The sequence below is a fragment of the Lutjanus erythropterus genome, chromosome 5 (genome assembly GCF_056507025.1).
Source record: "Lutjanus erythropterus isolate fLutEry1 chromosome 5, fLutEry1.hap2, whole genome shotgun sequence".
In the NCBI taxonomy this organism is placed as follows: Eukaryota; Metazoa; Chordata; class Actinopteri; order Lutjaniformes; family Lutjanidae; genus Lutjanus; species Lutjanus erythropterus.
Window position 1 is genome coordinate 3,215,294 of NC_139321.1, and position 71,789 is coordinate 3,287,082.

A 71,789-nucleotide genomic window follows, 5' to 3' on the forward strand; every position below is an offset into this window, starting at 1 on the left:
TGGAGCCAGAACCCAAACCCAACAGGAAGCCATTTTGAATTATTGTGCAGTTATTATGCTGTTTTATGTCATTTCCAGATGTTGATTTTAATGAACTCCTCCTACAGAATTAATTGGATTGATTTAAAAATTGCTGTGTCCAATCTCAAGACCTTCAAGATGAAATGTTATAAAAACGATCTTTTTGTTGAATGGTGTGGTTGTGGCGTTCAATTTTGCCATAAAACAGGAAGTTGCTGTAACTTAAGTGTGAACGGTTCAATCTGCCTTGAACTTGACACGTTTGATAAAAGTCCCAGTCTGAGCACATCTAAAGGACATTAGCGCCACCGACTGGCAGCAGGAAAAGACGTTTTATACTGTGATGATGTCTTTTACAGGACTAAAGGTGCTTGTTAATGGTTTTAAATCATGTAAGTTGCTTTTGAAGGTTGTGTTTTATCCCCCATTCTCATCTCAGTGTGCACTAACAACATCTGGAGCAGTAAAGGAACGCCACTCTTGGTGGCCCACCTGACTGGCACCAACGCCAGAACCACGAAACTGTACTTTGGGAGCAGAGAGAAACCAGAATCGCACCAGACACATCTTTTCCAAACCCTCAGTGTCCATGGTCAGCTGGTAGAACAGGTCCAGTCATTTAAATACCTCAGAACGAAGACAGACACATATCTGTCCTTTTCCCACCACACTGACTCACAGCAGCATTGGTTGGTTAGCCACGCCCTTTAAACAGCAGCCCCTGCGGCACATTTCACCAACATGCATGAAAATTGGTACGCACACGTTTCATGTCCAGATGCACAAAACATTCTCTGGGGCCCTTTCCCTAAACCCAACAGGAAGTTGGCCCTTTTGAATTTCATGGTAAATTTTGGTGTTTTCCACACATTGTATTTTACTCCTCCTACAGAAATAATCCCATTGACCTCAAAATTGGTGTGTACCATCTAGACAAGTTCGTAATAAAATGTCATTAAAAGATGTGGTCAGTGTTGAACAGCGTGGTCATGGACTGGTGAGTTTTGACGTCTCATATCTCACATGAAATTGCTATAACTTTGGATTTAATGATGCAATCTGCACCAAGAGTCCAGGCCTGAACACAACTACATGCCAATTGGGAGTCATAGTAGCACCACCTGGTGGAGACAGGAAGTGTCATTGAATTCTGTCCCACCATGTCCAAGGCACATGAAAATTCAGCAGCTTGTTGACTGGTCAGCATCTGGCAACATGGTCACGATCACAGCACGCCCTGATGGGCTCATGGGTCCGTGGGCCCGTACGACACTGCTTGCAGCTTTAATTATTATTGGAACTGAGTGTTCAGGGGTTCACCTAACTGTAAGTTTAATCAGAAAATAATAAACAGGACGAGACGTAGTACAATGTCCAACAGCTGCAGCTTTTTTATTTTTCTCTCACACGTGTGCACAACAGCAACACTCTGCTTTACTGCAGCCTTATGGAAACCCTGAAGGGACAAACTACCTCAGATACAAAAACAGGTATTAATCACATAGTAGTCTGTTACATTATTTTATATGGTGCATGTTCCTTATAAGCAAAGGGAAGGTAGTTTGGGGGCGCTCCATGGAAGAAAGGTTGGGAATCACTGCTCTGAAGTCTGCTGATCAACACCAACACAAACAAAACCTGACGGTGCTCCATGATGAGGTCATTGCATTCATAGAAGGGTTGTCGTAGGCAACTGGACTTGGTTGGGTTCTTGAAGATGTTTCGCCTTATCCAAGAGGCTTCTTCAAGGCTTCTTTGTGTTTTTACCCATCAACTGTATGACCAATAATCAAACATTTCCATCATGTGACTTGTGTTTAGGATGTCTGGACCGGGTCTTTCTAAACACGAACCGGACCAGTTTGAAAATAGACACAGTGCATCATCCAAGGTTTGATCCCTGTCAGAAATAAATGTTTTGGTGCATGTCATCAGTATTTTGAACATGATCTTAGAATTTCCTCACCTGTGAGTCTTCACCTCTCAGCATCATCTCCCATCATGCCTCTGTGCTGTTGTTGACAGAGCATTAGGATATGATTTCAGGCTACTTCATTTGTTTTTATTTATTTTTTTATTTTTTCCCTCCCTGCGCTGCTGTAAACATAAATCAGAGCGAGCCGAGCCCAGAGCTCATATAAATGTCAGGATAGACAGCGGAGCTCATAAACCTCTAATTTGATCTTTATTCATCTGGGACAAGGCGTGAATAAAAGCTCACCTAGTAAATCATCATTTTCTGCTTTCTGTCAACACAGCTGAGCGACGAGAGAGAGGCACATCCATCCATCTGTCTCTGCAGGCCCCGCCTGCTGCTGCTCATTAACAAGCTCCACCTCTGATTGGCCAGTTCAGCCTCCAAACTCGTTAAGTATATAGGTCCAAGACTAATTCTTCTCATTAATTATGATTACTGACTTTTATGATACACTTTGAAAATGATTTACAGTGCTAATAATTAAATGATGGGATTACAAAAGTTATTAAATGTGCCAATTAATGATTGTATTTAATTATTCTGTCTTTAATGGAACATAAATGTTGACAGGAAAAACACATTACCGCAGCTTTCTCCTCCTCCTCCTCCTCCTCCGTTCTTTGTCTCCTCTTTTGTTCTCATCTTTCTCTTCTCTTCATCTCCTCCTCTGCCTTCTTCCCTCCTCTTCTCTGTCAGCTCTCTTCTTCTCTGAGGGGTTAACAGCTGCTGCTGATGGAGCAGGGTTCACTGCTCTGACTGATGGAGCTCCACTGACATCTACTGGTGAAAAGACAGAACTGCAGCAGAGCAGGAGATGAAGAGTCTCAGCGCAGGAAACACTCCAGTAGTCACACAGCAGGTACAGAAATGTTGTTGTATTATATAAAGAGAGACTCTACTGCAGCAGAAAGGAGAAAAAAATGTGCAGAATGACCCTTTTCACCTGGACAGGAGCGGCAGGGGAGAAGGGAGGGGAGAAATCAGGGACACCTGTGAGCAGGAAGAGAGTGAAAACTCAAAGGCAACATGGAGGAAGACAGTGAGGTGTGACAGAAAAGAAAAGAAAAGAAAAGAAAAGAAAAGAAAAGAAAAGAAAAGAAAAGAAAAGAAAAGAAAATTGACTTATGTTAAAGTAGCAAGTTTCCAAGAATTTGACTGGAACAGTCAGTGTTTTTTCAGGACAGTAAAGCACGGTTCTGCTGGAATGTGGCCCCTTTGGGTGAAAACAAGCGTCATAAAAGCAGCCTGTCAGCGGCAAACTCCTCCTCACAGGTCAGTTCATGATGTTACTGAGTAAATGACACGTGTGCCGATTGTTTCTGTAGAACAACGTGAATCAGAAAAGAGTCTCATTGATGGTGGAACTGAAGTCTTTACTGTGAAAAAATACGTTCTTACCATAAAACAGATGCTTTTCGAATGGAGTTTGGTTTCTAACAGACAGAAAGTAGTTCCAGTAGATTCTGCTGCAGAAAGAAAGTAGTTCCTGCACGAAACTGCTCGCAACAAGGCGTTTGGATTATCGTGAGTGATCAGGTCACGATTTCTGGAAAATGACACTGGTTTTGGATTTTCCATATTAATTAGGGGAAATTTAATTTTCAGGACTCTGAATTTGGAATTTGGTTTCTGTTAATTGTTTTAGAGAGTTGGAAGTTTTGTGCATTTTAATTATTAACCCTTGCTGACTGGATTGTTGTTTTGTTCGAATGTAATTAATGAATCAGAACTGTTGTTTTGTGATCTTGTGTATTTGTTTGTGTCATTGTGTTATCAGCCACCCGGCTCATCTAACCTGACTGTGAATTTCAGTCATTTTAAAGTGGCAGGTTAGGATCTTGTTTATTAAATATTATTCTGTCCTTCAGTGTAAACCTATATACTAGATTACAGGTGAATAGGATGAAGATTTAACTAATAGATATCACTATGAAACCTCCCCAGTTAATAACTTATATTAAAATTATTACAGGTTTTCTGAAATTTTGTATCTAAATATACTAATGAGACACTATCTAATTAAAAAATACATTAATTTGCGCACGCTTCCAGAACAGAATCTGGAATAATGGATAAAATCAGGTCTTTTTTTCACTCCATAAATCAGAAAATCCTTTCAACACACATTTAAAACCCTTTTCCTTCAGTGAAAAACCTTAAGATTATAGAGAGGAATAAAAGTGGAAGTGCTGGAGTATGTGAGTGTAGACCTCTGTCTCAGAGAATTGGAAAATTTATATGTTTTTAGACAAATAAGACATGGGGTTGCTGTAAGCTGATTACTTGTAGCCTTTTTTTTTTTGGTATTGCATATTTTCTGACATGATATGTTTAAATATGCATATGAGACGGTGTCAACTTTAAATTCATTTGCATACATTTCCAGAACAGAAATCATAATGTCAGGTTTAGATATGTATTTTTATCACTTCTTAAATCATAAAACATGACAAAATCAGCAGCCACGTCAATGCCATTTATTAGAAATAAAATGTGATATATATATATATATATGTGTGTGTGTGTGTGTGTGTGTATATATATATTCACATGTATATATAATTATAGGTTTTCTGTTTAAACATACCAATGAGGCATCAGCTTATCAAAAATGCATTAATTTGCATAAATTTCCAGAACAGAAATCTGAACGTCGGTTAAATCAAGTTTGGAAATCTCTTTTTATCACTCCATAAATCAGAAAATTCTGTCAACAGACATTTATAAAACAATAAATGCCATGTTTTTGGGGCTAAAATGTGATTTTTAAAAAATCAAGCTGTGAATAATAAATGATCAAACCAATCTGTGAAAAGCTTCAGAATATAGATCAGAATAAAGCTGGAGAGTTCTGTGAATGTTAGAGCTGCTGGGTTGGAGATTTCTGTCTCATAGTTTTTTAAATTTATACATTTTTAGACAGAAAGTAAGACACAAAGTAAATACAGGGTAAAAAATAATTAACTGATAAATTTCACCATGAATCTCGCCCAGTTGATTACTAACATTAAGATGGTCATTTTTTTGTATTACAAGTTTTCTGAACTTTAATGTTTAAATATGCCAGTGAGGCATTTGTTTCATTTTGTTGACATGTTAGAGTCAGTGGTTTTTGTATATTTGTTTTTATCCATCAGTCAGAAAATCCTGTCAACAGCCAATAAATATCAATTCTTCCACGGTTTTTGGAATGAAGTGTGATATACTACAGGTTAATATGGTAAAAATGTGAACTAATAATCTAATAATTTTAGTTAAATATGAAAATGAAGGATTAACTAATGCTAACTTTTGTGCATCTTGGATGTTTTGCAAAAAGGACTCCCACACACACACCGTCTAATTTGCAGTGTAAAATTTATTTCGGTACAAGGTCTTCATCAGGCAAACAGTTTGAGTGTATGATGGTATTTTTGTCCTTTTTTTTGCACGTGGGAAATGTGATTATTTGCAGACAAACAACCCCTAACTATTTAAAAAAGACTTTCCACAGATTGTTGTGAGCAGTTTCATGTAGAAACTACTTTCCTTCTGTTAAAAAGACACTGGTGTTAAATTTTTCACATGCATTTTTTTTTTTTTTTTTTGTGCTTAGAGCACCACAAGAGTGTCATCTAGTTTCATTATATCAGAGAGAAGGCAGACGTCTCTACAGCTGATATTCTCTAAAACTCTGCAACTCACACCAAAAAAATCTAGATGAATAAACAGCACAACAGCTCAGGGACAAATATGTACCATTCAAAATATGTCTGTACAGTAGACCTTTAACTCAGCTTTTCATTCATTTCTGGATTAAATTGTTATTTTTAAAGATCAGGTTCTTATTTAAAGGTATAATCAGTAGGATTTTATCAGCTGCTGTTTGTGAACACAGCAGAAGGTTAGCTGATAGTTGAGGAGGACGTTCTGGGTTGGTAAAATGTCCCAGGCTCAGCAAATAATGAGAAAATAAGAAGGTACAGGAGGAAGGAGGGGTTGTCTGCTGATGCAGGCACCACCACACACATCTGGGGGATCGTGGTTGAAGATTGAGAGGGATTATTTTTAATTATTTCCAGTCTGTGCTTTTTTTCTTGTAAATTGTGCACAGTTTGACTTTAAGCAGTAGCAGTGTAATTGAAATCATTATAATTTTCCTGCATTTTTGCCATTTCATCACCAGTTTTCACTTTTGATATCCAGTGAACATCAATACTAAGCTAGATATTTTTTTTATTATTATTTTAACAGTTAACTTTAGAAAACTATACTTTCTCATCTACATATACCTAATCTGCTTCTGGCCAAAATAGTCTTGAAACTGGTTAAATTTATTTTTTGCGCAGCCAGGATTTTAAAGTTTCTCACTTAAAACTGGATGATATTCAGTTTGAAGACTTATTTTTGCCGTCTTTTCAACAAGATAAAATGTGATTACAAGATCAGTATGTCAGTAAACCCAAGTTTGTTTAACCATTCTGATCATTTCTTCAGCTGTGGGAATTTTATTTTCTGGCTTTCAACTGAGAAATTCAGCTGTAGTTTCTTAGTGAGGCTTCAAAGCGACAACAAGCTTTTATTTAGGACTAGTCAGGTATTAGATGTCTTATAAATGCAAAACTGCGTGTTTTTTAAATATTTAGTATGTCTTATCAACTTGCAAAATCTACTGGTGGAAGGAGGAAATGCATTTATTTAATTTATTCAGTCTGAGCAGAAGCTGGGATAACATGTATCCCCACTGGGGATAAAAAAAATAAATGCCCAAAGGCAGAGAGGGGGAAATCCCCCACCCAGCACTTTTTACCCAGCCTATAATAAATAAATCTTACAGGATAAATGCACAGTGAAGACCTGAACACAAGCTGCGTTCAGAGTCGTCCTGCAGCAGAAAAGTACACAGTTAAAACAACCAGAAGAGCTGACAGAACAATGGCCAAGTGTCACAGAGAAGAAAACACTGACTGCTTAAAAAAAAAAAAAAAAAAAAAAAGCTTATTAAGTATGTATGATTGTTAAGAAAAAACATAATACAGACAGAGAATTGTATAAAAAGTTCCCCAAAAATATCATAAAAACTCATCTCTGATGCAATTCTGACCTTGTTTGAGGAAATCAAACTTTTTTGGCGTCATGCACGACTGAGCAGCTTTGATTGAGTGGAGGCCCGCCTCCAACGCCGTTCCCTGTTCTCCTTCATACATCCACAGCCGGAACCCTAACGGAAAAAACTGTGCGTTTAAAGGAAGACAAATTATTTACAGAACCAATTAACTTCAGCATATCAAAGGACACACAACTGGACTTTTTCTGATCCAGATTTCATCATCTGTCGCTCAGTCCTGTCATCTTTTTTTTGCTTTTACAGTATAAAAATGTGACAAATAAAAATATGTAAAAATTTAAATCACAGTGTGTCTATTTTGACTTGTATTAAAGTTTCCGTGCGGGCTGACGGCTGTGGACACAGTGTGCAGATGAAACTGCAGTTATGAACGGAGGTCGGTGCTCAACAAAGTGGCACAATTTAATTTGTGTGGCAGGAACTGCACGACTGCGATAGACTCAGTAATGAAACCTCTCAGCTTTAAGTTCTGTCTACTTTATATTCACAAAGAGAAACGAGCGAGGCAGCCATTGTGGAGACATGCAAATACACTGATCTCTTTAATACGGGCTTCACCCAATTGGACGCTGACTTTGACAAGCAGAACAAATGCCCTGCGAGCACAAACACGCGCAGGTCAGGAGGAGCGGCGCTGATGGCCGAGGCAGAATTCAACTTTCTTTATCCTCTTTTCAACGCCGGCAGTCACATTCTGCCTGTTCGCTTACTGTTAAATTAGTCATCTGAGATTAGAGACGGCTTAAGGAAGAAAAGTTTCCCTTCAAAAGTTGATAAAGCTCTGCAACTTTATGTATACTGAACATATGCAAAAACAAAATGTGGCAAAGGCCTTTTGTCTTTGTTGGAAAGTGGCACGAGTTTCTGCACTTTTAACAACATAAAATATATCCAGTTACTTTGTTTTTGCTATTAATTTACCATGAATTAATTTCAGTTTGAACATGTCCGGATTATTATCGATTTCAGCCATCTGTCAAAACTCTACCTGATCTGTGCATGGCTGTAAATGTCTGGAAATATGTGGGAGTTTAAACACATAAATAGTTGTTGAAATTGTACAATTACACACAAACCACACGTTGTCTTTTTAAGACTGATTCTGTTATTTATCTTAGACTCAGCATCTTTAAATTTACCATTCTTACACTGCACCTTTTCATTGAGTTTTTTTTCCGATTCCTCTTTTCTAACCTAAAAACAAAACGATGCTAGATTAGTACAAGTATTTGAATCTGTTTACAATAAAAATCAACTGGTTTTAAGTATTTTCTGGAATCAGGCTTAATTTTTCTTGACTGTAGCGCAACAATCTGCATAATCTTTTCTACAATAAGATAAAATAATCCTTTATTTGTCCCACAGTAGAGGCCCTTCTAGGGACAAAGTGTTTGAAATCAGCGTTCACTATAAACACTATGATTACTTGTATTGGATGGCTGTTTTTCAGCTTGTCCATAAATAAAATAAATAAATAGAGAAAGGTGCTTTGTTACAGCAGCAAAAGGGGATAGTAAAATAGAGAAGCCTCAATAAATATAAGTGAACAAACAACATAACAAAATGAAATATAAAAAGTAGGAAATAATATTGTTGGAGCCACAATAATAATTTTGAATTTGTTTTGTTTCATCTTAAAATAATTAAGAGGTGACCATTTGTAAATAGATGCAGTTTTGTTGTTTGAACACTGGGTGGAGCTCCGGGACAGGAGTACACAGGTAACACAGGTGAGGTGCAGGTGATGAGCAGCAGGTGACGAGCAGCAGGTGATGAGCAGCAGGTGTTTGACGGCGGGGAAACAGTTTCTTGATTGTCTTCGTGTGGCAGAAGCTTTTGCAGCGTGTTGAAACAGAAACTGATGAATGGAAACTTACCTGAGATGAATTATGGACACAAGTGTATTTCATTAGTTTGAAGACATTTTCATTTTGAAAATAGATTAAACTTAATAATGATGTAAATATTATCCTGTTTGAATGCATTTCAGATTATAATTTAATTGTAAATTTACACATAAAGTCTATCATCATTCATTTAAATTGGCTGATCACATGCAGGTTTATGTCTCTGTCCAGGGGAACATCCTGTTATCATGCCTGTCAGTGTAACATCAACTATTGTGGCACTTATTCTGACCTTTATCTCTGAGTCTTCCTCTCAACCTCTTCCTCCGATCACTTGGCTTTCTGTGGTGAGACTAGAATCTATTGTCATATCACATCATTTCTTCTTGATTTCAGTGATAGTCTGACCCTCAGGTAACGTGGCATTAACAGCACTCATTTACCCCATTTCTTGGCTTTAGCAGTTTGTCAGCTGTTTACACAGTTTTTACACATTTATCTGAAGTTGCAACTGTACAAGAAAAGGTAAGGAAGTTAAAAATGCAAAAATATTCTTGCATGAGGCCAAATAAATTACATCAAAACTCGGTCATGGAAACTTTAACATCAGTTCTTGTCCAGTGCAGATGAGAGTTGTTACATAAATATCAAATGACATGATATTCAGATTTCCAGTAGATATTTATTTCTTACAAGCAAGAAGCATCATCAGCATTTCACAGATATGACTGAGGAGACGCAGACAGAACTTTCAAATTAAAACATTAACTGTAGCCAGTGGTGGACAGTAATGAAGTACATTTACTTGAGTACTGTACTTAAGTACATTTTTTGAGTATCTGTACTTTACTTGAGTATTTGTTTTTTTTGGAAACTTCTGACTTTCACTCCACTACATTTCAAAGACAAATATTGTACTTTTGACTCCACTACATTTCTAGGAAGGTTGTTGTTACTTTCCAAAAAAGCACATCTTTGAAGTCAGCTGTCGGTGTTTTTTCTTTTCTAAAATGTAATTGGTCACAGGCTGTGTTACTCACAGAAAGAAACCAATCACAGTAGCTCCTCTCAAATGGGACTGATGTAAAAGTGGATATACGTCCAGGCGCTCTCTGTAACAAGCACAAGCAAACTCTCCCTCTTTTATTCAGACAAAAAGCAGTAATGGTGACGGCAGGAGAAAGACACATTTAAATCTCAAGATGTAATTATAATTATTCATTATTAGCTTTTAAAGTTGGATTGTTTTTATCTTGGTGAAAAACTATAATTCATGTATATACTGCCTCTGAAGACAGAAAGAAATCTGAAACAGACTTGAACGCCTTACAGTTGGCGTCAATCTAATTTTATGCAGTGATATTAATACAATTACATCAGAAAATGATAATAGCTCTCCTTTTTGTTTTTGATTGTATTTCTATGTTGAAGTTTTTATAGATGTTTCTATAAACTTTGAGTAGCAGAATGGGTCTACAAGCAAATCAGTGCATCATTAGGTGGTTTCAGAGAGTTACAAGCTTCTGTAAATGCATCGTGAAAACAATACAGCGTGTATTGATATTAGAAAATGTACTTTGTAATTTGTACTTTTGAATACTTAATTATTTTTAAAAACATGTACTTTTGAATACTTAAGTATTTTTAAAAGCAAGAACTCTAGTACTTTAACACAAGTAAAATTTTGACTGAGCAACTTTCACTTGTAGTTTAGTAATATTTGACCAGGAGTATCTATACTTTGACTCAAGTCCTGGGGTTGAGTACTTTGTCCACCACTGACTGTAGCCAACAACAGGATGTACAAAGGTGGCAAACAACTTTTCTTAACTTGTTCAAAACATTTCTTCACACATAAGCAGTATCAACCCCCCACCAGGATAAACTCTATTATAATGAGTTTACTTGCATTTAGCTTCCCATGATTTAGCATTATCATATCATGCTGGATATATAAGACACATCTATTCATAGCGTAGTCATAACTAAAAAAAACGCACGATTATAAAAATTTCTTTTTTTTATCTGATTTAAATTGATTACATGTTTTTTCTTCTCACAATATGATTTCCAAACAGCAGAACCTGACTTTATTGCCAACTCTTTCATTCTGTCCCTCTGATTCATTGACTCTTCCAGCTCTTCATCCAGCCAAGGAGCTTTCCAAGATTTAGGCTTAATGGACGAATGTTCATGAATCACCTTTAACAACAATTTAATGAATAACTGAGTTGCCTTTTCTACGTCATGTATTTCACACACTCTATTCCAGTCCACCTTCTTTATGTCCTTGATTAAATCACTCTCATCAAAGGATCTGACATATTTCTGATGAGGAACTCTTGGTTCAACTCTGAATTTCATACGAACTGTCACCAAATTATGGTCACTGAAACCAACACAAACTGATTCAGCCCCTGAACACCGTTCTTTAACGTTAGTAAAGATGAGGTCAATACAGGTTTCTGATCTCCTTCCTGCATGGTAATACACTCGAGTTGGCTCATTCACCAGCTGAGATAATCCACACTTATGAGTAACTGTCCTCAGTTTGTTTTTCAATGATTTTTCTGAAAGCCAGTCTATGTTAAAGTCACCTAAACAACAGATTTTTTTCTTCTCACCAGAAGCTTTCTTCAATATTGAAAATATTTCCTCTAAATGCTCCTCATTGCTTTTGGGTGGTCTGTAACAACATCCTAAGAGAAGAGATCTGGTACGAGGTGAACGAATCTTCAGCCAAAGCATCTCGATAGATGGGCTCATGAGGTCATTGCTTTTCTTAACTGGGATATAATTTTTAATATAAATTGCAACACCCCCACCTTTTTTTCCAGGTCTATCTTTTCTATAAACACAATAATCCATGACTTCAATTTCGATGTCATCCACTGATTCATCCAAATGTGTTTCTGAAATGGCGACTATGTCCAAATTCTTTTCATGAAGCAATTTAGAGACATCATCAACTTTGTTTCTAAGGCTACATACGTTTAGATGTCCAATAAGTAACCCTTCCATGATAGCTGATTCTTATCAATATCAAAAACCAAGGTGACAAACTTGATTCTTCAAAATGTTGTCCACAAACAGCAGATAATGTCGCTGTAGGTTCACACTGGACAGACGTCAGTCTCTCTCACTCTGTGGAACGTTGTGTTACCTGTAAACAACCAACTGTTAAGTTAAAAGCAAAAAACATAAATGTTAATGCAAAAGAGTAACAAAATTGTTTCTCTGAAATCTCCCTTGGTCTTTAGCCTTGGCACAATCTTGAAGGTCACCCCTCCGGTCAGATGTCAGGTTAAACCGTCAGAGTTTGAGTCACTGTCAGCAGCTGGATTCTTCCTTACGGTCCCTGTTTAGAGAGAAAATGTCCCATCACTTAATCAGCTGTCAACAACACAAATTCTCACTTTTTCCGCTTTACATTTTTCCTAGTCAGTAGTCCACCAGTTTGGTAACTGTTGTACAGGGTTGGAAAAAATGTCTAATAATTCAAATCATTAATGGGGCAGCCATATGAACTTTGTCAAGAAAAAACAAGGAAGGGAGGGAAGCACCAACTGAAGGGGACTCAGAATATCAAATATATTTACTTTAAGAACAGTGAGATTCACTGTGATGATCCAGGCTACATAGGAGGAGTTAATATGAAATATCTAAATGTAAGATGAAAGGATAAATGGGCATGGAAAGGTAGTTGTCATTGTTTGATTATGTTGCGTAGTCACAGTCTGAAATGTCTCTGGAAGTGGGACTGAACATTGGTCCATGTACAGTATGAATATAGAGCTGTGTCTTAAAAATGCAGCACAGTCATTAAACGATTTTGTATGGAACATAAACATCATAGACATCTGAAAAGTGACTGATGACATGACTTTTTATAAGATATCAAAAGCGAAAAGGGTTGAAAACCATTGGTTTCATATGCTGTGTAACCATTTTGAAACTTTTTGGGATAAAATTCAAAATAGTGGAACATTTTGTAGCAGCTTTACTGCTTGAAACACTAAAAACTAACTGGTGTGCTTTGACACCCTAAAGCACACTGTGAAAAACTAATCATAAATGCATAATACATGTAAAATACAGAGTACAGAGGTCATAAACTGTTTATTAAATAGTGGACAGAGCTGACAAAAGCAGCCAATGTAGAGGGGCCTTAAACCTGTATTTGTTCTAATGTCCAGCAGGGGGCGACTCCAGAGAAGTCCAATTATATGTAAGCTTATGAGAAAATGAGCCAACTTCTCACTGGATTTATTACCTCAGAAAAACAGTTTCCTAATGAATTTATGGTCTCAGTCACTAGTTTCAAGTCTTTTTCAATACTGCATGATGCTCATTTAGGAAATTATGGTCCCATTTAGAGTAGACAATAAAACAGGGTATTCTTGACAGTGTGTCTACCTTGTGAATGATCCTCCCAAACTTGTCCAAATGTGGTCACTTCCAATCCAATCCAATCCAATCCAACTTTATTTGTAAAGCACTTTTAAAACAACCACAGTGGACCAAAGTGCTGTACAGAAATAAAATACAAGAATAGATTAAAAGACATAAAACAGCTATACAGTTTAAAACAATAAAAATAAAACAATAAACAGATAAAAACTTCTCAAGATGTGGAATGTTGTAATGCCTACAGACAACCAATTGTGAAGTTAAAAACACAAAACATTGCTGCAAAAGACTAGCACAATGCTTTCTCTGAAATGTACTAGTTAGCTTTGGAATGATCTCTCCAGTCAGACGTGAGGTTAGATAATGTTAGAATCAATGTCACAGTCAGGAGCACTTAATAAAACGTTTTAAGGGCGTTTCAGCAACTTAAGTCCCAGCACTGAAACTTTCCATTTCTGATACAATTTGTCATATGATGCTCGATAAATATATGCACAATCTTATTCAACATATTTATATAAAAAATAATTACTAAATAATGTGATTTCAAAAGCATTTATGAAACAGGCTCATGTCCCATAACCACAGTCTCAAGATGACAGAACAGAACATCGATTTCCACTGTTGGAAAATGCCACACCTGCAGCTAAACCTGCCATACTACAAGTTTCTGTATTGAGTTGCCTTATTGGCACGAGCTGGGTGACGCTGCCAGCATCTTCCAGAAGTTTCAAACTCCACCCATTCTATTGTCTAACTTATTACACAGTGATTAGATGACAAATTCAAGGTTCAAGAACATCAACTAGGAAACAAGGTTACAAGGTAAACTAAAATTTACAATTACATCATATAATGGAGCTTTAGGATGGCCTACAAGATGGCTGAACAGAATATCACTATTATATCACTGCTGGAAATTTGCATTATGCATATTTGCATTTGCATTGCAAATCTGCCATTCAAATTTCTGCATTATGTTGCCTTGGCACGAGCTGGGTGACACTGCCAGTATTTTTTGGAAGTTCCAAACCCCACCCATTCTGTTGAAAGTTAAAATGACATCATATAGTTAAATATATTAGAATATCAATAGAATTTTAGTCACTATTACACACATTTCAAACTAATTTCAGAGTGATCAGACAATGAATTACAGTTAATGTAGGTGAACCCAGTAATTCCCCCCCAGACTAAAAAAAAATGTTCACTACAATCTGGACTTGAAAATCTACAATAGAATGATGGGGAGCAGAGCAGAGGACTTTACAGGATCCTGATGGGATAAGAGCCTTAATGTTACTGGCTGTTAAAAATCATAAAAAGCAGATTAAAGGTGAGTTTTTTATTAATGCTAGCTAACTTGGGTATTCATTAAGTTGGTTAATCTTTGATCATATTCGTCTGAAGTTAATAAGTCCGAACCTTTTAAAATGATGTTACAAGCATTAAATTACAGTCCAACCCCCCCCCCCCCCCCAAAAAAAAAAAAAAAATGGTACTAATAAACCACAACACGGTTTGACTTACCTTAATTAACTGTTTCCAAAGGTTTGGTGAAACACCGCTGTTGGCCTGTTCTGCTCTTTCTTCCTCGGACCGTCTGAGCAGTTCTAGCAAAATACAGACTCACTTTGGCTTAACAAGACAGGTCACGTCAGAGGGTGGATCTTTAGGATGGCCTATTAGATGGCTGAACAGATTAGCACTATTATATCACTGCTGGAAATTTGCACAGCTGCAGTTAAACCTGCCATACAAGTTTCTGTATTGTGTTGCCTTGGCACGAGCTGGGTGAAAAAGTCAATCAAAGTTGTCATATGATGTTTGATAAATCTATGCACAGTGTTGTTCAACATCTTGATATAAACAGTAATTACTAAATCATGTGACAATAATAAAAGGATTAAAACAGGCTCATGTACAACCATGGTGTTAATGTTCAGATATGTAAAATTAGTTAATTCACTTACAACATGACATTATTTCATTTAGTGGGTGGTTGGTAACTGGCATGAACAGGTGATAACCCGAAGAGGAAATGTCTTTGCTGAAAAAAGGTGAATGATAGCATGCACGCAGTTCCACCAAGTGTACGTCAATTATATATTTTCAAATTCAACCACAAAATAAGACAGAAAAAGTAAAATATTCATGTTTGTTTTCAGCCAGGAAAAATACAGGAAACACAAATGTGATTTTAAAAAATTAGATAATGTGCTGAACATCATTTTAAAACTATATGTGTTTAAGCACTGCTGCAGGAAGCTTGCAGCACACAGCAAAAATAGAACTCTAGAGACAAATCCAGCGACCACTTTGTGTGGTCTGCCATCTTGCGGCGCCACCATTGCTGCAGTGGCACGTCGTGTCTGTCACTCTCGGTGTCTGCTGGTTGGGTCGAGACTCATGCAAGATTTTTCATGGTTTCGGTCAAAATGTTTGCTCTTATGAGGTCTTGTGGATCTGATATTCCCTTCTAGACACCTTGTCTGCGTTTACTTGCTTAATAGTAAAACAGCAGCCCTCAGTAACTGATGGTGATGATGATGATGATGATGATATTCATGTTCTTCAAATGTTACATAGTAATTAGACGTTCGTTGTGACAATAACCAGAAATGGATAACAGAGAAGAGAAAAACAGACCAACTCCAACACCTTTAAGGGATGAAGTACTGTGTAATATATATTTTAAAAAACATATGAATTCACTTTTTTCAGTCAAGATTTTCAGGAACAAAGCTCGTTTCTGTTAATATTTTTGATCCACTATGACACATCAGTGTGTGTATTTTGCATTTCGTTTTTTCTTTTGATACGACTGTCAGAGCAGCAGAACTGCACAGCTTCTTCACAACTTTCTAGACCTTGTTGCCAAACGTAGTGTTTCATAAAAAGTAATCGTAAAAGTTTAAAATTGTAAACTTCTCATGTTGTTCACCTGCAGTACTTCGCCAGATTAGTCGATATTTGGTATGGGTTGGGGATCAGGGCGAGGGGCTTCTGTCTGACGGGGTCGCAGCCCCGACTAGAGGCGGGCAGCTGCATAGCACCTTAGAGGCAACAGTTAGCTGGAATTATACATGAATAAAATATTGTTAACTGACTGGTGTTTATGGTGCCGTCTAGCAAGGGCGTCCATGTTTAATCATGTAGTCAACTAATCGTGCACATCCCTACTCCCTACTGACTTCGGCAGTAGTTTGATCTGATTGGTTGAATTAGTCTGTGTAGATGTGACGTACAGATGTGTAACAAACCATGTGGCATGTCAGGTTACCCGTGGAGCACACCAGAAGAAGAGTGACTTCACTTCTCTGTTTTAGTCACAGTTACACACATTTCTAACTTCTTACACAGTGATCAGACGATGAATTACAGTTAATGTAAACTCCACCAGGAAGCCAACAGACCGTCTGAGGTCAAACACATTGGATGTAATCAAGCTAACGTAGGCTAATGTTAACTTTAACTTTAACCCGCTGTTTCCTCTCAGCCTCAGAAACATTCTGGGTAAGTCTGTGATGTTATGTCTTTATGCTATTTTATAACATGTATAATGTGTTTTGAAGAGAAACTCCAATTTTCCTTTACATGGACTTTAAAAAAAAAGCCACACCTGTAATTATGACACTGAACAAAAAAGAGCTAATTTATTAATTGTATTATCATTTTATCACAATATTTATGTAAAATATTAGAATTGTTTACATGTATTAGTACAAACATTTTAATTACTTATTTACTTACGTAATTAATTAATTGCACACATATTTGCTTTTCAAATAAATCTGTTATCATTCCGAGTCCATCCCTACGAACTACAACTCCCAGCAGCCTTTCTGACTCCGCGCAGACTCAGTGGCCGTTGGAAGCTGGTGTCACTCAGGAAGAAGATGAAGTCGTGTGTGTTGTCAGTGTTACTCCTGAACACTTTTTCCAACTTCGTTTCATCTTTGTACTTTCACGTCGGAGAGACCGAGAAGAAATGTTTCATCGAGGACATCCCGGAGGACACGAGGGTTTTCGGTCAGTTCAGGACGAAACGACGCTTCCTGTTAGCACCGTAACTTTAGACAACTGAGTTAACTTTAGCTAACAAGCTAATAACAGAGTTGAAAGGGTGATTCATCATGAAACCAGAAATACAACAGTTTGATTTCACGTCTACAGACTACAGACAGTATTTATAATATACAGTATAACACCGTGTACTGTGTTTGAAAAGCGCATACCAAATGCTGTTGGTAGACAGCAAAGAAGTACATTTACTTAAGTACAGTACTTGAGTACAATTTTGAGGTACTTGTACTTTATTTGAGTATAGAGCTTTAACTAATGATAATCTATAAAATAATCAGAAGAAAAATGGTGATCAGTGTTTCCCAAAGTCCAAGATGTCTTGTTTTGCCCTCAACCCAAAGATATTCAGTTTACTGTCATAGAAATCTACAGAAACCTGAAAATATTCACACTTAAGAAGCTGGAACTAGAGAAGTTTTTTAAAATCTTTTTTTTCCCCATAAAAGAATACTTGTACTGATTAATCAATTATCAGAATAGTTGCCAATTAATTTAATGATTGATTTACTTTGTAAAGTATTTACATTTTATGCTCCATTTCTACTACTTCATTACAATTCAGAGGGAAATAATGTATTGTTTAAAAGCTGTTAAACTTATTTATTATCTTTACTTTGCTGATTTTTATTAGAAAAATAAATAAAATTGAATAGTCATGAAAGTGAAAAAATATTAATATGTAATATTTTTATAGCACTTTTTAGAAGGGAAACATTTTTTGCACTGAGGGATACAAGTGAGGGTTTTTTGTAAGCACACTGTTTATTGAGTTTTTCTCATTTAAAAATGTGCTTTTATGTTAGAAAAATGGCTTTTAAAGGGTTAAAATTATTATTTTTTTAATTCAAATTTAACAGTCATGATCAGGAATGAAGTTGCTTAAAATATCTGACTCAGTGAAAGTGCCGTTAAAGTGATGTGTTTGGCACGTCTCACTCTTCATCTCTCTGCAGGTCACTATCAGGTTCAGCTTTATGACAAACAGAGGGGCGACTACCTGCCGGCCAATCAGGACCTCCAGATATCTGTGGAAGTAAAAGATCCTGAAGACAAGGTTTGTGTTTGGTTTGAATAGTATAAAACATTCAGTTAAACCGTTCCATCAGGATAGAGCTGGGCTTTTTTTGTTGTTGTTGTTGCTTTTTTTTTAATTAATTTTATTTTTGTTTTGGTTCGTCCTTTACGTCCTGAGTTTTTAGAAAATGGCCTCCAGAGTGAATAAATCTGAAAACATTCAGCCACGTTCCCACCGCTGTAGGCTGCGATTTGCAGTTTTATTGCTTGCCAACAGAAATGAAAAAGAAGAGATTTAGGCTGTAAATTGAAAAACCATCAGCGTCAGTCTGTTACATCATCAGGATTCTGCTGCTGTGTGTCTCCGTCTGCTGTCCTCTCAGTGTCTCTCTGCTCCTTTCAGGTGATTCTGTCTTGGCTATTCGGCTCAGAGAAAACGTTCAAATTCACATTATACAGAGCAGGAAAACACCAGATCTGCCTACAGTTGAACTCCTCACAGCGCCCCCTGTCTGCTGGAGGCCTTTTGGTGAGAAGACGTGTTTCTGCTCTAACTGGCTGCAACACATCTCTATTTTTCTGCAGTTATTTATTAAATGTCACAGTCCAAACCTCTGAGGGCTGCAGCTGAAAGACAAATGTCCATCCTAACGAACTTCCTGTGGCGTGTTGGTTGCAGAAGGTTCAGCTGGACATCAGAGTGGGCGAACAAACAAACAACTACACTGAGATCGCCGCCACAGAAAAAGTGACGGAGCTGCAGCTGAGAGTCCGACAGATGGCCGAGCAGATCCAACAGATCCTGAAAGAGCAGCAGTACCAGAGGGTCAGTCTCACTCCTTTTTTTGTAACTATTTGTTTATTGTTGAAAATACAGGTAGTGTACAACTGTTCTGTATTCAAAATGTTTTGACAGTAGGTTTCTAAAATAAATAAATGTAAGTGGAGTCACACAACACACAGTCATGCAGACGTTGTCACATTGTTGGCAAGTCAGATTTGGTCACATGTTGATTCAAACCCGTGAACTCAGGATCTCAGACAAGGTGATTTACAGACTGAACCGGGGGAGACATGGTTTCTACACACCTTACAAACTGAAGCAACGACATCAGATGTTAAAAACTGGAACATTTTTATCTGTTTAAATTTAAAACACTTACAAAAGTCACAGTGTTGGTCGGAAATAAATCACACATCTTTCTGCTCGTTTCAGGTGAAACGTCAAATGTTCTGGTGACGTTTCATCAAACACTGAGTTGTGCAAAAAAGGAAAATGTTGTGTGAGATATTAAATATCACTGCAGACTCACTGTTTGACTGATCTGAATACAATCTGAAACACTTGATATCGACCATCTACAGAATGTCTGTGTTGATTTTGGTCGCATTTAAATGAAGACTTGTGGAGATACAGAAGTTAATTGATTTTTTATATTTTGGAAAATATAGAGCGATCAGAAGGAAACAGAATGAGCCGTCAGTGTTTGTGTTCAAAGGTTCTGCGTCTGTTTGGTTCACAGCTCAGAGAGAAACATTTTCGTGAGGTCAACCACAACACCAACATGTGGATCTTCTGGTGGCCCGTCGTCCGCTCGCTCTACGTGGTCTTCATCATCATCTGGATGACAAACTCCTGGTAACTACATCCTCTTCCTCTGTTGACTCCTAACTTCTCATACTCACTTGTACTCCACTACATCCATCAAAACATTCAAAACTACCTTTCAAAAGAAAAACCTAAACTCCACTTGCCACACACAAAGGGAGGTACACACCTGTGTTTGGAGTGGAATCTCGCACTTAAAAAAAATAAAATAAACTAATTATTAATACCAACTCTCACACAAACACTAATTCTAATTTAGTCAACTTAAATCAAAAACATGGTTAAATCAGGCATAAAAAGGGTTCACTATATCGCAAGGACCCCTGTCTCACTTCCTGGTTTAAAAAAGATGCAGGGATTCTGCTCAAACACTGGTAAACTTTATATTTTTTAGACAAATTCATTCAATAATATTGTTATCAGATGTATCAACATGTCGACTCTGTAGCCCTTTATCAAAGATAAATAATTATGGTTTTAAAATGTGCATTTTTATTAACATTAAGAGACTGAGACACTTTAAAAAATAAATGGCTGCTCACTACGACTCTGCTGTGAAAATAAAACAAATTAACATTTTGTCAACTGTGTAAGATGTCAGCTACTTCAGGAATTTATTTTCCAGCATAATTGAAGAGTAAAAATCAAACCCCATCAAAATACAATTATTTCCAATTTTCAAGAATGAGTAATATTCATTAAAGAAGGTTCGATAAAGAAAGAGTAACTTATTTAAAGCTACTATAAAAAGTTTTTAACCGTTTAATACTGATGCCTCTATGTGAGACAAAGACCATCTGTGAGGAGATTTACTCTTTTTATAATTATTCTTAATGTCTGTAAGAGGGTCAGGTCCTCCGTGAAATCAGGTCAAACAAGCCTGTGTTAACATTTTCTCATCAGGTAGTATGTTAGCCAATTAAATAGAAGCAGGAGTAGATTTTTATTGAGATAATTTCATTTTTGACATTGTATTTTGTGGTTATGGCAGTGGTCTTCCAAAGTCAACACAATATTAACGTTCCTTGTAGTAGCTTTAATCTGATGAATCACTTTATTCAAAGTGATGATTTTGTTTGAGGATTGGATTTTTTTTTTAAGGGTGATGATGTCATAAAATAGAGGATTAATGATGGTTTGTCCATCATCATAATTTGTAAAAAAAGGACAGAAAAGACTTAATCTCAGAGTTTGTACATTCATACAGTTTAATAAAACGGACAGTATAAAATATCAAACAGATTTAATATGAAAATAAATTATTTACAAAATGCCATCTGAAAAAAGTTCTGTACATTTTCCATCCACTGTTGATCCTCCCTGCTGCTCTGTGTTTCAGGTGACGTCCAGGACGCTTCAGTAAACTTTGGACCTGCAAGAAAAACATAAAAAGGGACAGACAGTATGAACTTTAAGATTCCCAGATGAAGAAGAATAATTTAAGATTTTCATTGAACTTCGACCATCCCCCCACATCAGATGATGAGGACCAGAGGCCGCAGGACTTTAGTCACCTGGAGAAGGAGGATATGGAGAGGAGTCCGAGCAGAAACTCGAGGCTGTAGAAGGCGAGCAGGACGGCGCTGAGGAGGAACTCGAGCCGCAGGACGAACGTCTGCAGCAGCAGGTAGTAAACAGCCAGTGCAGCACAGGGGAACAGGATGAAGAGCGACACGCACGAGGCCAGGGAGCGCTCACACAGGTTCCCCTTCCAACCTGAACACACACACACACACATTTCACGTGACTCTGCAGCTGTCATGTTAGTTAGCGCTCGTCTCCCTCCACCAAAACATATTTTAGCCATCTAAAAAAATCAATATGAGCTGAAGTGTATGCTGTATTTTCACCACTTTGCCTTGCTGTCAGACAGGGTTTTCTGGCAGAACAAATATCGCTCTCTCTAAACCAACCAGACTCCTTTAACAAAATCAGTAATTTACCTCACAGAACAGAGGAGTTGTTGGTCTACCGCTGCCTCGTCTGTTAGTTTGTTTGTGTTGACTTCAGTGAATCCTACCTGATCCTTGAAAACACAAAGTCATACAGTAACACAAACAAACTAACCTATCGATGCAGCAGTAGACCAACAACTCCTGAGTTCTGTGAGGTAAAATAGGTTTTGGCACAGGGCTCAACAATAAGGACTGCATGTTTGTCCGGGGCAACTAAAATGCCAGGTTTGGTTAGTAAATAATAAAATAAGTAATTTTTCATGCACAGATGGTAGAAAATGCTGGTTTCAGTCTCTCAAATATGGAGATTTCCTGCTTTTCTCTGTTTATCATCATATTAACCTGAATATCTTGGAGGTTTTGGACTCGCAAGAGATTTAAGAACATCAACTTGGGCTTTGAAAAACAGGGATGGACAATCTTCACTGTTTTCTGACATGTCAGTGTTATGTTAAAGCCCGACAGGACGTCCTCAAATGTCTTGTTTAGTCCACATCACAAACATATTCAGTTTACTGTCATAAAGGACCAAAAAAAAAAGCAGAAAATATTCACATTTAAGAAGCTAAAATGATTTTTTTTATTCTTTCTTTTACTCAAACTGATTAATCAATGATTAAATAGTTAGTAATTAATTTAATAATTGATTAATACTTGATTATTTGATTAATAGTTGGAGCTTTAATGACAATTAATCTTTGTTGTTATTTGATAACCGCTAATAAATAGAACAATTTGTACAGGGGAGTGTAAAAATTGACTTTTATTGGGCGAGTTAAACCCTGTCGTTGGTTTGGAGAGAGTGATAGTTGGTTTACTTTAGTAACTGTCTCATGAGGCAAAGCAGTGAAAATAAAATATAAAGAAATACTTGAACTCATTGTGTTTTTTTTCTTTTGTTTGGTGGTTTAAATATGTTTTGCTGCTCCACAGCTCTGTGTTCTACACCAGCAAGTTATGTTAAATTGCCTTTAATGCATCGTTTTTTACACAAGTTTACATTTTGGGCTACCAAAAATGTTCTTTGGCTACCATATTTAGGGACTTGATGGCCAAATTACTACACCAAATTACATCCTATAATTACTGGATAAACGTTTATTCACCACCCATTGACAGCACAGCACTTTCTTTGTTTATACATATATGTGTGTGTGTGTGTGTGTGTATTTTGCGATGAGTTGGTTTTAAATGTCTGTATCATTGAATTCATTCATTCAGTCTCTGACCTGCATCCTTTCCTCAAACAGCTGCACATCTTTGCATCAAACTGATTTGACTCTATGACTCTTGTACATCAGGAGTTTTGCCATTTATTACAAAGTGGCAGAACTAAATTAAAGTACTGGTACTCAGTTGGACAGAAAACTGGTTCTCTGTACAGGAGAGTATCGTCCCAGTTCACGCACTGGTGCAGAAATTTCACCAAAATTGGGGGTCTGCAACCTGCAGCTCCAGATCCATAAGCAGCTCTTTTGTCCCTCTCTGACTGGCTCTTCCTGTGGCTTTATCACATTTATAAGCCAAAAATTGATTCTGTTATTTTCCAATTGTAAAAACTTGTAGCTTATACACTGATGAAAATGTGCATCATAGCCTACATCTACAGCTCGGTGCCTTTTCCTCTATGTTTTGCTGGTGGCTCATTTAGAGTCTCTGTAGGTCATCTACTGATGCCAAATCAGAAAAAAAGAAAAGTCTCAGAGGGAAAAAGGAGAATTTAGTAGTTGCAGCTTCAATTTTTCCCCCCTTTTTTGGCAAAAAATGGCTCTTTTGGTTGCTGACCCCTGACCCAAATGATCACAGTATCTACTATACTAAACTAAAGTGCGTTCAGATGATGCAGCGTTTGGATAAAACAAAAAATCTGTATGTGCAATAAAAAATAACCTGCAGCTGTTGTCCACATGGTGGCAGAAAAGAACCAAACAAATCAAAGATGTGTGTTCATAATGTGTCTCCTCCTCATTTTAATACAATCGGTTACTGTTGTGTCAGAGAGAGAGAGGAAGGTGCTCATGTTGTGTGTTGTACCTCTCAGAATATTTCTGTTTGATGACTCACCGTAAAAGATCCTAAGAGTCTCCAGACCGAGGAAGAGCAGCAGCAGAACCACGTCCAGAACCAGATTATCTGATGGGTACGGGAGTAAAATCCCTGCACACAACAAACAGAATAAGAAGAAGAAATGTTTACATGGATTTGTATTGATTTCTCAAAAGTTTAAACACACTTCCTGAAAACAACAGCTCAGTTTCTCAAAACTCTAAACACAAAACTGAAATTTCTATTTGAGTGAAAACAAAGGACTTTTGCTCAGACTTAAACAGCCTTGGACTTGTCTTGTTGTTGATACATGAGTTTTTAATTTTGTGTGCAGTTCCAGTCATTGTGTGTATACATGTCAGAAAAACTGTAAGATGTAGGAAGTCATTCTGAAAAAGATTCTTTGTAAATTTATCACATAATCATCTCCCTCTCTACTCATCAGGACACCAACTGCCCTTAATTTCTCCACCAAAGCAGAAAAGTTTGATTTATTATTTGAACTGTCAGTGTTTTTTAAATGAAGATTCTTTGACCTGTCTGACAGCCCCGTTTTGTATTTTTATAATTCTAATTATTATACGTTGTAAACACGACTGTGTCTAATGTGCTTAAGATTTATATGAATATACTCGGTGTACGGGATCTGCACTTTGCTTCCCATCATGTGCCAGTTATTAAGTCACTTTAATGAATAAAAACTGAAATCTTTCCTGTTGTTTGAAGCTTCATTTTGTCACACGCATCAATGTTCACACACAGACCTTTTATTGATCTAAAGGGATAGTTCAGGATTTTTTAAACATATTTTAGCCACCTAAAATTGTTGTGAAATTGTTTAATGGTTTTAATTAGTGCTTCTTAAAAATACTGATGTATCAGGGTCCTGGGGGACTTCAATCAAAAGCAGCTAATTCTGCCTGTGCAGTTTTAATAGATGGAATTATTTTATTGAGTTAACATGGGTCCTAATTTAAAGTATCACACACTATCTGAGGGGTGGGGGCGTAGACATATTATACTTGGAGGCCACATCGACTGCTTCTGCGTGTTGCTGCATTACGTCAGCATTGCCGCCATGTTTGACAGGTCAAGACTGACCTGTGAATAAATACATGTAAGTGGGTGAGCTGCAGTTTTTCTAAATAAAAAGTACCATAACTTTTATTTCTCAACCGATCTCAGTGAGTGGTGGAATAAGTGAGGCAAAAATGAAACTTCTTTTTCTTACTCCACCTAAATCATGAACCCACCACTCATTGAGATTGTTTGAGAAATAAACATTATAGTGCTTTTTATTCAGAAAAGTGCAGCTCCACCATTTACATATATTTGTTTACAAGTCTTTACTTAAGGAAAATGGCGGTGATGCTGACATACGAATGCGGCCTCCCAGTATATACTGTATATGCATGGATAGGGGCACCCTGTCAATCACAATTAACTGTAACTTAAATAATTATATTTTTTCTTCAGATGACATTAATGATATAACTAATAATGTTTTGACAATAAATAAGTTTTGCTAGGATGGCTGTTTCTCACAGTCATTTGAAGCCTTTGTAAAATAGGGCTGGGTGATTTATGGTTAATAAATGCTATATTGATATTTTTAGATTATGCTGTGATGTATGAGGTATATCTCAGTGGTTCCCAAAGTGGGAGGCGTCGATTCATTGCGGGGGGGGGGGCAAAGAAGTAATCAATTTATCAAGAAGAAAAATAACAGAGTAATCAACAATGAAAATAACCATTAGTCACAGTCCGCATCATAATATTCTGGACCAAATACCTTATTATAGATATCGTGGCAATATTTTAATATCAACACAAAATATAAAGCTGCAACAATCCATCAATTATTAAATTAATCACCAACTATTTTGATAATCTATTAAATGATTTGCATCATTTTAAAAACAATCAATTTGATAAATAATAATCAGTCAGATCTAAGACAATATCTAGTCTTATATCAAAATAACACTATATTTTTTATATATTTTGATAATCCGAACTATCCCTTTAATATTAAGACTAGTTTGACTTCATCTTGATGTTTTGTTCTGGGATGAATGTAATGTCAAGGCTTGTCCAGCAGATGTCACCATACCGACTGCATCCAAACTGAACTACCTTTAAAGGAAGCCTCGGTGCTTCTCTGATCACTGATGATGTGGTGCAGATGTGTGAAGGTGGAGCAGCTTCTTACCTTTATAGATGAACATGAGGATCTCTGCCAGGTAGAAGGCAGCAAAGTACCAGCTGTTCAGGTAGAGGAGGACCTGCAGAGGAGTGGACGAAAGCTGAAGAAGATCGGAGTCAAGGACAACAGAGAAACACGTCTCTCTCTCACACACACAGACACACACAGCTCACTGTAGCCCTGCATCAATTTCATGTGAAGGATACGATTGGTTGGCTCCCTGCAGACAAAAAGAGAAAACACTGCTGTTAGGGAACAACTGAGAAATGAAACCTTTAGTTGAAAATGAATAAAGCAGCTTGATATCTTAACATTTATACTGTTACATTATTGAGAGCAGTTTTCCTAAAATGAATCATTTAACAAGGCATCATTTAACAGTTTAACTATCTAGTTTGAGGTGTTTTTTTTCCGCTGAACTTGAAATAACACAAAAATTACAAATTAAAATAATGAGCAGGATGAGGAAAAATTCCAGCAAGAGCTTATTTATTATTTTTTCATGTATCTTTTATGTCAAACCACACATTTTGTTGGAGCCACAGTAATATTTTTTATTTCTTTTGTTTCTTGGTTAATTAATTAGAGATAATTATATGTAAATAGAAATGCAGTTTTGTTGTTTGTACACAGGGTGGAGCACTAGAGCAGAAACACAGGTAATATCAGGTGAAGAGGATGAGCAGCAGGTGTGTGAACAGGGGCAAGCAAACAGTTTTTTGACCGTGTGTGGCAGCATGGAAGTTTGTTGGACAATGTATTGGAACTGAAACTGTTAAATGGATACTTGCCTGTGATGGAAACCTGTCAGAGAAAGAATAATTGACGTATAATGGTTTACCTGTGTGAAGGTGAGCACATGTGAAAATAAATGGGTCATCGCATCCAAAGAGACCAGTGTATTGGACATTGGTTTATTGTAGTTGACAAGAACACGCGTCCGAATAAGTTCTCCCTGTCCACCCCTCAATGGACTTAAACGTAAATGTTCCAGTTTTTATTGAAAGACTCTACACATTTGGAAAACATCAATATAAATTAAAAGAAGATTAAGTTGATTGAATGTAAGAGCTGATGGGCTTCAAGGATTGTCATTATTGACTTGGTTGTTAAAGACAAACATTCATATTTTGTATACTGAGATATTTAGTACTGTGTCCTTGATGCTGTCATTATCACTCAATCCTGTTTTGATGATCCCGTCAATGTCACCCGTATTTTATGTGATTAAAGGTATAATGTGAAACATTTTCTTTAAAAACAATGTAGACACTCATGTTAACATAATCCTTTTCAATCATCACTTATAACCCAGTAGGAGTGTGTGGTGGTATCTGTATCCGTGGAGACTCTGCACTCTGAATAATTATTTTGCTGTGCTCTTGAAGCCTTACAACCCAAAACACTGGTATTTTACGTCCAGGTGGTATCTATATGGTATGTTTACGAACAGCTCGGATAAATCCTACTGATTCTACCTTTAATTTGAACGCTTTATTGAAACTGGTAAAATGTGTATTCACACGCAAAAATGTCACCCAATCATGATCATGTCACCTGTTACCAATTAACCTGTTGAATGTTCCAAACAGGTGGTTTTCAAGAATTCAACAACTTTCAGTCTTTTGTTGCTCTTGAACAACTTTTTTGGAACATATCGCTGGCATCAAATCCAGAATTAAGAACAATAAAGTTAATCGATTGAACATTAAATATCTTGTCTTCGTACTGAATTCAACAACTGTGTTTCAGAGGGTTTAACGCTAATTAAATTCACCCGAACAAACTTCAGACATGGTTCTCTGGAGGCTTTCTGCGGCTTTAGCGTTAATTAACTAGCTAACCAAATGTCTGGCGGCTCCGTGTATCCAGGTCTGATAAGCTGCCTCTTAGCTTCATATGCTAACAGTGGCTAACTTCATTGATGCAGACGGAGGTTCTGAGCTCACAGTCGGTCTGTTTCTCCCCAGAAGTTTCTGTCACATAGTTTATCATGAACCGCAGTCACAGCTGTCAACACTTCAATGCACAAACTGTGTTAGTTTTTATGTCTAAATGTTTACTTAGCACAAATAATTTGTCACTTACCAGGCGCCATGTCTGATTGCCATGGAAACAGCTTGAGAAGGAAGTGCCTCCTGTCTCCTTCGTGTGTTATTTAGCCGAGCAGGTTAGACTTGCTGCCCTCTATAGGCTGTATGTGACACTGCAACCCCGAGTCCAAAAATAGTTGGGCAGCAGTGAAAAACATAAATAAAAGGAGAACGCACTAATTTTCTACCTATATTAAAATAGATACAACGACAGTAACTAACAAATAATAAACAATAGCCATTCACAGTTTAATTGTATATCTATATTTTTTTCTGCTATATATTAGTGAACATGTTTGTATGCCAATATATTTCTTCTTTAGTATTGTGTATATTTAAAAAAAAATCACATCTTATTACTGTATTTTTTTTATATCTATCTCTTCATTATTATTCTATGTTTTATTACTTACTTGTTGCTGTTACTTACTGACTTTCATGTTTATATTGGAGAATTACAGTTTTTCACACAAGTGCACTTGTATAACCGGTGTGATAATTAACATCCTGAATCTTGTCTGCATATTACCTGCAATCATTCAAATTCTGAGGGAGAAACACTGAAGCCATATTTTGTTGACCTAATCGTCATCAAATTCAAATGTATTGAGACAAAAAAAAAAAACAGGATAAATAGTTTTTTGCTTCATGAATAGTGAAGAAAAATAAAAAAGAAAGAATAATTAGAACAAAAACAATAGGAGTCCACACCGAGCTACGCAGCTTGGACTCCACCTTCCAGACCAGATCAACACAAAACCTTTAAGTTTTTTACTTTAGGAATCAGGCATAAATATTTTTGTATCAGTTTGAACTTTATTACATTATTTTGCAGTCACATTTCTTTTTAATATTTTTAGATACAGCCTGGAAAAACACTCTTAAAGGTGACTTTATAAACTGGGTTTTGGTGGAGAAAATTACAAACAGTCAAACCTTTAGACCAAATGTGACAAAACTTTATTTTGAGTGCAATTTTAGACAGAGTTCACATGGACAGAATCTCTAAAAAATAAAATAAATTCCAGCCCCTCTTCCAGCCTAAACCAACTGATTTCAATTCTAACCCAGGAAACAATTCTGAAATCTGAAATCTACCAGCAACATAAAATAATTTCACACAAACCACCAGAGATAGGGAAGGAATAAAAATGAACTAAATCTTTATAGCTGAAGAGGTAAAAACTTTAAAGTAAGAACAGACCCACAGTGTGGAACATCTGCCATCTTTATTTTTAAAATCTGACCACCGATGGACCTTTTCAGGTGTTTCACTCCCCAGATTCAGATTTATTCCACAGGTTTCTATTCACCGAGGATCTGAAAGCATTTCACTGCTTGTTTCTCACTGAGCAAATTCACCTGGACGCGGAAGATTCACGTCTTTGTGGCTTGTTTCTGTCGGAGGACAAAACTGAACTGAAAGGTGAAAAACCTTGAGGTAAAGATCATCCGATTAGTCTCAGTGACGCGGTGATGGGGCAGGAATTTTCTGAGGCGTTTTTTAATATTTAACACTTTTCTTCAGCGGATCCACTCAGTGTGGCTTTTTAGCTATTTGACAAAGCATCAGTTGAGAGTTCAGTCACTGAAATCACTGACAAACGCTACGAGCAGGGAGCAAAAGGTTGTTTTATTTGAGTCCTGACTGTTGCCCCTTAAATACATGTGATGGTTTCAGGTCAAAGCAAACAGCTTCTCCTTCAAGCGAGTGGTCTCTAGTAAAGAAAAACTATTCAAAATGATCAAGACGAGCAGTGTTGGAGCAAACAGATCCGATTCAATGACTGGACACCTCAAGATCTAAAGGCCCCTTCTTAATCAAAAAGTTCCAGGATCAAATCTCAGGAACCAAAAGTCCCCTCTGAACGTTCATGTTTGCGTTTCTGCCACATCAGAAGAAGATTCGGCACATTAAAAAAGGACGAAGGCGGCGTTCGAATGGAGCCAAATGATCAGATTATTCTTTCTGTACCTCCACCAGCCATAATCAAATGAAGAGAAACATACATTCAGTTTGGACACAGTAAAAATGTTGATTCACTCACACGCAGTAACAAACAACACAGTCTCATTTGGTTTGGATTTCACACAAACTGCATCTGAAAGCTGAGAGTAACGTCACAAATACTAAAATATGAAGCCTTGATATCACTCCGGTCAATATTTTTCAGTGTGACCAGTCAAAAATGTATTTTATGTGCTAAGAATCATGTGTGAACATGTCACCCAATGTAGAACAACTGCATCTGTTTCTGGATCCTTAAAAGGATGTTTCAGAGTATTTAAAGTAGAGTTGTATGAGTGTACACTATACTTAGAATATTTTCCCACTTTACCTCAATCATTTATTGACAGGAATCTACTGTTATATAAACTATATATCTCTCTCTCCCAAACAACCAAACTCCATTAACAAAAACAGTAATTTTACCTTGCAGAACATGAGAGTTGTTGGTCTACCACTGCCTCGATCTGTTTGCCTGTGTTGTTGGGTGACTTTGGTCAATCTGAAATAATCCTTTTTAACACCACAGTCACAGAATAATTCAAACAAACACACAGAATAAGGCAGTGACAGACGAGCAACTGGGTAAAATGACTGTTTTTGTCAATGGAGTCTGGTTCATTTGGAGAGAATGATATTTGGCAAAAAGGCTGTGATAAGTACTTTTTAAAACCCCACTTCTGTCTGAACTATAACTTAAAGAGCTCTGATATACTTGATTTTTAGCTACAAGTTTATGCTAAAATGTTGTATACAAGACAAATCCTGTTTTCCTTGTAGCATTCATATTGTGCTTCCTCAGAAACAGAAACTACACGTCCAAATGACGCCTGAACAGTTGCAGTATTTCAGAAACAAAAACAAAGGAAAGTTCGGAAGAGAATTAAAAAAAAAAAGCCCTCTTTTCCACCATCATCTCAACATTAACAGTTTATTATTGTCATTGGGTGTGTTGCTACTTTTAGTTGTGTTCACACTGCAAGAGCAGAGCTTCCAGATTAAAATGTTCCTGTGAGATGTTTAAGGAACAGGAAATATATTTTACAGATTGACAAGAATTTCTGCCCTCATTCAGAGGCCAAACTGATTTTTCACATAAATCAGTTGAACAACATCTCTGGTGGCCAGTAACACATCATGTACTCACAGTTGTGAGTAACAAGGAAGAAAAAGGGCTAACTCATACAAAAACACGTCAAATACAACACTCAGTCTGCCTGGTTTAGTTCGTTTGTTCCGACGCTGCAGAACACAGTTTTGTGGTGTCAACAGGACAGTAAGTATGTATAGAAAACATGTGTAATAAATAGAGATAGAGTCACATTTTCCCTGATAGTCGACTGCACATGTGAGGGGCTCATTACAAACAGGGCTGGTGAGGAAACAAAGAGAACATTAATAATAATCTAAAGATGTTTTCAAGCCGAATCGTGCAGCTGGGTTTCTCTGCGTCCCGTCTCCTCAGCAGTTTCTCCTCTGGCAGCAGCGACCGCCGTCGCCGCCGCTCAGTACTGCATCAATCAGTAGAGACCAAGCACACACTCACACAAACATCCAAACACACACACACACACTGACTCACACTCTCCCCCAGGAGAGAAGTTACACCAGTTTCTTGGCCTCGAAGAAGCTCTTGAGGTGTCTCATCTGCCAGATGCCGATGGCCACCAGGATGAGGGTCTGGACGATGGACCACCAGAGGACCCGCTGGTTGGTGCTCTCACTGGTCTGACGGAAACGCTCCTCACGATACTGAGAGAGGACAGGCAGACAGTAGGGGGCGCTAAATAACTATAGACACCATACAGAACTAACAATATGCAACAACAATAACCAATAAACAATATGCACATTTGATACACAATAAAAAGGTGCTGAATAAATATATTAATCTGCATGTTGCAACACAGGTGAGTGTGCTGCAGAACCAGAGAGCAGCTCACTCCGCTCTGAGTCACACAGACTCTGCCTCCACTTGTTAACTTGTTGACCTTCTGCAGTGTCTATTCATGGACAGACTGTAACCGTCACTGTACATTTCCTGCCACTAGACAACTCCACAGCTAAACTTTCCCTCTGCTCTGACAGACAGCTACAAATATTTTCACAATTAATTGTTTGGTCTATAAAATGTCAAAAATTGTGAAAAAGTTACGTTTTCAAATTGCTTCTTTAGTCAAACCAACAATCCAAAACCCAAGTTCTCAACAGAGTGCTGCAGGGACATTTTTCTAGGCCAACTGAGACGTTAGTATCACTCTGGTTCCCTCCACAAGAAGCCAGAGAGATTTTTCCACTGGATTTTGGATCAGTACAAAAAAAATAGCAAAAGTTTATGATAATGACATCTTTTGTTCAGCAAGACAACCTTCAAAAATCATAAAAGTGGCATTTAATTGTTGAGTGTAAATGCAACCCCCAGATGTAAAAAGCTAATTTCAGCCAATAAAAAAAAAAAAACCTACAGGATGGTCACATGACTTCAACATCACCACTAAGTGACGTTAGCTGCAGCGGTTTATAAAACACGTAAAAGCTTCCAAATTCATAACTGGAGTATTTACTGGCATATGTGATTTTAAAATGAAACACAAAAAATCTCTTAAGCTTGTCTTAGCCACAGAACTTATTTCAGGCATCTAACCAAACCCCACTCAAAACTCCACAACCACATTTACTGTCATAAATGACAAAGGAAAGCAGCAAATTGAACAAATGTTGAACATTTTTGCTTGAATAATGACTGAAACGATTAATCAATTATCGAAATAGTTCGCAATTGATTTGCTTTTTATTGACTAACTTACACGTTGCAGCTCTAACCCTCCTACTGCGAGCCTTCACCAACACAACACAACAGTTCCACAAACCATGACTCCTTTGCACCTTTTAGTTCAGCAGTCTATGAAAACAGTGAACAGTACTTGTCACCGGCTAGCTAAACAAGCAAAACCACTTTCAACTGTGTTGTATTTTTGACCCATCAGATTTTGACATATTCTCTTATTTATAAAAGAACACAAATCATGAAATGACTGCAACAACATAAATGTCCCTTCAAACAAGATGCTAAACTTTAAAACCTCAACTGTACTCTGTTTAAGAAACACAGAGACTGACCCTCTGGTAGTTCTGCTCCTTCTGGATCTGGTCCACCTGCTCCACCAGCTGTCGGACTCTCAGCTGCAGCTCCGTCAGTTTGTCTTTGGCAGCGATCTCAGCATAGTTGTTGGCGTGTTCGCCCACCTGGATGTCCAGGTGAACCCTCTGCAACACGAGTTCAGCAGTGAGTAATTAAGTAGCAACACAAGTACTTAAGTTCCAAACATTCATATTGTCATGGTGTCAGTGTTCAGTTTGATCTGAAAGCAGCTTTAAATCTCCATGGTAACCAAAAGACTAAATGTGTCATGAACTGAATCTTTGTCTACTGTGTGAAGCGTCTCCTCACCAGCATGCCTCCAGCGAACAGGGAGAACTTGGAAGAGTTGGAGTGCAGACAGATCTGATGCTCTCCAGGTGTGTGTGATGTGAAGGTGAACCTCCCCTCGGAGCCGTACTGCCGGGACAGAATCACCTGCAGGGAACACAGAGAAGAACACACAAACCAGTTATATCAGGGGCAAACCAGTTCAATGATAAGGACTATACAGACGCTTCTGCTGTGCTTGATGAATCTTTTGGTTCACCTTGTCATCAGGGTCTTTGACTTCCACAAACATCCCCAGACCCTGTGTGGCTGGGAGGTACTCTTCTCTCTGTTTATCATACAGCTGAGTCCGATAGTTCCCTGCAGAGAGAGACACGTGTGTCATCGTTAGACATTTTTCATTTCTAAGTGTAATCATCAATCAATAACAATAGCAATAAAATTCAAGCACTTTCAAGGTAGTTAAAAAAAAACTTAACCATCACATCTGATTTGTTGCTTTAAATGAACTGCAAATTTCTTCATACCCAGAACAGTCAATGTATATTTAATAAGTCATTTTTCATATTTTACCAGCTGTTCATATAAACTTTAATCGTATGTCTTGATCACGATTATTTAGTGCTCACTAATTACACCAGGAAATTAGTGCTAGGATAATTTAATTTCAAATATTTAGAGATTTTTTGTTTACATGAGTGATTGTGTCAATGAAACGCCAAATGTTTTTCAAGGAGTACCCTATATTAAAATTGAACCATATTCCGATCTAGAGCTGCAACTAACAATTACTTGGGCGTAACAAAATCCCCAAATACTACTTGAGTATCGTGATATTATGTTTTGTGATTCACTATCGATTCTCAAAACACACTGTATCATGATGCATTCAAAGACTCATGACAATGGTTCAATGTGTCGTGATTTTACCCCCAACCAGTAGAGAGCAATGTTATCTTTCTTCACTGTTCTGATTGCCCTACAAAGAAATCTATTTTATCTCTAATTTTATGCAAATAGTTATGTGTTCTTTGCATTATGACAGTTTTCCGAGAATTACAGTACTGCAATATATTAATCCTGATCCGTGTATCAGGATATTTATCAAATTGTCAGATTCTTACCAATACACAATCCTTATAACTACTTCTATGTGTAGTAATTTGTGAGGTACTTACAATACTTTTGAAAGAAGGCTAGTAAGTGTGTTTACTAAATTTCAGTAACTTGCACAACAATGGTTAAATGTGACCTTACTACTGTTTATTACTCTGCATGACTTTAATGTTGTGTTGGCCTCGCGTGTCTCACCAGAGCGAATTCTTCTGTCAATGCGACAACCAGAAATGTCGCTACACTATGTGACCTGAGGTGGAGTATTACTTAAGATTAACCGCTGAGGAAACCTGAGAATATTTAAGGTGGTTCGGTGGTTTCTAACGTTAAACACTCTGACTGTCTTTGTGTGTTTCATTCCTGTGCTGAAAATCAGAACCGTCTCTGTGGACAAGACAGACAACTTGAGCTCAGTTAGCCGATTAGCTAACTAGCTAAAGTTGGTGAGCAGAGTTAGCAGTTAGCATTAGCCGGTGACTTCGTCTCACCGCTGACTGACACTCACCGATAATCATGGTCTCGTCCGGGATCTCCTCGATGAAACATTTCTTCTCGGTCTCTCCGATGTGGAAGTACAAAGAAGAAACGAAGGTGCAAAAAACGTTCAGGAGTAAAACTGCCAACATACACGACTGCATCCTGACAGACACCATCTTCCTGCCGGGACAGAGTGCGACTGAGCATGCGCGGACACAGCAGTGCCACGTAAACCATCGCTTGAGTTTGGCCAATCAGCGCCCCGTAAGAGGATGCCGGGCCTTGTAGTTCTTGACATTTTTGGGACATGTCATTATATTACATTTACTACAATTCTTTATAAAATATAGAGTCATAGGTGTGTCATCAAAAAGAATAAAACTAAGAAAATAATTTATATATAAATATTAATAAATAATAGAAATATGAAGACAAAATAAAAATCAAAATAATTTATTTTCGCATTTATTAGTTCATGTATTACTTTATTTAATGCATAAATTCATAAATTCAGTTGATTGACTTGGTCCCTCAAGGAATAGCAAAAGAGGAAAGAAAAATAAAAGTATGAAAATTAATAAATAAAATTATTATATATATATGTATGTATATATATATATATATATATATATATATATTAACTGTAAATTAGGCCCGAGGATTTACTTATCTATTTATGTTTCTTTTATTTATTTCTCTTTACATGCCCATATTCTTTCTTTTTTCATTCATTGCTTTGTTTATTTTTCACTATATTTCCACATATTTTATTTACTTATTTATTATTTAATTGTTCCTCTTTATACTATGGCATTTTCATTTACTTATTTTGCTTGTATTTATGTTTCTTTATACTTCCATTCTTTTTTTAAATTTATTGACTTGACTCCATAACATTGTAGTTGACCAAACAAACTTTCCACTACGCAAAACAAACAAACAAACAAAAATAGGTACTAGGAACCATCGGCTGCTGTTGCCACTCGAACTCATATAGACGTCGGACTGCATTACAATCGGTGTCTGTTTGATATTTTCCAGCGTGAAAATATCATGGAATATTTCGCATGTCGACTCTTTTTGTGTTCATTTTTACGTTTCATTGAACTGAAACGTTAACGGACAGTCGGTAACAGTCGGTTGTACTCGGTAACAGTCGGTGTCGCGGATAAATCTGAGCTGGAACATGAAAATGCTGAAGCCGGAGCGGCGGTATGTGTGAACCGCTACATGCTACGTGTACAGTAACAGTGAACGTGAGGGAGGCTGCTAGCTAACAGACAGACACTCACACACAGAGAGACATACAGACAGACATGTATCCGGAACAAACCGGTCAGGAACATTTTAACTTTAAGTTGACATTTCAAGTTTACTGATCAAATGTTTACATGAGTTAGCATGGAGGACAGTTTGGTCTCCGTCGACACGAGACAACGAGAGAAGATGGATGAGTGAGACATCATTGTGTTTCTGAGAGACAACACGACTCTTACTGCGGTTTTCTGTTAGTATGAGAAGTTGAGGTCTCTGTTGTTTTTAATTGAACTGAACTGAAGCAGACTGTGAAGATGATGTATTCATCGAGAAGAAAGCCTGTCCTCTACTTCAAAGAGGAGAGAAGGTAAGATGGATACCTCTTTGTTTTCTTCTGTCACAAATAAATGTAAACTGCCTTGTTGCTGTTTGATCCTGTTCATTCACAGTGGTAGTACATATTAAAGCAAGTGTAGAAAGAAACAAAGTTTTGTCTTCAAATGTTTTAAGTGACACTCTTTCTTGGTCTTTCAAGAAATGAGATGTCTAAAGTTCCCCATCAAGAAAAAAAGTGAGTAGAAACTGTGGCTGACTTGATGTTTACAACAGTGTTTCCCAAACTGTGGTCTGGGGACGTCCATAGTTCCTTAAAGTTATTAGTGCAAGTGAGTTTATTTTTACTTTATTTTCAATTCTAAAATGAAGTTAAAGGGAGAGTCTAAACCTGCCTGGCTGATTTTTTGGGGAAGTGTTTCTAAAATCACGTGATAGTTGTGTTGAGTATTTCTTTCTGATGGAATATCGCCATAGTGGAAACTGGGGCTGCAACTAACGATTATTCTCCTTATCTAATGATTGTTTTCACAATTAATCCATGAATTGTTTAGTCTGTAAAATGTTTTAGAAGGTGGGAAAATGATCATGACAATTTCCCAGAGCTCACAGTGACTTCAGGTGTCTTCAAATTGCTTCTTTGTCCAACCAACAGTACAAAACCCAAAAACTTTTCATTTACTTGACTGAAACAATCAATCGATTATCAAAATAGTTGGCAACTAATTCTTTTTCTTTCAGTTGTCTGACTGATTGATTGACAAGTCATCAAGTTCAACATCAACCCTGGCCATAAATATTTACTCTGTGTCCACCAAATATTCCATGTAGGTGGCCCCCTGTGGCCACCAAGTTTTATCTTCAGACTGCAAGTGTTTGCCACGTGATGATACAGTTCCACAAACACCCTGATTCCTTTCCGCCTTTACGTTCGACACTCTACAAATATAGTGAACAATACTTAATCTCTGGCTAGCTGCAGATATATCCGGGCTACTGAAGTCTGGGTTTACTGATCCTATGCAAACTGCAAACACAATCCCCACAGAAGAACCAGAAACACAAAAGAATATAACATGCAACATAGCTGTTTCTTGGGGGCAACTGCATCCATCAAAGTCAGTCCACCAAAAATGCTTGTTTTTTCTTGTCTCTGTGTTTTTTTTTTGTTTGTTTTTTTTTTCCAGAGGATTAGAATAACTGATAAGTATTACCTGCTTCTCCTGCCCGACACTGATAAGATAAGTGATAATTTCCCATACTTGAATTTTGAAAAGGTCATGTAACCTGTAGTTTCTGAACACCTGACAGTAAGAAAGACTCAGATGTAGAGAGCAAAGATGGATGATTTAATATTCCATGAATCTAAATCAATTAAATCTAACTGACATCATTGTGACAACAAATACAAAGAACAGGTTTGTCTCTTCAGATGTTCAGTTCGATTTTCTTGTAAAGTTCATCAAAAACTTCACAAACATACTTTGGTGTTTATATTTTGTATGTTGTCAAAGAATTCAAACTGAGTGCTTTGACATAATCTATCAAATCAGATATTATTAATATAGCCAATATTTATCACCTGTAATTTCATTATCATCGTAACAATAATAATATAAATTTCCCATTATCAAATGATAATTTATCTGCCACAGTATGGATCATACATCTCTGGTAAAAACAGTTTTACCTCACAGAGGACGAGCGTAGTGAATAAACTAACTAACGCTCGTCATGCAATTCAATTCAACCAATTCATGCAGCAGTAGAGTAGAAACGCCTGTATTCTGTGAGGTAAAATTACTGTTTTTTTTTTGAAGAGAGTGAAGTAACAGTATCTGGTTAAATAAGGAGTCTTACTCTTTAACAATAATGTGACTTTGTTTTTTCTACAAACCCTTTCTCCATTGAAAAACCAAAGTTGTGAAATGTGTCTCAACACAAGCAGTGGTACAAGCACCTTCAGTCACAGTTACAGTCTGAAACACAATCTGATTTCCTGGTGCCATGGACACATTTTCATCGGTACGAAAAAGGTCCTCAGGTTAAATACAGAGCTGAACTCAGTGGAGGTCTTTTACAATCTCTGAAGATGTGTATTAATAAATCTGTGTTTTGTCAGACACAGTTTGGGAACCTCTGTTGTCGACTGCTTGTTTTTCAGTTTGCTGGCTGGTTTGTGTTCATTAAATTCTATCTGTTCGGACCATAATTCCAAGCAGTTGAATGGGAAACTGTCTGCGTCTGCAGTGTCGGGAATTTCTGAACAGCTCTGGTCTCTCATGGCTGCAAAGAATCAGATATAAACATTATTATAAAAAAATTATAAAAGGACATTCTGGATGTATTTGTAAGGCTGCAACTAGTGAGTATTGTTGATTATTGACTTGATAAAGTATATAAAATGTCAGAAAATGGTGAAAAGTCACTCAGTGTTTCCTAAAGCCCAAAATGACATCCTCAAATGTCTTGTTTTGTCCTTTAAGAAGCTGGAATCGGAGAACTATGACTTTTTTCTTCAAAAAATAACTCTAACAGAGTAAATAATCATAAATATATTTGCAGTTTAATCTAATAATCTATAAATAATTGATTAACCGTTGCAGCTCTATATATTTGTATCAGCTTTCATACGTAAATGAGCCACTAACACGATTAAGAACCTCATTTGCAATGGGAGCAGCCATCTTGGAATAACACATAAAAATTCCAATGTCGGAGCAAAAGGAGGTTTTTCCTGTTCTTCCCACCCTGCTCATATGACATGAGTGCAGCATTATCCCTTGTGTGTGTCTCTCATGTAATCATTTAATTTATATATGACTTTGTTGTGTTGATCACAGAACACACCACAGCTTTAGTTAAAGTTTTCATAGAAGTGAAAGTCATTCAAAGGCAGTTTATCAGAGGATATCTGCCTCTTTCTTCACCAGCTCGTCTCTAACTGTCTGTCTGCTGTTTGGCGCTGAGCAGCAGGGTTATTAGAGCTTGTTTTCTCAAAGAAATGTGTCTTTCTGACTCTAAATATGCTTGAGGGAGCCAAAACTGAGGGAAGAAAAGTTCAAAAGCTTGTGTAAACACTCAGAGTTCACGTCTACACTCCTGCTCTAAAGCAAACACCCACAGGTACAAGAATGAACGTTGTATCACAAGAGAGACACAAACTGGGGCTGACTGTTCTCGAGCCACTAACACGATTGCATCACATTAGATCACAAGAGATCAAACTTAATCTTTCTCTGTGGGAAAGATGAATCTCAAGTAGATGAAATAGAGTGGAAATCTGACAGCTGAGTAAACAGAGGAATGAAAAAATAGATTTCGCTTTACTGCCTTATGAAGATGAACAATTATTTTCATTATCAGTTCATCCATGGACTATTTCTTGTATATCAGTTATTTAGTATAAAATATGACAGAAAACTTATGATAATTTTTTCATTGTGACATTGACCAACACTCCAAACCCAAAACACATTCAGTTCACTGTGATTAAAGAGAGAGAAGCAGAAAATCTTCACACACGAGACGCTGAAACGAAAGAACGGTTGTTGATGATTCATTATTTCATTGTCAAAACTGTTAATAAGTTAATCTTCTGTCAGTCGACTAATAGGTAAGTCGACTAGAGCCTCGGCTAATCATTACAGCATTAAAACACCATGATATGAAACTGATGATGCTGCCAATATTAAAAAAAACTGAAACAGGAAAATGAAAAGTTTTATATTTGGGAAGAAATGCTTGTTTTTTTCTGTTTTGGATACTTCATGGATGCATGGTGTGTGTGTGTGTGTGTGTGTGTGTGTGTGTTTGCCAGTATAATAACCACTGAGTGTCACCTTAAAACACTGCTGGTGTTGATGATGATGATGATAAAGATGGAGTGTTTTCTTCGGCATGTTAGTTTCATCTGTGGTTTGTTGATTTGTTTGCTTTAACCTGCAATGAAGTGCTTTTGTCTCTTCAAAAATCAATTGAAATGAGCGTAATCGATCAATCGAAGGCAGAACTGCAGTCCTCCCAGTATTTTATTTTTCTCTCCACCCGTAAAATACTGGCATGGATCAGACCGTCCACACGTCTCTTCCTTAGTGCACACCAAATTTTTGGTGGAAAAAAAGTGCTGTTTAAGTGCTGGTGCCAAAAACAAACCAAACTAAAACAAAATAGCATCTTAAAAAGTGACAGATGTCAGAAATACATCACTTATTAGAGATCCCATAGGGTACTTGAATATATTTCAGGATATACCACCTCCAACCACTAGGTGGAGTCGTTCCTCCACCTTGATGGCGGCAGGCACTGACCAACCTGGTTTGAAAAGTGTTTGGGTTTTGGATAAAGTGCTCTTGAAACAGCTTGAAATTGTCATCTCTTTACTTTCATAATAAACCACTGCCTGACTGAACAGTTTGCTTTTTAGATTAAGAGATATAAAAAGTCAGAGAACCGAATTGCTTTTGGCTTTTTGAAACAGTGAGTGAGGGGCTAACAGACAAAAAATAAAAATTATTTATTCTTATTTCTCAGGTGATTGTTTTTTATTGGTTATTTAGGACACCGAGTCTACTTACAGACGGGTGACACATTTTCAAACATGAATCTTTGTTGTTTTCCTTTAATTTATCGTTGTTCTGTAGAATTTTGGAACATAACTTTGGTTTATAGCACAATAAAATCTAATTTAAGGTGATGAAGAAAAGAAATGGGGCTTAATCTTTATGAGAACGTAAATGTGAGGTGCTGGAAAAGCTTGAAAATACACCTTGAAATGCTTAAAAAGTGCTTTAATTTGACTTTTGAAACGGTGTGGGCAAACTGTGGTTGTTACCTTGATCGGTCACGTGTCCTTTGTCTGTGTCCACAGGTTCCTGTCTGGTAAATGTACCGTCTACAAGCTGTTCGGCCTCTGCATGGTGCTGCTGCTCGTCTCTCTGTTCTGGCTGCAGCTCAGCTGTTCAGGCGACATGTCGGCCTCCTCGCGTGAAGACAGACCCGTCTCCCAGCGGGTTTCATACCAGCCGCCCTGCCCAGCCGACGGTCAGGCGTCTGCGGCAGACGACCCTTCCTGGGGTCCTCACAAGCTGGCCCTCATCGTCCCCTTCAGAGAACGCTTCGAGGAGCTTCTGGTGTTTGTTCCCTTCATGCACACGTTCCTCAACAAGAAGAAGATCCGCCACAAGATCCTCGTCATCAACCAGGTGGATCACTACAGGTGAGTGTGCGGTGACTTTCCTGATGACTAAATCAGACTTTAATGGTTTATTTTTATTATTAGATGTAGTAATAATGCATTTGTTGTTTAAAAAAGCCATGTTCTATTTAAAGGAGAAATCTGAAATATATTTACTGTAATTTATCATAAAATGACCATGATATGTCATCAGAGATCAAGGAAACATGCTAAGTTGAATTACTTGCTTTTCTGACAGCAACACTACAGCTGCAGTCTCCACCTTAACTTGAGCTTTAGTTTGCCGGTTTCACGTTAATTAGAGTTCAAATTAACACCAAATGTTTGCTGAATGAGTAAGTGTCTGTTTATGAGTCATAAGAAATCATTAATAATCTTGTAGAAGGCGTAGATGCTTAAAACTGTTAAATTGAGCAAAATGTTAATGGAGTTTGGCAGGCAGTCACAGTCTGAACTTTCCAAGTCTGGTGAGGTGGGGGAAAACAACTCGCTTCAACCCGCTTCAACTGTATATTAAATAGGGATTCAACCTATTTAATATACAGTCTATGGCTCCAACTTGCTATCTGGGCCACAATACTTATTTTGCTACAGATTGCTCCTTTAAAGAGCAGCCCAACACCTTTTTTTAAATCGAACACCTGTCGCTGTTTGTCTCCTGTTGTCTCAGATTCAACCGAGCTTCTCTGATCAATGTGGGTCACCTGGAGAGCGGGAACGACACGGACTACCTGGCGATGCACGACGTGGACCTGCTGCCTCTGAACGACGCTCTGGACTACGGTTTCCCCGAGGACGGGCCTTTCCACGTGGCGTCGCCTGAGCTGCACCCGCTGTACCACTACAAGACCTACGTGGGAGGAATCCTGCTGCTCACCAAGAAACATTACAGCCTGGTACCGTCTCTGAGTTCTGTTTTTGCACCATAAAGCACTTTGTAACTGTCAGTGCTTTATAAATGAAGTTCATCGTTCATCATCGTTCATTCATTGTGAATTTGATGTGGTGGGATGACACGCAGCAAAGGACCTCAGGCAGGAGTTTGAACCCACAACAGCTGCAGGAGACTCACAGCCTCCTTTCATGGGGCGCACACTTTAACAACTGAGCTACAAGGCCACCATGGAAAAACATTTCTAAGTTACATTACTGGAGACAGTTACTAACTGGGGTGCATGGCTTTTAATGTTGCTGCTGCAAGGAATTGTGGGACAGGGGTATCGCCTTTCTTTTCATAAAGGTGAGATAAGAAAGGAACCGTTGAAGCAGCATTTACAGAATTCAATCAGCTCTTATAATGTTTGCCACTTCTGTGTCATTTCACTCTGTTTGGAATCTTTCTAAGCAAGCAGCCCCCGTCTTTTCTAACAGAGTTCAGTGTAATAATTCAAATTTAAATCCACTAGATGGAGCTGTTTAACCTGCTGAGACTAACTGTATCCTGTAACTCAGGCTTCACTCCAAACATCACAGTGCAGGACACAGATTGATTGTGGCTCTTTTTCACTTACGGTCTTTGCCAACTTTCTTTGCTCCGAAGCAGAAAATAAAATGTTTTCTTTTTCTGTATTTTTTTTGGCAGTGTAACGGGATGTCAAACCGGTTCTGGGGTTGGGGCCGAGAGGACGACGAGTTCTACAGAAGGCTGAGAAAAGCTGAGCTGCAGGTAAACGTCTCATGAGAACGGTTGACAGCGTCAGAGCTCTGACCTCTTTTTCTTTCTTTTTTTTTTTCTTTTTATCTCATTTTAGAAAAAGTTTTAATGAGTCCCTTGTTGTTGTTTTTTTCTGCAGCTGTTCAGACCGAGTGGAATCACAACAGGATATAAAACCTTCCTTCACATCCACGATCCGGCCTGGAGGAAGAGAGACCAGAAGAGAGTCGCAGCTCAGAAACAGGTACAAGAGTTCATCTGTCGCAGTGAATGATTCACAAATACACAATGTTTACAACACAATGTTTTTTTTTTTTAACATTTGTTTCAGTTTGAGGACAGTGAAACTTTACATTTACTACCTTTAGTGTGTCAATTGATTGTTAAATTTATGATCTAAGGGTATTTTGACACCTACCTTGTTTGGTTCAGTTAGTTTAGTTTTATCTTGCACAATAAAAAAACACAAAAAAAGGCACAGATGACAAATACAGTGCAGGCACATGCAAAAAAAAATTTGAAGTCTCCACCTAAATAAAAAATTCACAAAGTTATTAAGAACTTAAAAATACAGAACAATACAAAAAATAATACAAGTGATTGTAAACTAATAAAAGCAAAATGTTTCATAGCAACAACAGTAAATAACAGTGAAAATAATATTCATTTAGAAGAATGTGCGTGTGTTCTTTGTCAGATTAAAAAGTGATACAACTGTGTCACACATGAAAAATCATGTAAAAGGCAGATGCGCTCTCTCCCTCCCTGTCTGAACGACAATAAAAAATCTTGCAGTGTCTGTTTTTTTTTTCTTTTCTTCTCTTGTCAAAATTTCTGCAAACTCAGTGTATAAAGATAAACCACAGGGCCGACAGACGCAGCGCTGCAGCGCGCTGTCTTGGAGACTGAAATCAGTCGAGCCTGATGTGCTCCGGCTGGGCAGGAATGAAAACCTGCAGCCACACCGTCCTTCATGGAATAGTTTGGACACACCTGCAGTAAGATGATATGATGATTTTGATACTGCAACAATATTTTAGATGTGACTGCTGGTGCTATCACAAAATGCTAACACTAGCATTACAAATTTTGTGCATTTAACCGATGGTAACGATTGATTAACTAATTAAGATACATGACACACGTTTCTCCTTTTCATTACTTTCTCTTTCCCCCCACATTTTAATTCATAAATATTATTATATAAATATTTGATAAATACATTTTTAAATAGTTAAATTGCAATTAATTGATTATTCATTAACACAATGAGATTTTTGATAAATAATCATCAGTAATGTGCATATGATGACTAATAGAACTGTCTGTAAGTTCAGAATATTACATCATTTTACTGTAACGCAGCCTTAAAAAGATATGACAACACTTATTCTTTATCACGACATAACAATATCCACAATCTAAGACGATGTCTAGTTTATTAACACGATACGATGAAATATCAATATATTTTCCAGCCCTGATGGTAACAATCATAAATGTCCCTCAGTATGTTCACATTAAATGGGCAGAATACTATAAACTGAATGCTTAAATACATAAAGATAAACTGCATTATCAAAGAGATTAATTTCCAAATATTGCACGTTACATTTGTAGATGTAGGGATCTATTTACATGGCAAGTGAAAAATAAGCATAAAAAAAACTTGAAGAATCCTAGTAAGTAATAAAAACCTGCCCCGCTCCCTCCCCTCCTCCCTGCAGGAGCAGTTTAAGGTGGATCCAGAGGGGGGGCTGACTAACCTCCGGTACCAGGTGGAGTCCAGACAGGAGCTGACCATCAGCGGCGCCCCCTGCACCATCATCAACACCAAACTGGAGTGTGACCAGAACCAGACGCCCTGGTGTGTTCTGGCATAGAGGACAGATGGACGGATGGACGTTGGTTCGGTTCTGTTTGTCCACCTGGACGCTTTAATGTTTGATTCTCCCGCAGCGCTGCACGGATCCTTCACGGAAACGCTGGTCGTGGGTCGAGCTTTTTAGATACTTTCTGTATTTAAATGGATTCAGCTGCTGGACAGATGCAGCTAACGGCACTGAGTGGAAACGATGTTACAAACAGACACATTGAACATCGATTGATTGATTGATTCACACGCTGAACAGAAATAGGACAGTTAACCTGGAGCTCATGATGAAACAGACTACATCTCAGTATTATCAGGTACTCCTCTACAATAAAACAAGCCTGTTGAAATGTTTCAGCAGATTCAAACCTCCTGATGATGTGAACAGAACTTCAGCAGCTTCTGTCTGACAGAACCGACCTGAGAAAACGAGTGTTTGGTGTCTGACGATGAACCTCAGAGCAGCGGATGGAGACGGTCTGTTACACCAAAAACAGACTGAACTGAACTGAAACTGGAGCTGTTTTATTGATTCGTCTTTGGTTTTGCTGCCTGCTGGTATGAATGCAAACTTAAAAGTCTATTTTTTTCTTTTTCTTTCCTTTTTTTTTCTTTAAACTCTGGGAACGTGCAAATGGAGCAGAGCGGCGATGGCTGCCGACAGCATGCTTCAGATATCATCTGCCAAACATGCATCATACTGTGACGTCAGAGGCTTGACTTCAGCTTTTTATTCATGTTGGAGAAAAAGATCCATTTTTAAAATCCTTCACAAACAAAAAGTAGTTTGCAACACTGAGTGCTGACATCAAGAGTGTCTCATGATATTTTATTTTCCTGCTGATATTGGGTGAGATCAAAACTCGTCTTATCTAACGGGGAAAGCAGTAACCGTATGGGTTTTTATTTTTTACAGCGTGTCCCTCTTGAACAGAATCACATCAAATTCACCAAAGAAATAAATGTAGACTTTTAAATTATAACTTATGTATCTGATAATTATGACTTTGGGTTTTTTTTATAATTGTGAGTAAAGTTGCTCAAAGTATCAATACTTTTACTTATCAATACCGCATTTTAAAACAATCCAATACTAACATTTGAAAGTGTCGAAACCACCAAAGATCCAAGTGTTCATTTAAAGGAGTGACATGTTGCCATTGCAGGTCCAGAAATGAGAACTGCAGTCCGAATAACGAGTTGTTTTGTTTGGAATCCTGTTTAATATATATGAGTTGTTTCTCCCCGTCCCCTCCTCCTCAGACAGGACAGACACAGGCAGGCTGCAGGAGCTCTGCAGGAGCTCTGCAGGAGCTCTGCAGGAGCATGATACATCATGGTCTTTATCAGATTTATTCCAGTAAAATTATTACAGATTTCTCCTTTAAGAAATCCATTCAGCTTTTTTGTACTGGCACTGTGTGCAGGTTGTTAGTTTAAAAGAAACCAACCTATTTTGTGTTTCTCAGACTTTTTGTCTTTGTGCTGTTGTATTGAAAGAGGTATTATCGTTTTTTTTATACTAGAGTTGTATTGAAATTTAAACTTATTTTACTTCATAATTTTGTCTCTAGATTTATTCTCTTTGGTGGATGGGATGTGTTTCTGTTCCCTGCAAAGTCAACTGAGCCAAACCAGGCTGAACTGAACTGTAGCAGAGCAGAACGTCCAGATGTTTTTTTCTTTTTTTTTTATGGCAGAAACTTCACCTGTATCATAAGCAAGAAATACAACAAGTCGGCATTTTGACAAGCATTTTATGCAAGGAAAATAATCAGATGAGAGAAATACATGATAATATTTTTTTTAATTTCTCTGTGACAGATTGCTTCTTAGTCTTAAAAATATGTACTTTTTTTGACTGAGAAAGAACCTGCACATCATTCAGTAGCTGGCAGAGTGACAGTCTGCAGGAGAAAAGGCTGCAACTAAAGATTATTTTCATCATCAATGAATTAATCCAGTTATTGTCTCTCAGAAAACACTTGATGGTGTCTCCAGTGTTCCCAAAACAGTCTCACCACAAGGTCGAGCTTTTAATCACGTCACATGACCTTCCTGCGCAGATGGAGGTTTTTTTTTTTAGCACTTTAAAGACTTCTTGTCGATATTTAACCTGTAATCTAAACTTTTAAACATGGCTGCGAGGTCCTGTAAATGCTGAGGAGCTTTGAGAAGAGGGCAAACTCCTGTCTGTTCATGATGAAGATCATGTGAGGTGATCAAAAGGTCCAGAACAGCTGCTAACAGACTTGGAGGTGTGACTGTGTCGCTGACGTTGTGGAGCATTTTTCTGTCGACTGACTGATCTGATCTGATCTCTTGTAGGGTTCTTTGGTTCCTTCTCAGTCAACCAACCTGTCGGTCAGAAAAAAATTTGGATGTCACGCTGATGATGAGTTGATGATCAGAAAGTGTTGAGATGATCATTTCAGATTCTCTACGTTTATACGACCTGCAACCTGGAAAACAGCAGTGTGACGTTTGAGCTTCACATCCCGAACGTACTGGCAGATTAAAATGGCCGCCGTGTGAATATGGTGAATTCCTGACATTATTTCTAATGTTTACAAGTATTTCATCAATTACAAGAGCCGTAAGAATTAAACCTTTACCTCCTGATGATTTCCTGTTTTTACTGTCAGAGTGATGATTTAAAAAAGAAGCAAGGTGATGATGGTGACGATGACTGTCCGTGTTGTCCCAAAGTTTCATTTGAGGTTGAGGACGGCTCGACCTGCTGAATGACCTCAAATCCAGAGAGAAACCAGACGGTAATTTATTTATTTTAGAGGAATTTCCTTTCAGTGTATTTCTGAGTTATTTAAAACTTTTTGTTGAGAACGTTTCTGTTTTATATAACCTCAAACCAAGTCATCATCATGAGAGGCCAGCTGCTGGAATGAAAACCAAAACCAATGATACTTAATGCTCTGTTGACGTGCCGAAAAGTTTCAAGTCCTCAGTTTAGTTTCTTTCAGGATGGAAGTGTCTCTGTCAGCTCAATCTCATCAAAGTCTGCAGAACAAAGTGTCTGATTGTAAAGACAAAGATACAAACATAGACTGCAGGTTTTTTTTGTTATCAAATTGACTTTAAAAGTTGATACCAAGATTACTTGATAATAAAATGTCATTATCTGCTCATTTCAGGAAAATAAAGTAAAATAGTAACGAAAAACAAATTAGGACTCTGTGTTATAACAGCACAAAAACACACTTAAAAAACAAATGACAAACATTTATGGTTATGTCTTTTTAAATTGTAAATTGATGGGTTACAAAAGAAAAGTGTCATTCTCTTGCACCTTTACGCCTGCAGACAGTGCTCAGGGCCCAGATGTCCCATGTCAGGAGCTTATATTTGAAAGGTTTTTTTGTGTTTTTAAAAATCCTTTTAAAAGTTTTTGAACATGTGGTGTTCAGATTGGTCAGGGGTAAAAATTTCTCATCAGTCATCACCAAAAATATTAGAGGTGTTTGTTGTTGGGAAGCTGGCGAGGGATCTCATTCTTCTCACACCAGATTTATGACGTTTCAGCTCTCGGGGACGACACACGACCATCCTGAGGAAAAGCTCAAACAGCTTTTATTTATTATTTTACCTTGAAAATGCAGAGTTTGGCTCCTTCACTTGCAAAAAAGACCACAAGAGTCATTGAGAAGTCCTTCAAATCGATCTCCAGGAGTAAAAAATAAATTCCTCAAGTTCCTGAATCTGTCGAACATAAACGTGACCCTGTAGAAATCCTGGCTAACGGTTCTGTTACAGCCTGGTGTTTTAGTTTTAGCTAGCGAGCTCCGGGGGTGCCCTGTTTTTTGTTTTTGGTTTTTGTTTTTAGGGCCATGAGCAGTTGTTTTAGACCGTCTGTACATTTACAGGCCATGATGTCAAACTGATTTTATTTTCCAGAGATAACGGTACCATGTATTTGTACAATATTCAGTATTTATATAAATCTGAGTCTACAAAAATGTCTTGAGTGTTTTTTCTTACATGTGTCTGCACTGTAATTACTAACATCAAGTTTTATTACAAATACTGAGTTCACCTAACAGTTTTTATCAACTTAAGTTAGTTGTACTTTGAGGTTGAAAAAGCTGCCAAACTCAGTTTACTTGAGTTGAGTTCACTTAAACCAAGTACTTTGATGTGATGCTTTTTTCAGTGGTGAAATGTAACTAAGTACATTACTCTTGTACTTAAGTATCCCACAAATTAGAGGCACTTTACATAAGTGAGAATGAAAAATGCCTCTAAGACAAATTGTCTCAATAAAGATTGTTTTATTTAGATCAGGGCTGCCCAACCTGGGGCACCTGGACCAAAGTTGGTTCACCATGATGTTTGATTCGGCCCACCAGATGTTTCTAGCTTTAATTAATCCCATAATTTCCCTGCAAAATAAGTGCATGCATTTCACTCCGTAGACCTCCCTAACATATAATATGTATGAATTTTTTCATTTCATGTTGGTTATGTTAGTGAAAATGTAGGTTTTATACTTGGTGGGAAACTGCATAGTCTAAATTTATAGAAATTCTTCAATTTGACCTATTTACACATAAAATAAGAATAACACTAACATGTGTAACATAACTATGGTTACAAGTGTGTTCAGAACTTTATTAGATACATAAAGATACCATGGCAGTGTATACTGCAGGAAACTAACAGTGCCAACAATAAAATTACTGTATTTCAGTCTCATAAACCAGTTAAATAACCATAGAGATAAGAGTGTTTGAATTTACAAAATAAGAACTGACATTAGTTTCCAAAAATAAAATAAATTCACATTGTGGCAGTAGCTTAGATTGACTTAACATTTACTGACCACTGACATCATGGCCAGCAGATGAGTGTACAGGATTATTCAGCAAAAACACAAATCAGTGCAGGTAAAGTTTTTACTGTACCTCAACAACAGTGCAAAAGGTATAAGGGCAGTGCATACTGTAGGGTACTATTACTGACCAAAATCTGAATATTTATTTCATAGTCTCATGAACCGGTTTGAAGAACTCTGATTTACGTAACACAGAAGAATAAAACTGTGCAAGACATTTTGAATTAAAACAGTTTAAAACAGTGTTTTATGGGCCTTTTAATGTTTACTTATTTTTCTGGTAAATAAAGTAATTATTAATACTTGTTTATTAACTGGCTCCTAAAATATGAAAATAAAAGATTTACAAGTAAAAAAGAATAATAAAGAATAAAATAATACAACAGAATGATAAAGAAATAAAATAAATACATAAAAAAGAATAAAATATTACTAAAATTTAAAAAAATATATAAAGAAACTCAGATATGTGATGTTTGCTTTATTCATTTTCAGTTCATGAAATTTCTATGAATTATAAACATTTTCTTATCCAGTTTTCTTTTCATTTCTTCATAATGTCTCTGTAAAGTTGCTGATATTGAGGTCTTTTTAATCAGCGTCCACATTTCAAAGTGACCTGTCTCAGATTTCTTTCATTCATTTACTTCTTTCTTTATTTTCAGATTGATTTTAGGTTTCCAACTTTACATCTGTTCAATAAAAAAATAGCCTTTTAGCTGATTCAGGTGTGTTCATAGTAATGTTTAATAATATGTATAAAGTTATTTAATGTTAATGAATGAAGGCCACACCCCTCTGTCACCTGTCCATCCTGACAACCAATCACTGACCGTTTATCGAGCAGTCGGCCCGCGTCTCTTCCTTTGTACAGGAGGTAAAAGGGAAGTGATGGTGTCTGAAAGACGGCGTGGGAAAAACGCCACGCGAGTCTCCGAAAAGACCGAATATCTCCGGAACCAGCCGATCAATAATCTCCCTTCTCTGCAGGTGAGTTGGTGAACGCCAGGTCTTCATTTCTCCTTTTTTCCGTTTATTTTCTTCTTTCACAAACTTTTGCTGTTTGATTTTCTGTTTGATCATGAAGCAAACAGCTGACACCTGTCCACAGATGAACTACTTCAATTACACCAGATGAGCAGTATGGACGCCATTTGTCTGTTTTTGTTTTTTTGGGCAGTTGTGTTTGTTTGTTTGTTTGTTTTTTTGTTTGTTTTGAAAACTGGTTACCAATCAAGCGATCATCATGAGGATGAGGAGATAATGAGTGAATTCTTATTTTTCAGTGAACTATCCTTTATTGTTGCTGAACATTTGCCCTTGTGGCAGAAGGGGTCATTTAAAAGTTCCTCTTAATGTACACTGATTTTTTTTTTTCTCAGTTCTTCATGTTATATCTAAACACAATCAGTAATTTATAATAAAGTGCTTCAATCATACAACAACAACAAAATAAAATATGAAATTTAATTTCATTGAATAATTTAATATTTATATATATATATATATTAGATATTTTTATATACTGTATACATTCTGTCTTTATCAGTGATTGTAATGTCATTCTTATGACAGTTGTCAATGACAACATAATATAAATGAGCTGTAAATAATCAACATATTACATGATAATCTGTAAATCTACATATTCTTGAGGAATGACACTGTATGTCTTGTAAATTAGTAAAATATTTATTGACATACATTTCAAGAGACTAAGTTTTGAAATGTATCAGTTTTTGTTTCTTTTAATATTTTATTTCATTATTTATTATTATTTATTTCATTTATTTCATGCAAATTTTTCACACTGACATCACCAAGAATGCTTATTTCTGTCCTTTTGGGGACATAAAAAAGGTCCTGACAGTGGAGGAGCTCTGAGAGAAGAGCCTGCTGACTTTCACCATATCATTACATCACTAACTGCTTTGTATCATTATTTCTGTCTTCTTAAGGCATATTGTTGGTTAAACTTTTGCACAAATGAAGAACTTTAAAGAAGTCACATGTCATTGTCCTCACAATAACAACTGTACTTGCAACTGTACTCTAACCTGCTTGTTAGAGTGCTGCTGTTTTTGTTGGTGAATATTCACCCGTGACAAGTGAGTCAGGTAAGAAGACAAACAAAACGTTGGGATAAACCAACTCAGACACTACAAAACTTATTGTATTGAAATACAAGCAGTGTAAATTTGGTAAGTGGATTTATTAATAACATGCAGTGTGTATTCCAGCAGAGATAAATATGTAGATTAGTTACAGATTATAATGTAATGTTGACTGTAGAGTGTAGTATTAATGGTAAATTTATAATATGTTGGGTAATGGACAGGACAAGACAATTTTTGGGTACATATTTAAAGGGTTTTTAAAGGATTTTTAAAGTGAAATGTCTGACTGACTATAAAGCACATTTATACAAACCTCAACAGCAGCTAACAATCAAGATAATGTTCCAAAAAGTTATATATTAGCCTCCTAAATGCAAAAATCTCTGATACAAGGTAAATATCCCTATGAAGCCCGTGTACAATATAAGCTCACTTGCATCTTTTGAGTCAAATTAAAAAAAAAAAAAAAAAAAAAATCAGCATCTTTTGCTGAGTTTGTTCAGTTCAAGCTGTTTGCTATTTACCAGGCACTCTTTTATTGAAAGCCAATCAGATGTGTAGCCTGGCAGATAAAGTTATAAAAAGGGTTTGACATTTAAATGTTGCTAAGGTGTTGAGGATTCTTAACTTTTGGTAAAAGCTTGAACTGGTTGTCTCGTTGTCTGTCACTTTGAACAACAAGAAAATACTAAAATAAATAAATCAACGTAACACAAGATTTTTTTTCTAACTAGAGGTGAGATCACGGCCTTAAATCTAATTTTCCTACGTGTGTGTGAGTGTGTGTGTGTGTGTGTGTGTGTGTGTGTGTGTGTGTGTGTGTGTGTGTGTGTGTGTGTGTGTGTGTATCTATCCCACTACATATAGTATTTGTACCTGTCACTTCTTCTTCTCTCCTCGTTTGCATGTTCATGTGTTGCCGGTGTGACTTTTGTCACGGCGACAGGAGCCTGCAGCAGGAGGAATGCAGGTAAAAGCAGATAATAAATGAAGGAGAGCTCCTACCTGAGTGCTGGATCAGAGGTTAGTGGAGTCATTAGCAGGTTCAAACAGCAGGAGTTTACAGCCCGTTAGCCTGTCATCCTGCTCCTCCTAATGAGCCGCTGTGGATCTGCTAATGAAAGCTCTCAGACGTTCTTATCCACAGTCACTCAGGCAGGAGAACATGCAGAGAGGTCACCTGACTTTAGATCCAGTCGATGGCGTTTTATCAAATCTGGATCCGGTCAGGAGTCCACATCCTCTCAGATCCCTGATTAAATCTGGAGTTCTCGCAGAATCCGTTATTATGAAACACTGCGTTACACTTTTAGAAATAAAGGTGCTCAACTAGAACCATAAATGTTTCTTTGGCTTGTCCTCATAGGAGAATCCCCTTTTGGTTCCTGGTAAAACCTTTTATAAAGGTTTCACACAGAACCCCCTATGAAAGGTTCTCCAGAGAATCCTTCTTTGGTGTAATGGTTCCACCAAGAACTCTCTCTGGAAGTTTTTTATATTCCAAGGGTTTTATCTAGAACACACCAAGGAGGTTCTACCAAAAATCTTTTTATATTCCCTGGGTTTTTTCTAAAACCCACCCAGGGTTTCCTAATGAGAACCCTTTTATGTTCCCCAAGTTTTTTACTAGAACCCATCTAGGTGGTTTTACCTAGAACCTTTTTGTATTCCAAACATTTTATCTAGAACCCACCTAGGGGGCTCTAGTTAGAACCCTTCTATATGCCCAGGGTTCTTTCTAGAACCCACCCAGGGGCTTCTACCAAGAACCTTTTTATATTTTGAGGGTTTTATCCACTACCCACCCAGGGGGTTCTAAAATCACTGTCCTATGAAACACATAAAGACATAAACACATTAAAGTCCTAGACTTTCAGATAACGCAGAGCGTGCTCATAAAATAATATTATTTTTATATTTCAGATGTTTATTTGATAACAGATGGATTGATTTTTTCCTTGATCGATCAAAGGATCATCCCTGACGATAACTAAAACCATAAGGAACCGTTCAGGACATCTCTGAATATTATTTTGTTGAATTTCATGATGTCTGGATCTGTCGTTATACAGATGTTCTGCTCTGACCAACATTTCATCAGATATCACATGTTCTTTTCTCACCTTTTAAAGTAACAGTTTGTTTTGTCTCTTCCTGTTTACCGTCAGTTTTCTGCGTCATGTGTCGTCTGAACGTATGTTGAACAGGTAGATTCTCTGGTTATCAGCAGTTCCTGTTTCCATGGAGGCCCCTGGAGGCCCCTGGGAAGGGCCTCAGCCGGTCTCTGTCATCTCCAGCACACGAAAAACCAGCTCTGATGGCACAGTTGTGGATTTTTGGGGACGAGCCAAAGACGGCGACAGAGACAAAGAGGATGGGGTGAATCTGTCTCCCCCTTCCTCCCCCCTCGGGGTGCAATTTTCACCTTTTCTTGGAGGTGACTGCCACAGAAAAAAAAAAAACACCTCTCTGCCGCCACAAATAGACAGCAGCAGCACTCCTGCGCTGCAGCTTTGTGCTAATTCTTTAATTCCCTGCTCAGTGATTATAAAGCTTTTTCTCAGCAGTAATATAAGATAATGGAAATAGTAAAGTAATAAGTCAGAGAGCCAGGCGGCGCGGTTCACACGTATTTACAGACGCTGAGGGCTCAGGAGCAGATGTGGTGCCGACACTTAATTTTCAGCCTTTGTTAATGAATGTGGGGGATTATGCTTCTATTATGCAGCAATTAGCAAAAAATAAAAGATAAACTGAAAGGATGAGAGCATGTTATCGTGTTCACTACATGGCCATTAGTAAATGGCATCACATGTTCTTTGTATGAACAGTAATTATGGTGTTATTTTATATTTTTGTTGTCAACAGTTCCCATAGAAAACAGTTGTGAGTCACTGAAAATAGTCCCTGTTGGTGGTTTAGTGAGTATTTTATTCTGTGTTCTGCTCTTCAGACTGCATAAATTCTAAACTTACTTAGTTTATTTGATTATTTAAAATACACTTAAATTAACACCATTCATCTGAAGTTACAATTTGATTGTTTTCTATTACATTTAAAATCATATTTTAATATTATGTGATGTTTTGACATTTCAGTATAGGTAATATTATGCTCATTATCATGAGCAACATTACTTTTCATTATTATCGTGTAAAATATTACATTTAATATTGTGATGTTTTTACATTCATTATCTGGTGTAATATAACTTTTAGTTACTTCTCAATATTAATATTACTGCCAATATCACTTTTTTCAATAATTGTCAATACTACTTTTATATTTAAGCTTACTTTTGTCCTGCAGAATCTACTGGAACTGCTTCATTCTCTACTAGAGAGAAAATGAATGCAAAGAAACAATAGGAATAGGATTAGTTAAAGGGATAGTTCACCCAAAAATGAAAATTCAATCTCCTCATGCTGATTGAAGGTCGGGTTTAGTTTTTTAGTCCACAAAACACTGCTGGAGTTTCACAGGAAAACAGTGTTGCAGAATCTCCTCAACAATGGAAATGAATGGTGACCAGTTTTCAAATGTAAAGAAACCACAGAGTAAAAACATAAAATGCCTCCATTCTGCTCGTCTGGTGTGATCCAGGTCTCTTCTAAAGCCCCAACATGCCAGGCTGACTAAATGTTATTTCCAGTAGTTCCAGTAGATTCTGCTGCAGAAAGTAGTTCCTACATGAAACTGCTCACAACAAGGTCTGTGTATTGTTTTGAATAACCAGGTCATGAGTTTTGAAAAAAGACACTGGTTTTGAATATTTCAAATGTAGTTTTGTGCTATTTAGTCCATTTAGTTGTATCATATTGGAGATAAAACTGCACTACGGGCCAGAGGAAAAGTATGAATTTTTAATTTTGGGGTGAACTGTTCCTTTAAATCCAAGCTGAGGCATGGCTATGGAGCATTTTTAAGAATGGCTCATCTTTGATTAAGATGCCTACAAACACACAGCTGATAAGCTACTCAGCTGACAGTTGGAGGCAGTGATGTTGCGAGAAATGTGCCAACAAAAGACAGTGAAGAAGAAGAAAACCGCTAGTCGATGTAAACAAAGCAGATATTATTTTTATTCAAATTTAATGCACACAATGTGTCCTTGATAAATATAAACAGGACTGTTTGTTTACAAAAACACTCAATGGGGGACCACTAAAATATTGCACAACTATGTTGTTTGTACTGAGAAAACTACAGTTACAGAATCGATGTAATCAGTTACTTCCACACTATATAGATGAGAATGTCTGTTGTGTTGCATCGTGTGTGTGTGTGTGTGTGTGTGTGTGTGTGTGTGTGTTGCTGTGTCGGCATCAGTCCACCTACAGATGGTCGGACTCTCACTCGTCTGTCACACTCTGATTGGCTGCTTCACTGCTGCTGCTGGAAGCTTCTGAACCAAACCTGACAGACATTTCACAGGACAACAGACACACACACACACACACACACACACACACACACACACACACACACACACTGGCTATATGGCATGTATAGGAAGGACCTTAAAAAGGAGACAGGATCTCCAGAGAATCAGGTGGTTAGAGTTGGCTCAAGGCACAGATGTGTGTCCCGATTAAAGAACACAGAAACAGACCTCCCCAGTTATGTTGATTTATTTCTCAAGCTGTGGTCTGTAACAGTGATACAAACAAAGAAAGCTATCAGTATAACAAACACAATAGAATTAAGGGCTTAGTCACATGCAGATAAGAACTGTAAATGCTGATCAAAATGTAGCAACAAAAATGTATTGCTAGACGTTTACGCTAAAGAAACTGGTCGATAGCTTTGTGCAAAGTTACCAAATAATCACACGTTTATCTGGCCAGTACAAGACCAGTACACTCCCCTTTGAGCATTTACACACAACAAATCAACAGAGGTAATACAGGTGGAGGGCAAGGGTCACTCAGAGGGAGGAGTTGTACAGTTTGATGGCCACAGGCAGGATTGATTTCCTGTGGCGCTCAGTGGTGCATTTTTGATGGTATGAGTCTCCCACTGAAAGTACTCTTGTGCCTGACCAGCACATGGTGGAGTGGGTGTGAGACGTTGTCCAAGACAGTCCGTAGCTTAGACAGCATCCTCCTCTCTGACACCACCATCAGAGAGTCACTCTTCACTCCCACAACGTCACTGGCCTTGCGGATCAGTTTGTGGAGTCTGCTGGCGTCCGCCACCCTCAGCCTGCTGCCCCAACACACAGAGGAAAAAAACACAGATCAGAGGCTCGCAACACTGCGGCTCCAATGACGCCACTGAGGAGGAAGATGTAATTATCACAACAAAGAAGGTACACTTATAATACAACTCTCTGCTTTGTTGTCTTTGATCCTAGGGTGCTGGACCAAGCAAGCTACTGGTCTGATGTAGGTCCGATCTTTGACATGAATGACAGCCGTCCAGATCCGCCTGTCTGCGCCAGGGTAAGTGATTATCAGCTGACAGAGAGCCCGAGGGAACTGGGGACCAACGATGAGCACCACTTGGTTCTTGGTGAGGTCTTTCCCATATGTCTGCCACTTTCTGTCTCTCCTGCAAGCTTGGCAGGTAGTGGCTGGACCAGAACCAGAAACTGTTGTTTCAGGTGACAGGCCATGGCCTCAAAGGCCTCAAAAAGATCTCTGGCTCCTACGATGAATCGGACCAGACGATGACTCTCCCGATGGGTGAGGTGATTTCAATTTGAAGGACTCTGGCTAGTTGAGCACCAGCTAGAGCAGCGATCAGCTCCAGTTGTGGCATGACGAGTTGCTTCTTTGGCGCTACATGTGATCAGGCCACTACAAAGGAGACGTGTGTGTATGTGTATAAAATCAGAGTTTGTAGGGCATGTTGAACTGATAGGTGGCTGTCCCACACTGAAAACCCCAAATTTTAACTTATGAAAATGATACTGATAATGAAATTTCCCATTTTTGTTTTTGAAAAGATGCTTTTGATATTTTTAAAAAGTGAAGTTGGAAAAAATACATTTTGTTTGGTTGTTTCCTTCTGTCTTATGGCTGCATGGTCAGCAGATTGGCCCCAGCGTTTTGAAGTAAGTGTGTTCAAAAGTCTGAAAATCAGGATGTAACTTTAAAAACATCGCTATTTTTTGCAAGAAAATATTTTTGGTTGAAATTTCAGAATATTTAGCTTTTTATGCGTGTACAGTTGTTGAAACGTGTGATTAAGTTCCAGTTGTGACATGATTGTTTTGGTCGTGAAAAAAGAGAACATTTAATTCTTTATTTTAGGGAAATAAACAAAACAAACAAAAAAAAAAAACAGTTATATAAATAGAAACAAAAGCCAGCTGAAGTATAAGACTTATAAAATTGTCACTAACAAACAAAAAAGAAGCTATTACAGTGTTTGGTTCAGTGTTCATTATAACAAAAGAATCCTTAACTTCTACTCTAAGCCCTTTACAAAAAAGATTAAAAATAAAATAAATATGAAAAATTACACTTTATTAAAATTGTAATAAATTACCTGTTATAATGTTTTAAAATTTAAAAAGAATTCTTACAATGTAGAGTCTTAAAAAGCCTTAATAGGTCAATATAAACCTTCTTATGGTAAGGGAAAAGATATAATGAGAATTAACTGCACAGTTACTAGAAATGTGTGTTATAGATGTTCATATATGTACAAACATACAGAGTTCAGGGGAAAAGACACTTTTATTACAAAGATGTTTATCCCTCTGAGTCTGAACTGATTCTGTTTGTTCTTCTTAACCTGCTGATGTCCAGCTCTGCTTTTCTTGTTATCAGTTATTTTTTATTTCAGTAGAAGTAGAACAAACAGTACTGCAATAGTAAACATATTCATGTGTATCTACTAGAGATGATAATAATTAATCAATGATCGATTGATCTGTTATTTAGAAATTGATCGATCATGTAAATTTAATTGATTTTAAAGAAACAAGGATTGTTGAAATCCTTGTAGAACTCAAGGGTTCTTTGTACCACAATATAAAATGGTTCTTGGTAGAACCACCTGGGTTGATTCTGGATAGAACCCTTGGAACATAAAACGGTTCTTGGTAGAACCACCTGGGTTGATTCTGGATAGAACCCTTGGAACATAAAACGGTTCTCAGTAGAACCTCATGGTTGGATTCTTGTCTGCACCCTTAGACAGGTAGAAAGGTTCTGGATAGAACCTCCAGAGAGGGTGCTAAGAGGAACCATTGCAGCATAAAAGGGTTCTCTGTAGAACCTATTACAGGGAGTTCTAGGTGCAACATTTCACAGATGGGTCCAGCTATAACCCTTTGTTGGGTTCTAGGTAGAATTCTTTGAAAGGGTTCCAAGTGAAAAAAAAGTGGTTGTCCTATGGGTCAGCTGAAGAACCCTATATGGATCTAATTAGCACCGTCATTTCTAAGGGTGTATGTAAAACTGTCAGAGAACGTGGAATATGTTGCTGTGGAAATAAGACTTAAATGCAACATTTTTATAATTCTGTAAGTTTTATGAACTTAAAATTTTCAACCCTAGTATCTTCACTCTGTTGATCATAATCACAGTGTGTGATTGAGTGTTGGACCACTGGAGGGCGCTGTGCTGTTTGTTATGAGCTGGAGAACCTGCCGTCGGTCCCAGCAGGAGGATCCACATGTTCTGTGTTCTTCAGCTCAAACAAACCTCCGATGTTACACTTCTTCACAACTGCTACAACACTAAACCTTTTTCTCTGAACCAAACACTCAGAACCAAAACCCTTTTATCAAATCATTCACTCTTTTGGCAAAACTGTCACAAAAACACATTTTTACTTGCTGAGACACCTTTTGCACTGTGATGCACTTCTGCTGCAAGATGTTGAACGCAGCCGACAGAAGCTGAAGCTGAACATTTACACACAACGGCTCAAAATTATCCACAACTGTTTACACACTAAAATTAAAACTCTAAATGGAGTCATAGAAATCTGAAACTCATGAATCAAATCACTAAACCAAGCCTGCAACACTGCAGCACAATTTCTGCCTCGCTCTCAGTTTTCAATTCTATGTAAATCACACTTTTTGCAAAATACTGCACATATTTGTCTTGCAAGGGAGAACGTCGCTTGTGATGTAGATGAAGTCCTTTGACTGACCGTCTGATTCTGAAAGCGTTGTTTGATTTTGTCAGGAGAGTCAGAGGTTTTGTGAATGCAACTTGAATATTTGGATTTGTGTTTAGAGTTTTGAGAAAACGGTGGAAGGTTTCAAGAAATGTCTCTTAGCAGTTGTGAAAAACTGTAACAGATTCTGTTCACAGCAGATGGAAACAGATTTAATCTCATTTGTCAGATGTTCAGATGGTTAAAAAGTACTTATTGATTTCCAAAGAAATTTATTGAGAGGAGAGGAGAGGAGAGGAGAGGAGAGGAGAGGAGAGGAGAGGAGAGGAGAGGAGAGGAGAGGATCCTTTATTGATCCCCAGATTCAGGTGTTGCAGCACAAGGACAGCAGTAAGTCCAGATAAATTGTGAGAAATAAAGAGTAAATAATAAAAAGTGCATAAAATAATAGAATAAAGAATACAATAGAATAAAATAATACAGCATAACCTGTTAATATTATATGATATATATAATGATGCTCGGTGTGCACATCACTGAGGATCTTTCCTTGTACATACAGACAAGGAAACTCACTACTCTGCTGGTGACCCAGGCTCTCGCTCCTTTCACCCATTTGTTGAGCTTTTTGTGTATTTTTAACCCTTTAGGTCTTTTATTCTTGCTAACTCACCCGTCCACGTCGTGTTTGTTCTGAAGATCTTTTTGTTTGTGGGAACCTTTCTGCACCAGCAAAATTCAAAGTTATCGCATCTGTTTAAAACGGCGATAAAAATCATCAGTCTGAAGGATCATTATAATCTCTAGTTTCTCTTTGACCCGTGTGAATTTTAAACGGGTTAAGAGAATCCTCTGTGATCCCTCTCACGTTCTCACTATGAGCTGTTACCATCAGGCAGAAGGTTCAGAGCTCAGCGGTGCAGAGTGAATCTGTGCTTTGTTTCTGTATCTGCTGGAATTTTAAACAGTTACCTGAAAGAAGCAGCAGGTTCTGCAGGCAGGAGCGTGGCTGCACGTACCGCCACACTTGAGAACAGTTTTTACCACCAGGTCATCAGGCTTCTCATTAACTCATTAACTTTTACAACAGGAACATTATTGGATTAGTCATCTGAGGACTCTACATCTTACTGGCATGAACAAAGAAAACAACTTCATCCTTTTTCTGTAAACCAGAGCGACATTAAAACCTCCAGAATGGAACTAAACATTTTAGGTTTTCACGTTATAATTAACTTAAAATTAAAAAAAAAAAATGTGAGTCACTGCAACAACATGTAAGGCAATGGGATAATCATTGTTAAAACCATATTTTACAAATTATGAAACACATATTTTAAAGCATTATTAAAAATCATCAACAATATTGATGTATACAAATATTTTAAATGTATTAAAATACTAGAATATATGTAAAAATATGCCTCTAATTATTACAAATATTTAAAAAATATTTAAGTGTTATTTTAAAATATTAGAAATGACCATAGTTGTTTTGTTTTGTTTTATTGTTAATTTATTGTTGATTATCTTTATTCACAATGACTGATGGGAAAATAATCAGAGGAGTTTGTTGAGTTTGAATGTGAGTCAGTGACTTATGTTGTTCATGTGGCTCCATTCTCTGAGGTCACAGTGATTAACGATCAACCCTTCGCTAAGCCCCGCCTCCAAACAGCAACTGTCCAGTCATAGCTTAGCAACCGTAACTAAAGCATGCAAGTTTCTCTCCACATTGAAGGTGTGCAGGAGGCTCTGTTTCATAAGTCTGGACGGTGGCGTCTTTTTTTCTCGTCTCTCAAAAACGTGAAACACAAGAGCACACATGGTGAACGGATTAAACTTTCTCTGCTCTAACATTAGCTGTGAATGCTAGCATGTCCGGCTAACTAACGCTAGATTCCAGGCTGCAGTAAATTTACCTCCAAACAAACTTGTTAGATACCGCTGCATCTGCAGTTGTTCTGTGGGGGTTTGAGGAGGAGGAGGATGTGGGCTGATGCATTCTGTCATCTATCATGTAGATGTACCTGCTGTATTTCACCATCCGACCACTGTTTGCTGAGATGTAAGCTAGCTTTAGCTTCAGTCTGTTAGCATTAATGTTGTACCATGTACCCAGCTGTTAGCTAACTTTACATAAACACTTTCACAGAGTTCTTGTTTTAGAACATGTCAGATGGAAACATTAAAACATCAGCTGGAGACTTCTCAGCTGATTCAGGGAGTTAGCATTAGCTTGCTCCTCATGTTATCTGATATTCAGTTATATATGTTTAAAATGTAGGCCTCAGTGTCTCCAAACTGGGGGCGTGTTGACCATCATCTACTGTAGAGGAAATAAACTGACCTCATACAACCACACTTCAAATAATCTGAACTATCCCTTTAATATTATCATGAGTATTTATGTGTGTGTGTGTATGTCCTCATATGTTAACGCCTGTTTATGAGTGTGTGAGAACACTTCACTGTATATTTAATCTCTGACAGTGTCATTAAACCTCTCCTCTCTCTCTCCCATAAAGTCTGAGTGTCTCTCGGCCCGGCGGCGGCCCGGCGCTGAGTTATGACATTTTTGGCATAGCTGTGCTGCAGGTGAAAACACGCCGCTGTGAAATGCAGTTTAGCTAATGGTGCACCTCCTGCAGCAATTTGTCCTCCACAACAACACATAAATTACCGTTTAGGAGATGACTGCGGGCCCCCGGCGCTCCGACACGCTGAGTGACATTTGGGCGAGGACGGTGGAGGTTCTCGAATGGAGGTCTGGAGACTCCCCAGGGTCCTCGAGGGGATTCGAGGGAGTCCCCGTTTAAATTTCAGCTTTGATTTACAAGAAGTTCCACAATTACAGACTGAAAAGAGTCTTTAGATTTCACTCACAAATCTGTCAGGCGGCTGTCTGATCACGTCTGCGACTTTAAACCGTTTTACTCTGTGAAAATCAACACGCAGGATTTTCACACAATAAAGTGTTTTTTAATGAAACTCAGTAAAAACTTTATCATCAGCGGAACACATGAAAACATTATATCCGTGTTTCAGAGTGAAGCTGAATCACAGTTACAATTTGTAAACACTTTCCTAAATCGATCATTGGTAACGATCACTTTATCAATCAATCTTTATTGACAAAAACATAAAAATTGTGCTTATGCCAAACAATACTTAAGGGCAGCATTACATGAAACATATCAAGATGTAAAGACCTACATATTAAACACATACTTTAATACTGGACAACATGTGGATCACATTCATGAAATAATCTGCTATATTTCAGATCTTTATTTGATAGTAGATTGATTAAATTACTTAATGACCAATTAATCAACCATTAATTAATCATGATCATCCTCTGTCAGAATATTGAGATAAGAAGTCTTAATATCATGACAAAGTAGTGATATTTGGGGAATGAAGTAACTTTATGAGGAAAAAGTTGCAATTTTGAGAGAGAAACATGATTTTGCAAGAAAGTCGTTTAATTTTGTACAAAATTGTACAAAAAAGTTGCACTAATCAAGAACAAAGAAAAAGATCATTTTAATACAAAAAGTCAGTGTATGAGGGAAATTACAACATTTTGAAAACAAAGCTGCAAAAGTTGTACTTTAAAAAAAGAAAAGCTTAAAAAGAAAAGCTCTTTAAAACTTTAAAGGGATAGTTTGGCTTTTTTGAAGTGAAGTTGCACGTCGTACTTATCCACTGTAAACAGGTGTTTGAACCACCTTAAAAAACATTTCAGTTATTTCTGTTTGTATTGAGAGTGAATGTTTATGGACGTTACACCTCAGACCTGTGTAGACTTTGTTACTGTAGCTCTTAAGGTGGAGCCACAGGCTCTTAAGGTGGACCAGCTCCCAATACTTCCATCTCGTCAGGAAAAATACCAGTTTCTCTTTAGTCTGAAATCAACAGTTTGTTTCTGTTAAATGCAGCAGTCCCAGGGGCTGATGGGATTGGTTGACAGTGGATGTTTATTACAGCATCAGGAGGTCTATAAGGAATCTGATTGGGTCACGGAGGGTTTCAGGTTTCAGACGAGCCCATCAGGGAACAGAGAGTCTCCTGGTGGATGAACAGGAGTGTTTGAGAGGAGAATCATTAGATGGAAATGCAGATGTTTACATTAATCACTGATCCTGATGTTGAACTTTTTTTTTATAATAAACCAGTGGTGGAAAGTAACTTAGTATATTTACTCAAGTACTGTACTTCAGTGCCCTTTTCTGGTACTTTAGAATTTTACTCCACTACAATTCAGACATTCTGAAATAATATATTTATCATTTCACTACATTCATTTGACACTTTTAGTTACTTTACAGATAATTATTGATATTACAAAATATGGTCAATCAATAGATGAAGATGTAATATTATTGATAAAGATAAAACTTTATCATGAAATCCACAAACTACCCAGCAGTGAACTACAGAGAACCCTTCTAAGGTGTAATGGTTCCACCCAGAACCCTCTTTAGGGGTTCTATCCAGAATCTTTACCCCTTCTGAGGGTGCTAACAAGAACTCACCCAGGGGGTTCTTCCTAAAACTCTTTTACATTCCAACGGTTTAATCAAGGACCCACGCAAAGCCTCTTTCCATCAAAATAACTGTTTTCAAGACCCTTAGAACCATGGTGCTATCTAGAGAACCAGCATTTCGATCAGTTTTGAGTGGACAGCACATAACGACCTGTAAAATACAGGTTCAACAGAGAACCCTTCTATGGTGTAACCTTCCACATTCTAATTGTTTTATCTAGAACCCACCTAGATGGTTCTATCGAGAACCCTTTTACATTCCAAGGGTTTCATCTTTAACCCACCAAGGGGTTCTACCAAGAACACTATTACATTCCAAGGGTTTCATCTGGAACACAACCAGAAGCTTCTATCAAGAACCCTTTTATATTCCAAGGGTTTCATCTAGAACCCACCCAGGGGGTTCTATTGAGAAGCCTTTTATATTCCAAAGGTTTCATCTTTAATCCACCAAGGGGTTCTACCAAGAACCTTTTTACATTCCAAGGGTTTCATCTGGAACCCAACCAAGGGGGATCTTCCGAGAACTCTTGTATATTCCAAGATTTTCATCTAGAACCTATCAAAGATAGGTCTTCTCAGGGTTCTACGGAGAACCATACTGTATTTAAGGGGGTCCTGATACATCTGCATTTAAAAATACTGTTTGAAACATGGATAAACATTTGAATATTTGAGGGTGAGGATCTCTTATCACACACATGCCTTCAACCTTGAAGAACTCTGTCTTCCAGCATATGAAGTAAATGGTTCTAAATAGAACCTCAGCCTTTCAGGAAGAACCATTTTGGAACCCTTCTTTCTAGTCTCTTGATCCTACCTTTGTGTTTTATGAATATTTCGATGTGAATATTTGTTAGTATTTCTACACTGTGGTAAAACTACTTTTACTTCTTCCAGCGCTGCAGAGCGACACACGCCACCGACATGTTATTACTGCACTACATCACTGACAGTAAATGATTGAAAATACTTTGTGTTGGAGTCATCAGCTTCAGAGGTTCTCTGCTGTCATCACTTCACTTCTCCGTTTCTCTACAGTGAAGAAACACAAACTGTGTGTTAGTGTCAGAGAGGCGAACACACAGTCAGTCAGTCAGTGTTTCATCATGGGAGGAGGTGACAGGATGAAATGACAGGATGAAATAACGAGGAGGCACAGGGAGGTTTGTTTTAAAGCTCCTGACAGACAGCAGGACGTCTGATCTGACAGGAGCTGACAGACGACCATAATGTCTTCATGAGTGTGAGTGGGAATGTCGTCCAACTGCGTGTTAGTGTGTAAAATGCTAAATATGTGTATTAATATTAAAAATCACTCTTTTCCTCCTTTAGGCCATGTGTCATTTGGACTTTTTAAAGTTTCCTGTTTCCTTTAACCCCTCCCTCTCTCTTTCTTCGCTCTTTCGTGACAATAAATCCACAGTAGGACTAGGATCACTGTTGACCCACCTGCCTCCCCTTAGCAATAAGTCCAGAGGAGGCCATGAGACTGAAGGCAGACAGCGCTTCACCCAGACCTCTTTAACAGAGTGTTCTGGGCGGGGTGTTGGGGAAGTACACAGTCTAATACACAGAAAAATGTCTCCATAATATACATTTTTCTCAGTTTGTTTGAAAAGTGATTTTTTTTTATGCAACCAACATTAAAGTGCATTCTCTGCTTTTTTTTCCTGGAGGTTTGCAGAATTCTTCTGCTGTGATTTGGCTTTTATCCTTGTTTGCTTCTGTCCTTTTCTTTTTTCTTCTTTTCTCTTTTTTTCTTTCTTTTCTGCTTTTCTTCTTTTTGTCCCTCTTCCTTTTTCATCACTTCATCCCTTAATTTTTTAATGCTTTTCCTTTCCTTCCAAATGGAAAGGTCCTTTAGTCCTTCCTTCATTCTCTTTCTTCATCCATCTTTAAATTTAAAGTCTGTCCTTCATCTGGTCATTTGGTTCTTTCTTTCTTCTCCCTCCTTTTTCAATTGATCAAACATCACGTGAAACTGGAGATGTAACTTATTTTATTCTCTGTCACAGTCAAGTTTCTCTACTTCTGCATGTTAAGTTCTGCAGAGACAGACAGGTCTCATCTCCTCCTCAGGACTCGACTCAAATCAAAACTCAGACTCGATAATAAAATAACACCTCATATATTCATGTGAAACACGCAGCAGTCAGAGGCGCAGCAGGGTGTTTTCGGGGACACTGATGGACAATGTGTCTCGGCATGACCCCAGCCCTCACCCTGCTCTCTGTGCAAATGGCCTCCTCGTCTCAGTGCTAAAACACAACATTTCAATATGTAGCTGGCATCATCAGAGACAAGTCCACAGACGTCTGGACGTCCGCGAGTGTTTGGTGAAGCCAAAGACCCAAATGAGACGCTGTGGAAGGATCTCAGAGGTTTCTTTCTTTTGTTCTCTCCTATCCAGCAGACTGATCCAAATCTTCTGATTCACTTCATATGTTACTTACTTTATAAGTTTCGTTTTTTCCAGATATGTCAAATGTTTCCTGTCCTTAAGCCAGTTAGGATGCAAACTATCTTGTTTTCTTGTTTGAACGTCTGAGCACACCAGACTCTCTTTTTTGAAGATATTCTCTCAAGTTTGTTTGAAGGACTCAGGCAGAAGCATAAGCTTTTTTGCACAGGACTAGTATTACCAGAGATACAAAATCAAGATAGAAAACTGTTCTTAACTGCATGCTGCCACATCATCCGTCTCATTATCTTTTGAGATTTCGCTGTTCCGATGGATTTCACCTCGCTCTTTCTGCAAAATATGTCCCCATGTTGTGCAGCAAAATGAGCCTCACAAATTTGCACCCAAACTGCTGTCAAGACTTTCATTTATAATCACCAACACAGCTTCCATAATTCTCCACCTGGAGGCAGAAAAAAGGTGCAGAAAAATAAAAAGTCTTGCAAACTAAAAAATGTGACCCTACACCCCTGACTAGATCCTCGCTTGTTTGTTGTTTTAGCTTGCAGATGTACGTTTGGATAAAAGCATCTGCTAAATGAAATTTTAAATCACAAAGATGGCATTTTACAAAGGACGAATGTTATCAGGATTCTGTTAATACAGGCTGTTATTTTCTACATCTGATCAGTTATTGGTCAGTTATTGGTCACACAACGAGATACAATTTGAACACAAGAAGGCACCAATGGCAATGTGGAGGGCGACTGCTAAAAAAGTAATTGCAGATGTAAATCATGCAAAAAACTGACTTTGCAATGTTTTTTGGGGAAAGAAATATGTGTAAAATATTTGTTGGAGAGCTTTATTAACTGCATTTTTTAAGTGAAGCATCGATACTGAAACTCCTTACAATAATGAATGCAAGTTTTGTCTCAGTGTTTTATTCAAAACCTTCTCTGCCAGTTTTCTTATTTTTGGATCACATGTTCTTCGGCACACAATACATTAACATGACATGATAAAAACACATCTGAGGCATAAAAATAATGAACATGGTAACATAAGAGACATTAAATGGCCACAGATTCATCAGATAAAAACTGGACAGCTCTGAGTGGACGCGTGTTCGGTGACAGAGACTCGCTTTGTCTCATCGCATCAACAAGCCTTGTTCTTCCTTCTGTTTCTCCTCTTTTCTTCTCTGACTCTCCGGACGTTCCTGTCGGCTCTGTGCTACACGGTTAAACAGGGACAAGGACAAAAAGCAAACACGATGTGGACAGGCGTGTAAACAGCGATGAGCAGGGAGGCGTTTAGCAGCTAATTGTCTTCACTGGGGAGCTGTTAGGGCCTCAGTTAAAGCCTGTAAAGTCCCCCAGGTGTGTGTGTGTGTGTGGGGGGGGGGGGGTTGGTGGTGGAAACATACGCCGCTACAGGAAGAGCCCAGGGGCACGGAGGAGGATTCATACCCCCAACACACACACCTTCTCCTGGATGCACACACACACACACTGAGGTATACATGAGAAGAAATGCATGAGTGTCCCTCAGCAACACACACACACCTGGAAACAAAGGGAGTGTCTATCACCAACACACACACACACACACAGACTCACCTGAGCAGCGCCCCCCCCCCCATGACACCTGTCAACACTTGAGGTGAGGAATAAACATCCTCTGAGCTCGTCCAGCGGGTTCAGATCTGTAGATCAAAGGGAAACTCTGACAGGACAGACCAGAGCAAACGATGGACGAGATCAGACCGGCTGATGGCAGCGATCAATACTGATACCAAACCAAACAATGATCACAAGATCAGTGCTTAAGGGCTCAGTGTGCTTCATACGAAAGGCCTGACAGATCTGAAACCCCCAAACGGTGGACAAGACCACTGCTGAGAGTCCACTGAGCAATAGACCAGATCAGACCTTCAGTACTCTGTCCTACAAAGGAAAAAGGCAATAACTTCTCAGAAAAGCATCAGGAAACTCCATAACTTACCTTTTGTAAATGACCCTGCTGGTCTCTGAGGTTGTGTTCGGTGTGTTCACTGGGAGGCTGCTGAACCTGGTTTGGTTGCTTGTTAACGGCAGCAAAATTAGCAGAAACTCTGACCAGAGCTGAAGCTGAACAGCTGGAGGACATCAGAAGGAAAACTAGAAAAGAGTTTAGCCACAAAATATAATCCAGTTTCACTGAAATCAGTGGATACAGTGAGTTTTTGTATAAGTTAATGCTCTGCTTTTGTACAGTAACTTAACGTAACTCAGTGAGACCTGTCCTGTCCATTCACGTCGCTAACGTTAGCTGTTGTTGTAAGATGCTTCATGCATAATATGCTGTCACAGATACCACTTTCCCCAAAGTTAATAAATGATAACCAACAGGCCATAAACACAGGATTCTGGAGAAGTCAAACAAAATTTGACTTGGAAGACTTGCCGATGTACCATACTGTTGCTGGCAAGCTAACTAATGTATTCAGCCTTAACTCTGCACTGCTTAAAGTTTAAGTTTGATTGATAGGTGGTTGTCACGATATTATTGGTTGAAACAGATTGGTTCTGCTTACATAAGCATGTGTCAAATTTTGTTTTACAGGAAGAAAAATGAAAGATTTTACAAAGATATTGATTTTTTGCATATGTGTGCACAATATGAGTGTTGATGTGATCTAAATTGGTTAAATAAAAGGTATTTTTCATTTCATATCAACTGTAAAATGTCAATCTTCAAGTCCAAATCCAAATCCACACTGTAGTTTACCTGCAACTTATTTTAATGTTAAAATACCTCCTTGATCAGAAAGACTTCATTTTACAGTGCACTACACATGTTATTGGTGACAGAAATACATGATAAGTACAGAAGAAGTGTCATGAAAATGTCACAATTACAGAAGTAAAGCAGCCAAAATATATTCTGGACAAATTCGGCTGTGCAACAGACCAGAGAGATTACTTTCTGATGCTTTATTATTATATTTATGTAGAAAGTTAAAGTGATTGATGACAGTTAGCAAGAAGACGTACTAATAGTACCATTGAACTTAATTAAATTGAGTAAATCTGGCAGTTGTTTTTACTTCCTGTCATCTTGTCTTTCTCTGTCTTGATTTTGAACCTGATCCCCGTCACTGTCTGATGCTCCTCCGTGTTAAATCTGCCCGTTTCACTGCTCCATAAATAAAGGCCGTTCCCGCCTGTCGTCTCCACTTCCTGCCTGCAGCTGTCTGACAGCTCTGCCCACCTCCAACACTAAAACCGAGGGGGGTTTACGGCTACTTAGGTGGTAATATATCGTCCTGGATACCACAGGTGTCTTCCTAAAGTGGTCTGGATCAGATAAGAAGAGACCTTCCTCCCCTTTCACGCCTCCCACACTTCAGCCCCCCCCCACCCACCTATACACCCACCCATACACTCAGAAAGTCAAAGAGCTTCAGGTATCTTCAGGTGATCTGTTCTTTTTTTTGTTTTGTTCTGTAATTTATTTCAGGGCTGCAGATGTCACTGACCAGATTATAATGAACCTTGTGAAAATGATCCATCTCATGCAGATGCAGGTAAATGACAGGTGAAGGAGACAGATTATAACTAGAGGTCAGAGGTCAACAAGGAGAAATGTTTCAGACATGTTGTCATGTTGTGATGTGACATGGTTACTGTGTTTAAACCAGCCTGTTCTCACATACAACATGTCAAATACAGCAGCTTGGTCAGTCGCCCTGTGTTTCAAACTATGATGCTGTAGGTTCCCCTGTAGCATCACTTCTGGAGGCGGCTGTCAGGTGTCATATTTTGATGTGCCGTCGATGTCAGGTGATGTAGAATAAAGAGTGAGAGAGTCTGCGTATGGAAGAGTTGGGTCAAACAACTTTCTCCAAATAGCAACTCAGTATCTCAAAATAATGACTTAGTGTCTCCAAATAATGAAGGTAAACTTTTTATTGTCATATTCAAGTTTACAGTGAGATTCAGTCTCTGTATTTAACCACCGGGGACAAACTCCAGTTCTAAACCAGGGTCTTGGTCAAGAGTACTGACTGGAGAATTGACGTT

At 37.8% G+C, this 71,789-nt stretch overlaps 4 protein-coding genes and 1 long non-coding RNA gene across 7 annotated transcripts; 2 read left to right on the top strand and 3 right to left on the bottom strand.

Annotated features, from left to right (window-relative positions):
• Window positions 1-12,251: 12,251 nt before the first annotated feature.
• Window positions 12,252-15,030, bottom strand: LOC146326307 (uncharacterized). The gene is made up of 3 exons (XR_014770569.1): window positions 14,894-15,030; window positions 13,370-13,481; window positions 12,252-12,311 (listed from the first exon to the last, which is right to left on the bottom strand). It is a non-coding gene; the product is annotated as an uncharacterized LOC146326307 (long non-coding RNA).
• A 2,201-nt stretch (window positions 15,031-17,231) lies between these two features.
• On the top strand, window positions 17,232-21,587 carry LOC146326308 (transmembrane emp24 domain-containing protein 9-like). 2 transcript variants are annotated; one of them, XM_084718541.1, is made up of 6 exons: window positions 17,232-17,395; window positions 18,403-18,503; window positions 18,867-18,992; window positions 19,143-19,289; window positions 19,987-20,102; window positions 21,412-21,587. In XM_084718541.1, the coding sequence occupies exons 1-6, from the start codon at window positions 17,263-17,265 to the stop codon at window positions 21,413-21,415; spliced, it is 627 nt and encodes a 208-aa protein (XP_084574667.1). In that variant the 5' UTR covers window positions 17,232-17,262; the 3' UTR covers window positions 21,416-21,587. The 2 variants fall into 2 exon arrangements, with proteins under 2 accessions (XP_084574667.1, XP_084574668.1); XM_084718542.1 differs by lacking the exon at window positions 21,412-21,587 and having other exon boundaries at window positions 19,987-20,106.
• tmem216 (transmembrane protein 216) lies at window positions 21,263-28,416 on the bottom strand. The gene is made up of 6 exons (XM_084718543.1): window positions 28,368-28,416; window positions 26,486-26,499; window positions 26,286-26,379; window positions 24,092-24,184; window positions 21,587-21,788; window positions 21,263-21,444 (listed from the first exon to the last, which is right to left on the bottom strand). Exons 1-6 carry the CDS (start codon window positions 28,375-28,377, stop codon window positions 21,429-21,431), a joined length of 429 nt encoding a protein of 142 aa, XP_084574669.1. The 5' UTR covers window positions 28,378-28,416; the 3' UTR covers window positions 21,263-21,428.
• Window positions 28,417-31,297: 2,881 nt separating this feature from the next.
• LOC146326310 (transmembrane emp24 domain-containing protein 9) lies at window positions 31,298-35,608 on the bottom strand. The gene is made up of 5 exons (XM_084718544.1): window positions 35,432-35,608; window positions 34,070-34,170; window positions 33,832-33,957; window positions 33,501-33,647; window positions 31,298-32,132 (listed from the first exon to the last, which is right to left on the bottom strand). The coding sequence occupies exons 1-5, from the start codon at window positions 35,577-35,579 to the stop codon at window positions 31,983-31,985; spliced, it is 672 nt and encodes a 223-aa protein (XP_084574670.1). The 5' UTR covers window positions 35,580-35,608; the 3' UTR covers window positions 31,298-31,982.
• A 785-nt stretch (window positions 35,609-36,393) lies between these two features.
• On the top strand, window positions 36,394-45,916 carry b4galt7 (xylosylprotein beta 1,4-galactosyltransferase, polypeptide 7 (galactosyltransferase I)). 2 transcript variants are annotated; one of them, XM_084718546.1, is made up of 7 exons: window positions 36,394-37,027; window positions 37,196-37,231; window positions 41,864-42,211; window positions 42,861-43,086; window positions 43,773-43,856; window positions 43,984-44,088; window positions 45,572-45,916. In XM_084718546.1, the coding sequence occupies exons 1-7, from the start codon at window positions 36,975-36,977 to the stop codon at window positions 45,725-45,727; spliced, it is 1,008 nt and encodes a 335-aa protein (XP_084574672.1). In that variant the 5' UTR covers window positions 36,394-36,974; the 3' UTR covers window positions 45,728-45,916. The 2 variants fall into 2 exon arrangements, with proteins under 2 accessions (XP_084574672.1, XP_084574671.1); XM_084718545.1 differs by lacking the exon at window positions 37,196-37,231.
• Window positions 45,917-71,789: the final 25,873 nt, after the last annotated feature.

Excerpts from the sequence above, each read along its gene's own strand:
- LOC146326310 (XM_084718544.1), bottom strand. The coding sequence starts at position 35,579 with ATGGTGTCTGTCAGGATGCAGTCGTGTATGTTGGCAGTTTTACTCCTG. Across the intron at positions 33,648-33,831 it reads TGTTCGCTGGAGGCATGCTG|AGGGTTCACCTGGACATCCA; the intron begins GTGAGGAGACGC and ends CTCGTGTTGCAG. Across the intron at positions 32,133-33,500 it reads AGGAGCAGAACTACCAGAGG|TATCGTGAGGAGCGTTTCCG; the intron begins GTCAGTCTCTGT and ends GTCCTCTCTCAG.
- LOC146326308 (XM_084718541.1), top strand. The coding sequence starts at position 17,263 with ATGAAGTCGTGTGTGTTGTCAGTGTTACTCCTGAACACTTTTTCCAAC. Across the intron at positions 18,993-19,142 it reads TGTCTGCTGGAGGCCTTTTG|AAGGTTCAGCTGGACATCAG; the intron begins GTGAGAAGACGT and ends TGTTGGTTGCAG. Across the intron at positions 19,290-19,986 it reads AAGAGCAGCAGTACCAGAGG|CTCAGAGAGAAACATTTTCG; the intron begins GTCAGTCTCACT and ends TTTGGTTCACAG.
- tmem216 (XM_084718543.1), bottom strand. Across the intron at positions 24,185-26,285 it reads CCTCATGTTCATCTATAAAG|GGATTTTACTCCCGTACCCA; the intron begins GTAAGAAGCTGC and ends TGTTGTGTGCAG. Across the intron at positions 21,789-24,091 it reads GACTCTTAGGATCTTTTACG|GTTGGAAGGGGAACCTGTGT; the intron begins GTGAGTCATCAA and ends GTGTGTGTTCAG.
- b4galt7 (XM_084718546.1), top strand. The coding sequence starts at position 36,975 with ATGATGTATTCATCGAGAAGAAAGCCTGTCCTCTACTTCAAAGAGGAG. Across the intron at positions 37,232-41,863 it reads GTTCCCCATCAAGAAAAAAA|GTTCCTGTCTGGTAAATGTA; the intron begins GTGAGTAGAAAC and ends CTGTGTCCACAG. Across the intron at positions 43,087-43,772 it reads CCAAGAAACATTACAGCCTG|TGTAACGGGATGTCAAACCG; the intron begins GTACCGTCTCTG and ends TTTTTTTGGCAG.